At 37.9% G+C, this 67,493-nt stretch overlaps 1 protein-coding gene and 1 long non-coding RNA gene across 3 annotated transcripts; one reads left to right on the top strand and one right to left on the bottom strand.

The window, feature by feature from the left end:
• The first annotated feature begins 7,787 nt into the window (after window positions 1–7,787).
• On the top strand, window positions 7,788–31,838 carry arhgef37 (Rho guanine nucleotide exchange factor (GEF) 37). Of its 2 annotated transcripts, none has more exons than XM_046850196.1 (13): window positions 7,788–8,255; window positions 17,720–18,046; window positions 18,948–19,077; window positions 19,591–19,738; window positions 20,434–20,633; window positions 20,778–20,908; window positions 21,243–21,347; window positions 21,602–21,715; window positions 21,974–22,291; window positions 22,603–22,731; window positions 26,212–26,407; window positions 27,164–27,336; window positions 30,601–31,838. In XM_046850196.1, the coding sequence occupies exons 2-13, from the start codon at window positions 17,738–17,740 to the stop codon at window positions 30,808–30,810; spliced, it is 2,163 nt and encodes a 720-aa protein (XP_046706152.1). In that variant the 5' UTR covers window positions 7,788–8,255; window positions 17,720–17,737; the 3' UTR covers window positions 30,811–31,838. The 2 variants fall into 2 exon arrangements, with proteins under 2 accessions (XP_046706152.1, XP_046706151.1); XM_046850195.1 differs by lacking the exon at window positions 7,788–8,255 and adding an exon at window positions 16,479–16,675.
• Window positions 31,839–50,326: 18,488 nt separating this feature from the next.
• On the bottom strand, window positions 50,327–56,965 carry LOC124386544. The gene is made up of 3 exons (XR_006925944.1): window positions 56,853–56,965; window positions 55,385–55,476; window positions 50,327–50,958 (listed from the first exon to the last, which is right to left on the bottom strand). It is a non-coding gene; the product is annotated as an uncharacterized LOC124386544 (long non-coding RNA).
• Between the last annotated feature and the right edge of the window lie 10,528 nt (window positions 56,966–67,493).

The raw sequence follows: 67,493 nt of genomic DNA, 5'->3' as shown, positions 1-67,493 counted from the left end.
CTGAGTAAGTCGGCTTGGCCTCTCTCATTTTCCCCAACACTTCAGCATGGTCATTTCCTCCACCCATATGAATCTATTGCGTAGCAACTAACCGTTCTGTCTTCAAATACGCTGAGAATAACTTCAATTTATTTTTAATTTAGCTGTTTATGGGGCAGAAATAAAAGCAGACACAGTTTGTTCATTCAGTGGTTCAGACTGGTCATTAATTCATCATCAAAAATCCTTTTAAAAACCTTTATTTAAATTTTTTTTATTATTATTCTAAAATTTCAGGTTTTATTAGCATCATTACAATGCTGTCAATGCGAAGTGGTGAAATACGCAAAAAACACACGGCCCTTTCAAGCCAAACATTGGCACAGACACTGATAGTAGCCTCGATCATCCATCATACAGTTAGACAAGGCTTTAAATGTGTTTTCTTACTGTATATAAGCAAAGCCAGTTGTTAAGTGATTTAATCCCGTTTCTGTTTCTCTTTAGGACAGACCACCAGCTTTCAATACTCAGCTGAGATTGTTTTAGATATCGAATATGTAAGAAATAAAACATGCTGCTTTCATGGGAACGCAATCAGCCACATGCAGGTGCGATGTGTTAACAGCCGAAAATGGATTATTTTACAAAAACAGCAGGTCTTCAAATCTTTTAACCCTCATACCTACAGCAAATAGGCTATTATGTGTTCTTTCTTATTTATTTAATTAAGGAATGTGGTACTTTTTTGTCTATTTATAATTACACATAATCGGAAGGTATAGTTCTTTGTCAAATATGCATTAGAGTGAAACTTACATATTACAGCTTGTTAAGAAGCTGAGGGTCAGACATGATACAGCATTATACCTGGAGCTGATAACACTGAGACATTGTTTAATGCTAAAGGGAAGTGGAAACTCAGTAGTTAATGCTCTGTGTTACTGATCAGAAGGTTGGGGGTTAAAACCCAGGGATTGCCAAGTTGCCACTTTCGGGTTCTTGAGCGAGGCTCTAAACTCTCTGTGCTCTAGTGGCAATGTATCACGCTTGACCCTGAACTCTAACCCTAGCTTCCGAACAAGTTGGAATATGTAAAGAAAGGAATTTCACTGTGCTGTAATGTATATGTGACAAATAATGGCTATTCTAAGTGGTACTCTTAGCATTGTTGTGGTTTGAATGCTGAACATTTTGATCAGCAACAAAAGTAAAGTTTGTTTTTTAAGTAGAAAAAGAAATGGAATCAAACCTTTATCTATTGAGCTATCAGTGTTATGACACCTATGCAAGACAAATAAGTTAGTGTTAGCAGCTAAGTTAGCAGCTGTAACCCATTATTGCCTCATCAGCCTATTTTTTCTCTCTCTAGGCATCAATGCAGGTTATCATGTTACAGAGAAATGGGAAAATCTCAGTGCAACCATTTCTCCAGTTGTTATACAAAGCTGAAGAGACTCTACAGTCTACAGAGACTGAAAACTTTTTCCAAAAATGTTTTGTAAATAAATGTCTCCTCACAGGAAACTTATCATATCATCTTCATATTTTTTATTAGTTTATGTGGAGTGTCTGTCATATCATTCTGATTTTGCACTTCAGTTTTGTAAATAAAAAACGAAAGGACAGTGACATGATTAATAATTTTTCTTCTCATTGTCCGTCGTTTTTTCCAATCAACCTGTTTCATGTGATTGTGCGGCTTTTTCAATTTACCACTGGTGTATCATTTTTCTAGCTCTCACACACCACAGATGTAGGCTAGACAATGAAGATAACAATGAGCAAGGCAGGAGGCAAAAAGAAGTATAGGGCTAACCTGAATGAGACAGAGGGAGTCAGTAATGTAAACATGACTGAGAAAAGAGACATTCCTGATCACCTGATCAGCATCTTCTTTGCTCTACTTGTGTTTTATATGGTGGTTGTTCAGCCTGGATACATTCATTAGATAACAACATTTTGAATTCTTTTGTATTAATATATTAATATGATCTGAGGTCCAAAAGTGTAGTCAGTACTTTAATTTTTACTAGAGTCTTTTAAAACATAAGTATCTGTACTTGAGTGAAGGATGTGTGTACTTGTGCCACCTCTGGTTATAAGAAATGTGTTTCCATGCCAGAATCTGATACAGCAGCAAACGCGTGTCCGCATGTTCTGGCCATTTGAATTGAGCAATAGCATTGCGGTACAAGAAATGTTTACACAAACATGTCCTAGCTCTTTCTGGGTTTATCGACTGGGATTCAAAATCAGATGAGAGTCTTAACATTTGAAATGGAGTTGCTTCACCACCCTGTTTGTCCGTGCACTCTATTTCATTCACATACAGCCTTCATGTAATGAATAGATGCATTCAGACAGATCCCATCACACACAGGACAAGGTTTTTTAATCTCTCACCCTCTGTGTTTTACCGTTCAACCATAGCTGCACGGGTGCAGGGGCGGCTGGATCTTGAAGGTGCCATGACCTAGAGAATTGAAAGAACTCCGATAGTGCTCAAATAGAAGGGCCACCCCTAGGATGGATGAAGTCATTGTTTGCTTGTGTTGTTTTTCAAGCCACCTAACACTTGAGTTCCAAAGGGCCGGTATTTATGCGCATGGGCACACATGATGACAAAATGTGCACGCCGCCAAATGGAAAAGGAAATGTTCGTATTATTGGCAATGACAGCTAAGCCAACACATGTTTCTCACTCTGGTTAAAGTGTTTGTTTTGGAGAGACTGTATGAAGTCAAATTTGTATGTGTATGTGTGTGTGAGTGAGAGAGAGAGAGAGAGAGAGACAGAGAGAGAGAAAGAGAGAGAGAGAGAGAGAGAGAGAGAGAGAGAGAGAGAGAGAGCGAGAGCATTGAAACAAAGCTTGGAGGCCCAGTTCCGATGTTTTTCTTTCTAACTTCAAATACAGCCGAGTTCTGTTTGACACATGGATATTGGCAAAAAAGCAAGAATTATCAGGACACAATATTTTTTTTCCAGACTGTATCTGTTGCAAAGTATGAAAATTAGTTTGGGCCCCATAAACCTGATTACATTTAAGTCTGAGTACTGATTACATGAATGAATTCCATGTAGTCCCTCAGTTTTTACTCTATGGAACTAGTGCAAGTTACACTTACCTTTATTGCCATCTAGTGGACAATTAGGTAAATTTTAACTGAAAACACCAGTCAATTGGAAGGGTCCCCCCCCCTCATTCTTCAGATATCCAGCTGTGTATAATGAGTATTATGAAATACTTTCCTGCCTACTATAGTTGCAAAGTTACCATTACCATAGTAATTTAAGTTCCTAAAGACTTTTTGCCAGTTCAATACAGTCTGGCATTTGGCATTTTTTTTTTAATTAAACTGCTGTTTTGAAAACTCTCAAGACTGGGCACACACTCCAAGTGAAATGTCAGTGACTGGAAAATGCAACATTTTTCTTTTTTTCAATAATTTGCTTTCAGTGGTGGCCTCAGATTTTTTTAATGGCTGACAGAATTATAATCAGATGTGGTCTTCTTCTGTTGTAGCCCATCTACCTAAATGGTTGATGGTTTGTGCATGTTGACATTATACACTGATCAAGCATAATGATAGAACATTATGGCCACCCTGACTGGTCTGTGGTTACGCAGCCCCATAGACAACAAACTGCGATTCACTGTGTATTCTGACACCTTTCTATCAGAACCAGCATTAACTTTTTTTAGCAATTTGAGCTACAGTAACTTGTCTGTTGGATCGGACAACACAGGCCAGCCTTTGCTCCCCACGTGACCGGCCGTGCATTTGGTACCTGGGCTTTCAGTGGGGACTTAGCCGACTTAATCCACATCTTAATACCTTTACTATCACATTGCAATTAAAGAAACCATCAATACTATATGAAAACGCAATATAATAACACATGGCATTACAGAGAGAGAGGAATTTCACATATGGAGGGTGAATAGCATTTTACTAAAGCAAGAAAACTCCAAACCTCTACACTACAACCACAACTGTGCCACTTACATCATCTGGAGCAGTTCAGAATCAATATTTGTCTAATAACATGACAAAAATATAAAAAATCTAAATAAAATCCAACCTAATCACCAGAGATGCAGACTCATACTTTGCACCGCTCCTCAGAGGCTGTAAGTCACTGGTGCCGCTCGTGTTCACTGGTCTGGAAGTGGTAAACAAACCTTTTCCCAGGCTGAGACAAGCTAGCTAGCTTCGGGGTTGGCTGACCTCTCCTCATGATGTCTAGTTTTTTTGTATTAAATGTACTTTTAAGTATGTCCGAGACCAAATCAATTTCTCTTACTCTGTAGGCATAAAACAATTTTTACTTGTGTTTTGCCAGTCGAAATTGGTTGTAACAGTTTCCCTCTGACCAACCAATCAGAGGACGGAAAAATACAGAGGCTATTCTGGATCAGCTAGCTGGCCCTGTGAGGCGAATCTGAAATCTGATTGGTTAAAGAAAGAAAGCTAAATCTTAAGGAGACTATAGTAAAAGAGCCAGCAGTATTGACTTTTAAGGCCCTGGGCAGATTAGATTGACATGCAGCACATAGAGGCTGAAATCTGATTGGACAAAAAATCTAACATCCACATACACGTACTGGAAGCAGTGCAGCCAAGAGAAACACTACGAGATGAAGAGAATAAACTATTAGGAATAAATTAATACAATTTCAGGGAACAAATATTAGAATTTAGTTTGTAAATGTAGGTCAGTACTTCTGATAGTGTTTAGGCCAGCAGAGAAGGCTTTGCTCTCCCTGACCGCCCGCCACTGCTCTTGACATGTTTATGGTGTGAGTTCAGTGTCAGATTGCAGCTCTTTTGTGTTTAACTTCCTGATTCATGGATTAATGTTTTCACACACACACACACACACACACACACACACACACACACACACACACACACACACACACACACACACACTTCTGTGCTCATTTTCTATCTTTAATCATGTTTTTTGACTCCAACTTCTTTATCTACACGTTACATCATCACATGATATGTCATAATAAATCTTTATTAAATTTTATATTCATAGAATATTTTACAATCCACAAACTGAATTATATATTGCTATTAAAAACATAAGCAGAAATAAAAAGAAAGTAAAACAAATATACAAACATTTCTACACATATTTATTCCACAGACCTCTAGCAGACTTGTGATTTGGACTGGAACCTATTATGACTGTATGCTATTATCTGTGGAATTAATACTTTTTTCTATTTTTTTAAAGAAACGTATTGATGTCAGAATAAAAGGGAGAGAAAAAAAGAATAGCAATTTCACAATAACCTGGTCACACATGTAGATGACTGACAGCATTTTCCAAAATAAGTGGGCTGTTTTCTCTTTGGCCTCAATCATTTTGCATGTTTGACTCTAATTCATCTCTATAGTGTCTGTATAGAGGGTAAGGGAGACGTGAACCGGACCCACGGCTCCCCTCTCAGTGCCAAAATTCATCCAAGGGGATGCAATTTACTCCTCCAACATCAATAACCCTGAAACCACAGACAAAACTGGAGACACAAACCAAGCACACATGGAAAACTTATGCTGAAACGTATTGCATGCAAGCATGCAGAGTCAAAATGTAACTCGGGGAGTAAATTTCAAATTTTGTAATTTTCTCAGCAACCAAAAACCAATGTTAATGAGAATATAATGTCATGGGTTAAGCTAGGCAAGCTAAAAAGTGATTGACCTCTCGAAAGCAATTAGCGATTGAAATGACAATGTTGTTTGCTAAAGATGTGCCAGGGTTTTGTAAAGCCTTTTGTTTCAGATCCACTTTATGGTTTATGCAAGTATTTTTAAACACAATTCCTATTATACACCGCAAGGGTCTTTCTCAATTCAACAGGGGGCCAACAAAAGAAAGCTCTGTTTCCACTGAGAGAGGGACTTATATTGCAAACACTCTGTATACAGCATGGACAAAAATATTTAAAAAGAACATCTTTAACTGGATATTATAGTAGAAGGGAGTATAGATTTTAATATCTGTCAATAGTTAGACAACAAAATTAGGAATGAGCAATGAATAAATGCATTATAAAGCATTTCTTACATAATAAGTAAAGAGTTGTGGTTAACTATTACTTACACAGTGGGAGAGAAAGAAGGAATAATAAAGACACACACACAGAGAGAGAGAGAGAGAGAGAGAGAGAGAGAGAGAGAGAGAGAGAGAGAGGGAGAGGCAGTTGCATTTCTTATTTCTATTTTTAAGTGTTTCTTAATGTCTTTATATTTCATTTAAATACCAACCATGTTTTCTGTCCCAATGTACTTAAATTGTATTTCGTTTGAACAATGTGTGCTTATATAACTACTTTTAGTGTCACCTCATTTTACCATGGGGAAAATAATAAATTAATTATTGTAAATTATTTAAACCAAATGGATTTCTAGAGGGATGAATTTACAGTCTGGGACAGAAAGAAATCAGGCCAGGGCTCGCTTTTTCATAGCATTCTGTGTAATTTGCTTATAGCCACTGGTGGCGCTGTTGAACGTTTTTTAAATACTTCAAATATTCAAAATACTTCACATTAGTTAACAACCAGTGTTAGACGAAGTACACAAACCATGTACTTGAGTTAAAGTCGAGATACACTCGACACTCGACTTGTGCTGCCTTTAAACTTTCACTAATGTAACAGTACAAATGTATTTACCATTAAATGTACTTGAGTATCCAAAGCTGAATCAGTATTTTATAATGCTGATTATTGTAGAGAAATACAGATAAAAATTAATTAAATAAAAAACGCAACATGTTTATTATTTGGAGGTTCATGGGATGTTTACACTGGATAAAAAAATTCTAAATTGCACTGTTGTATTTCCACGTATTTGTGTGTGTGTGTGTGTGTGTGTGTGTGTGTGTGTGTGTGTGTGATAAAGTGGTGTTTCATCCAGGTTGTATTTCCTTACATATAGTGTTCTTGGGATGGACTCCAGTTCCTCAGACCCTCAGATCCTCAGGCAGTAACTAAAGATTAATTATTATTATTATTATTATTATTATTAATAGCTTAATATAAACATGTGTATAAATAAATAAACATTCTATATTTCAAAACACCTTTTATTACTCTCTATTCTATCTATTATTTACTATTTATTATCCACTATTTAAAAATATGTATACACCAAACAGGCAAACATCATGACATTATAACATTATAACCAGTGAAGTGAATAACACTGATTATCTCTTCATCATGGCACCTGTTATTGGGTGAGATATATTAGGCAACAATGAAACATTTTGTCCTCAATGTTGATGTGTTAGAAGAAGAAAACTGGGCACGTGTAAGGATTTGAGTGAGTTTGACGAGGGCCAAACTGTGATGTCTAGACGACTGGGTCAAAGCATCTCCAAAACTGCAGCTCTTGTGGGATGTTCCTGGTCTACAGTGATCAGTATTTATCAAAAGTGGTCCAAGTAAGGAACAGTAGTGAACCGGCGACAGGGTCATGTGCGGCCAAGGCTCATTGATGCATGTAGGGAAGTGAAGGCTGGTAGCTCATATTGTTTTAGCTGCAAAAGGGGAACTAACACAATATTAGGCAGGTGGTCATAACGTTATGCCTGATCGGTGGTCATAATGGTATGCCTGATTGTTGTACATATAATTTTAGATCATGCTGCTTTACTTTAAATGTCCACACGATGTCACCATATCACTTTGTTTTTTAACACAAATATTTCCAAATTTTTTTTATAAAACACACACACACACACACACACACACACACACACACACACACACACACACGCATAATGTCAACAGATATATATATATATCTGTCAATTGTCCTGTCAACTTCCCCATAGCTGTTTGATAAGCGCTGACGTCACGTTCCGACAGGTGCTCTGCTGCTAAAAGTGCGTCCCTACATCCGCGTTGTGGCGTCGTGCAGCGATCTGGGGATCATATCCCACGTGTGTCCGAGGTGGACTGTGGACTCGGGTGGACATACTGGACTCTTACTAGCCTGTAGTTTGTGTTGACGTGCTGCGTGGGGAACGTGGCGTTGCGCGTGCTCACGTGACAGGCTTGAAGACGCGGAGAGGAATGTCGCCAGAAGGTTACGGCCTGAGTCATGGTTTCGGATTATTCCGTTCAATTCACACTGACGTCTGAAAACACGCTTGAGCCTTTCAATCGGATTTTAAACCGTGCTGAGAGTCTGAACAGCATGAAGCTCTCCGACATGAGTGAGGTGGTCTCCTCCTGGCTGTAGGTAAGATGCGGCGAGGTCCACACCTGCACATCTTTCATCTCCTGCTTCACTTTATAAATAAGTTTCATTAGTTTTTAGTTTCTAAATGTTTCTAAATACCACAAAATGTTTCTAAATGTTTCAAAATACTTCACTTTTGCTTTTACAAGGAGAGGTGACCATTCCGCTTCACTCTGGTATCTCAGGTAGCTTTATGTAAACAATGCATTAACAAAACTAATTTACATTTTAAAGATAAATAATAATTCACTCCTGTTTTATATACATGCCCATATGGCTATATAGTATACTATATAATTAATTTCTAGCATTAAAACTTGTGTACACACCGTCATGTAAAGAAAGAGTACAGAAACAGTGTTTTCATGCTGGGAATTGTAGTTTTAGGTTACCTACAGTGTTATTCAGTTATATGTCAAATGCGTGGCTTATATTTAATGTGTTTGGATTTGAAAGAAATGAAACTGAACTTTTCATTTGAACTCTACAGTTCCTGTCAAAAGTTTGAAAACATCACCTTTTACTGATTTTGAGCCGCACGCGTGTGTTTTTGTTTATATGTAGCACAGTAGGTAAATGACAAAAACATGCAAGAATAGTGAGTCCGGATGACTCCAAATTGTACATTTCGTTTCTAACTGAAATTTAAGTGTAAGACGGAGAGTAGATGTGAGCGGACTACCTTCAACATGGAGATGGAAGCTTTATTTGTCTGAAATGGATGGGACCAACATGGGAACTATTCCAAACTTCCATAATTCAGCCTGGACTACAGCTAATTGAGACCAACTTCAACATACAACAGTGAGCCGAAGCATACGATCAAACCGCGTAAGCATTATTTAGAAAGCAAACAGCTGGATTGAGCGATATCTATCATAAAATGGTCTGCCCAATCACCACACCTAAATCCCATCGATCTGCTCAGATGAACTGGATCACAAGGTCAGAAAGAAATCTCTAACTAGTGAAGAATACCTTGGCAAGTTTTACAAGAATTATTTCTTTAGATGAATGTTTAGAGAAACTAACTGTCTGGATGCCAAGAGTGTAAAAAGCTGTTAATAATGCTAAGGGTGATTTATTTTATTAAAAAATTCTCAATGAATATAAAGCTTAACATCATTTTTTTAATGTACATCTTCATAGCTTTTGAATGACTCTGTTAGTTGCATATAAACAAAACGCCAAAAAGAACATGCATGCATATCTCAATAGTGATAAAGTGTAGGTGTTTCCAAACTTTTGACAAACAAAGAATGTTAACTTACCGGATTTACCTGAATGTCCTATAGGCAGTGTCCACATGTTGAATAATTTTTTTTACATCTTTCATTTTCTTTCATGTTTTCCACAAGGGTGTAAAAAAATTTGTCACTTTTCTTTTTTTTTTATTTATTTTTTTCTGACATTAACACTTTTTGAAATCATTCACAAATCCAAGGCTCCCTAAGTATTAAAATGAATTATAATGCACCATGTAACCCAGCCATTAGGGGGGCACAAGCCAGTGCACTCTTAGTGCCAGTCCCAAGCCCGGGTAAATGGGGAGGGTTGCGTTAGGAAGGGCATCCAGCGTAAAACATGTGCCAAATCAAATATGCGGATCACAAATGAGAATTTCATACCGGATCGGTCGAGGCCCGGGTTAACAACGGCCGCCACAGGTATCGTTAGCCGACAGGGTACCGGTGGAAATTGGGCTACTGTTGGCCGAAGGAGGAGAAGGAGAGGAGGAAGACGTCTACAGAGACGGCAGAAAAAGGAGCAGTGTAGGAGAGTAGAGGTTCGGGTTGGTACTTTAAATGTTGGTACTATGACGGGTAAAGGGAGAGAGGTAGCTGAAATGATGGAGAGGAGAAAGGTAGATATGCTGTGTGTTCAGGAGACCAAGTGGAAAGGAGTAAGGCCAGGAACATTGGAGGTGGGTTTAAACTGTTTTATCATGGTGTGGATGGAAGAGAAATGGTGTAGGGGTGATTCTGAAGGAAGAGTACAGTAAGAGTGTAGTGGAGGTGAAGAGTTTCTGATAGGGTGATGATCGTGAAGGTGGAAGTTGAAGGATGATGATAAATGTCATCAGTGCCTATGCTCCACAAGTTGGCTGTGAGATGGAGGAGAAGGAAAGATTCTGGAGTGAATTAGATGAAGTGGTAGATGGTGTACCTAGGAAAGAACGATTGGTGATTGGGGCAGACTTTAATGGGCATGTAGGTGAAGGGAACAGAGGTGATGAGGAGGTGATGGGTAGGTATGGTTTTAAGGAGAGGAATGTGGAAGGGCAGATGGTGGTAGATTTTGCTAAAAGGATGGAAATGGCAGTGGTGAACACGTATTTTAAGAAGAAGGAGGATCATAGGGTGACGATAAGAGTGGAGGAAGGTGCACACAGGTGGACTATGTGCTATGCAGGAGATGCAACCTGAAGGAGATTGGAGACTGTAAGGTGTTGGCGTGGGGACAGTGTAGCTAGACAGCATCGGATGGTGGTCTGTAGGATGGTTTTGGAGGCGAAGAAGAAGAAAAGTAGAGTAAGGATTGAAAGAAGAATAAGATGGTGGAAACTGAAGGAGGAAGAGTGTAGTGTGAGGTTCAGGGAAGAGGTCAGACAGGGGCTTGGTGGTGGTGAAGAGGTGCTGGATAATTGGGCAACTACTGCAGGAGTGATGAGGGAGGCAGCTAGAAAAGTACTTGGTGTGACATCTGGAAATAGAAAGCAAGACAAGGAGACGTGGTGGTGGAATGAGGAAGTGCAGGAGAGCATTAGGAGAAAGAGGTTGGCAAAACAGAAGTGGGATCGACAGAGTGATGAGAAAAGTAGGCAGGAGTACAAGGAGATGCGGCAGCAGGTAAAAGGGATGTGGCGAAAGCCAAGGAAAAGGCATATGAGGAGCTGTATAAGAGGTTGGACACTAAGGAAGGAGAAAAGGATTTATACCGATTGGCCAGGCAGAGGGACCGAGCTGGGAAGGATGTACTGCAAGTTAGAGCAATAAAGGATGGAGAGGAAATGTGTTGACTAGTGAGGAGAGTGTGTTGAGAAGGTGGAGGGAGTATTTTGAGCAGCTGATGAATGAGGAAAATCAGAGAGAGAAGGTTGAGGATGTGGAGTTGGTGAAGCAGGATGTAGATAGGATTAGTAAGGAGGAAGTGAGAGCAGCGATTAAGAGGATGAAGAATGGAAAGTCGGTTGGACCAGATGACATACCGGTAAAAGCGTGGAGATGTTTAGGAGAGATGGCAGTGGAGTTTTTAACCAGATTGTTTAACAGGATTCTGGAAGGGGAGAGGATGCCTGAGGAATGGAGAAGGAGTGTGCTGGTACCTATCTTTAAGCATAAGGAGATGTGCAGACCTGCAGTAACTACAGGGGAATTAAGTTGATCAGTCACACCATGAAGTTATGGGAAAGAGTAGTGGAAGCCAGGCTGAGAGAGGAGGTGACCATCTGTGAGCAACAGTATGGTTTCATGCCAAGGAAGAGCACCACAGATGCCTTATTTGCTTTGAGGATGTTGATGGAGAAGTATAGAGAAGGACAGAAGGAATTGCATTGTGTATTGGTGGATTTAGAGAAAGCGTACGACAGAGTGCCAAGAGAGGAGTTGTGGTATTGTATGAGGAAGTCAGGTGTGTCAGAGAAGTATGTGAGGGTGGTGCAGGACATGTATGAGGACAGTGTGACAGCAGTGAAGTGTGCAGTAGGCACGACAGACTGGTTCAGGGTGAAGGTTGGACTGCATCAAGGATCGGCCCTGAGCCCTTTCCTGTTTGCAGTAGTGATGGACAGGTTGACGGACGAGGTCAGACAGGAGTCTCCTGGACTATGATGTTTGCAGATGATATTGTGATTTGTGGTGAGAGTAGGGAGCAGGTTGAGAAGAGCCTGGAGAGGTGGAGATATGCGCTGGAGAGAAGGGGAATGAAAGTCAGTAGGAGTAAGACAGAGTACATGTGTGTGAATGAGAGGGAGGGCAGTGGAGTGATGCAGTTGCAGGGAGAAAAGGTGGAGAAGGTGGAGGAGTTCAGGTACCTGGGGTCAACAGTGCAAAGTAATGGAGAGTGTGTTAGAGAAGTAAAGAAAAGAGTGCAGGCAGGGTGGAGTTGATGGAGAAGAGTGACAGGAGTGATTTGTGATAGAAGAGTATCTGCAAGAATGAAAGGGAAAGTTTTTAGGACTGTGGTGAGACCTGCGATGTTGTCTGGTTTAGAGACAGTGGCATTGAGTAAAAGACAGGAGGTGGAGCTGGAGGTAGCAGAGCTGAAGATGTTAAGGTTTTCGTTGGGAGTGACGAGGATGGACAAGATTAGAAATGAGTTTATTAGAGGGACAGCACATGTAGGATGTTTTGGTGAGAAGGTAAGGGAGGCGAGATTGAGATGGTTTGGACATGTGCAGAGGAGGGACATGAATTATATTGGTAGAAGAATGCTGAGGATGGAGCCACCAGGTGAGGGAAGACATGCAGGTAGTTGGTGTGAAAGAGGCAGATGTAGAGGACAGGGTGGTATGGAGACGGATGATCCGCTGTGGCGACCCCTAATGGGAGCAGCCGAAAGAAGAAGAAGAAGAAGAAGATAATGCACCATGTGTTTGTTTATTTAAATGTATCAAGGCTTTTTATTACTTAATGAGAACAAAAATATACAGCATATTACCTAAATAAGAGGTGTGTTGCAACTGGTTACCTAGTAGCGTTTAGCTAGATTATGGAATAAAACTTTTTGAAAAATGTATATATTTATTTTTCTTAATTAGAGATATGAATTATTATAACAATCCATGTTTAATTTCAAAACCAATGTGTTGCACAAAGGCAAAATCAGGGTAAGACTAGAAGATTCCTTTTTTTTCCCTTTTAAAGAGGATACAAATACAAAAGAATGAAATCGGCACCGTGTGGCAAAGCTTGAGTCGCAAAGTGAGCTTTTAATGTGTCGCACAGCATTACAACGGTAAACCTAAATACTTCCACAGTCTCCTTATGTAATGCAAGTTTCAATGTCTAAGTTTTCTGATATTATAATATATTTTAATTATTACATTGAAAAGCGAGTTAGGTCAATCCAAAAAAGAATTCTTAGTTCTCCTTCATCGACCAAATCTTAATATATTTCACTTCACATAAAAAAAGATTTTTGTGTTAGTTATGATACGATAAGAGATCTCTAAGGAATGCTGGTGCTTACTTATATACAGTATCTCACAAACATGATTACCCCCCTCACATTATGACAACACTATAGAAATTAAACTTGGATATATTTTAGAGTAGTGAATGTGCATCTTGTATAACAGTACAAATTTGCTGTCCTCTGAAAATAACTCAACATACAGCCATTATTGTCAAAATAGCTGGTAAAAAAAAAGTGAGTACATCCTAAGTGAAAATGTAAGAACTTTGTCTGTTTGTATTATAATGTGTACATTGTTATCTCGCACTGCAATAATCTTCCTGGGCAATGAATTCACCAAAGCTGCACAGGTTGTTGCTGGGATCCACTCCTCCATTATAGCATCACGGAGCTGCAGGATGTTATACACATGATGCTTCTCCACCTTCCGCTTGCGCATGCTTTTCAGGTGCTTAATAAGGTTCAGAGCTGGAGACATATTCGGCCACACAATCACCTTCATGTTCCTTAGCAAGGCAGTTGTCATTTTGATGTTGGGTTTGGGGTCGTTATGTTGAAAAACTGTCTTTCAGCCCAGTGTCTGAAGGGAGAGCATCTTGTTCTGCTTCAGAATTTCAGTACATATTGTAATCAGTGTTTCCCTACTCAGGACGTCGCCACACATGCTGTACACCATCTGAGCCAAACAAGTTTATTTTAGTCTCATCAGACCACAGGACATGGTTCCAGTAATTCATGCTCTTGGACAGGTTTTCTTGTAAACCAGCTTCAGAAGATTCTTTCTTCTGGAATGACTGCCATGCAGACTGACTTGTTGCAGTGTGTGCTGTATGGTCTGAGCACTGACAAGCAAACCTTCTGCTTCTGCAACCTCTAAAGCAATGCTGGCAGCACTCGTGTCTGTTTTTTTGACGCAGCTTCTGCACCTGTCGCACAGCACAAGGACTCGACTTCTTTGATGGACCCTTGCGAGGCCTGTTCTAAGTGGAACCCATCTTGGGAAACCTCTGTATGATCCTGGCCACTGTATTGTAACTCAGTTTCAGGGTATTACAGATATTTTTATAGCCTCTGCAATATTTGTGGAGAGCAACAATTCTAATTCTCAAATCTTCAGAGAGTTCTTTTCCATGGGATGCCATGTTGAGAGAATTGTACCTAAAGCACCAAATATCAACTGCTCTAATACAAGATACACACATTTGTACGTTTCTTTCAAGCAGACCAAAACAGAAACATGATGAATAGGACATGTGGCTTTGCATGGTTAAGCAACATACAGCTGTTATCACTCAGGGTGTACTCACTTTTGTTGCCAGATATTTTGACACTAATGGCTGTATTTTGAGTTATTTTCAGAGGACAGTAAATCTGTACTGCTAAACAACCTGCACATTGACTACTCTAAAATATATCCAAGTTTCATTTTTATAGTATTGTCCCTTGGGAAGATACACTGAAATGGTTGCTCAAATGTGAGGGGTGTAGTCACTTTTGTAAGATACTATAAGTGAAATAATTATTATGGGGAAGTGGTGCTACAGTGGCTTAGTATAATATAATAATAATAATAATAATAATAATAATAATAATAATAATAATAATAGTAATGGGCTAAACAGACTTTCTCTTTGGATGAGACTTGGATGTTTGCCAGATACGTAAATAAAATCAACAGGTTGTGTCATTATAGGAAAATTATTACCAACTTAGTGGTGTGATGGTGAAATTATCCTAATGTAGTACATATTTTCTTTAATTTCAATGAAGATATCCTTAAATCTTTTAGCCATCTTTTCCCACAATGATTTAACTCGACATTCTGATTTGTGAAAGAACAATGTCAACCTTATTTAATCATTGTTTTTAAATTTCTTTCCTTTACCAGCATCTTAAGACTAAAAAGAAATGTACTTTTTAGTGTACCTTTTACTGTTTATATATATTTCATTTATTCAGTGCATGAGGTATCATAGACAAATCTTTTTAAATTTGATGTTATATATGATTTTATATTTGTATTAGGTTAATTAGTAGAGAAATAAGTTCTCTGACCAACTGGTGTATAAATACTCCATTGTCTGTTGTGAGCATCATGACCAAGCCAAGTCATTTTACATGAGCATTGTTGGAATTTAATGAATCACAGCATGTGCATGACTAAACAAACGTGTGGTTTGTAGTCAAATTGTGGTTAATATAATGAAAACGAGGCAGCTTTAACCATGTAGGATTTCACCAGAGAGCTTCCCTTTCATTTATTGCAAGGCAGCAGGTAGCTACATGATATCTATTCTGTAGCGTTGTGTGACAGCAGATCATGTGCACGTTTGTGTATAATTTGCACCATGCCTTGGTAATTTGTTCACAGCTACTCAGTTGATTGTCTGTGCTTTGTTTAACTTTCACAATAGTGTGCAAGTAAATCACAACTGCTACAGCTTTGAAAGGATGTTTACGCCTTTAACATAAAGTTTAATCTGTGTCTTTTTTAATTTGTCCTCTATCCTGCAGTATTTAAATGTCCACTTAAGCTATTTATTCCCACTCTTATATACACGTTTTAAAATGTGCAACAAGTACACAAATCTCTGTGTCTGCCATCATTGACCCCGTTTGATCCAGGTTCTCTCAATGGTGTCTTCTCGTGTGAGTTCTTTGTGTTCTCTGGTTTCTTGCCCCCTCCCTGAAACATGGCAATGGGTGAATTGGGTATGCTTAATTGCCCTGAGGTGTAAATGATTGTGCGCCTGGTTTAAATATCCCATCCATAGTATATTCCTAAATGCTACGTTTAATAGTGTAATTTCAGATAGCACACTAATGGTCCCCTATAATTTTCTTTCATTGTCTACTTAGATTTTTGTTTGTTTGTGTGTGCACATCCTGCTTCTGGTTTTGTGTACACTTTAGCCTGCTCCTTCAGCAGTTTTCACTTCCTGTTTGTAAGCTGCTGCTGTCCATCAGCCTATTCAACTTTTGTGTGTGTGTGTGTGTGTGTGTGTGTCTATTCGTCCCTACTGGCCTTATCCCTTTTCCTCTGGCTATTGGCCCCTCCTTCCTTTGATTCCACTTTTCCACTGACCCACCCATCCCCCTTCAGTCACACACCCATGCCACATGAGGCCCTGCAGTCTGACTCAGTGGAGAAAGTTACCCCAGCCAGATTGTGTGTATGTGTTTGTGTGTGCTGGTGCCAGACTTTCCTCTTCTGAAACACACTTCTCTGCCTGCGCTCTGTCTACACAGGAAGAACCAGCACCGAATGCTCTCTAACTATGAAGGTAACGATGCACTTTAATAGATATTTTAAGCGATCTGTTTGGTTACAAACCTGCCGGTTTCCTCTTGGCTCGACTGCAGGCGGGTTGCACTGCACTGCACCACTTTATACAGGGCTGTCAGAGCTCAGCAAAACGTGCTGAGCATGGGCGGTTTTGTGTACATGCGAGCTCATCTGAACTAATGTGATTTATCTCTGTTGGATATCTGTGTGGTTTGCTTCATGAAAAAAAGTGTACGCTGAAGCTTAGTATTTCCGTAAATGTTGACACAGCTGATGAGAACAGTCATATGAACAGAGTGAAAACATTGTTCTTGATGCTTTCCTGGCAACGTTGTTTCCTTTATTTGTCATGCAGCATATTTCTATGAAGACTGTTTTATGTTCAGTCAGGGTTTCTTAAGGTCAAGGACCATATGAAAACCTGCAAGTGCTGCAAGTGGCACCGTTTTAAGAAGAGACACTTATGTGCGCACATGGTTGTCTCACCCTGGTCTACAAACAGCAATAATAGAACTTAATAATCATAGATTTTTAGACAAACATGCTAATTTGGGATTTAATTGTACTATGAATAATAATCTCAAGAGTGTATTTTCCCCTTTGGCTAGAAGAACATAATTGTAGAGTAGCACTGTTAGTACATAATAATACCTTAAGGATTGTTGTTCCTTTTGAGGGGTTGTTTTATCGTTCTTACTTTGTTCGGAACGCTCGTTCGGAAGACAACGAACGAACGTTCGTTTGGAAGACAAAAGACACCGGTGCGGTACCCTTTTCAGACTGGAGGATTATATAATTTAAATGAATTGAGCTGTTAGCTGTTTTAAAACCAAATTTCAGTTGCTTGACTTGGAAAAAACATTGCTTGTTTCCTCTTTGTCATCTCATTTGTTATGTCTCTAAGTGTCCTGTGCTAGCCTTTTTACAACGCTAACCTGAAGTTCTGTGTTTTTCCACCAATCAGACAGGCACACATTTTTATTATGTCTCTAAGTTTCTGTGCCTTTTTAAAATGCTAACCTGAAGTTCTGTGTTTCTCTAGCTATCAGGCAGGTCTGGTATGAATCGTCGATTTGGGAGGCTTAGCAGGCAGGGAACCTCAGAGGAACTCCCTGGACTGAATGAGGTGGCTGGAGACGAAATAGGACAGATACCAGTGGTGTCTGTGGAAGATGTGGACAGTACTGAGAATGAAGAAAAGGACACAGAGAGGAAGTCCAAGACTGCCCAGGAAGAGGCAGCGGAAAGGGAAAGGGCAGCTCAGAGGCAGATCATGGCCATACAAGAGCTGGTGGACACGGAGAGGAAGTACTTGAAGCATCTGCAGATTTGCACAGTTACTATCCAAGGCAATCTCCTGAAACTACAGGTAGGTCCTCTTCTCACTTCTGTTCTGAAGTTTGATCTAATCATCTCCATATTCAATCCGTTTAGCACAGACGATCTAATAGACCAGGGGTCTCTAACCAGTAGTGAACAAACACTGGGCCGTCGATCATTAGGTACCAGGCCACACAGAAAGAATTAAAGCTTTAAAGTGTTTATTTTATTACCATTCTGTTGACTTGCATGGTGTGCACAGTGACCGCTTCCACCCATGCCAATTTCCAGCACTTGTTTCAGTCACTTTTTTTTTTCTATGCATCAGTAATTAAAGTTTCCACTGATTCTGCTTTATGGTGAGTTGAGTTACATTTTCATATATGTAATAATAAAATTCGGTATTATATATGCACAATATTGTTTTGTTACGCACTCCTCTGGGTCTGTGGATAAATTGTCTTGTGTGAAACTGGTCCATAGTGTAAAAAGGTTTAAGATTGCTGTAATAGACAGTCTGTATGTAGATTGTAGACTTGACTGTAATCTGATTAAGCGAACTGTTCTTTTTTGAGGCTAATGTAATATTTAATTTTTCCCACATAACAGAAACTTGTCTATGCTAAAAAAAATTTCCCTTTTTGAAAGTGTTCCATCTATATAGCAAGTTAGTTTCTCTAGTTATTTAGACCCTTAAAAAAGTTACAAATAAACATCTAACAGAAAATGACACAATATCAATGTAAAACATTTATTCTGTTTTTGTGAATCATTGATCATAAGAAACTATAACATATTAGAACAAGTTAATTAATTAAATCCTGTGATTTGCTGCTACACAATTCTCAATGTTGCTGTTATAGAAAATGATTCATCACCCAATCACGAAGGTGAATTGAACAGTTCTCTGCTACAAAATGTTACATAAATACCTTTTGTAACCCCTCTAGCCCCCACTTCCCAATCTGGATGGAATGTATCAGCACATTGACAAAGTGATGGATGTGTCCAGCCGACTTCTCAGCATCCTAGACCAGACAGACATGAAGCCTAGTGATCCTCAGTACCTTGAAAAACTCTGTAAGTATTACAGGAAAAAACTAGACTGTCAAGTTCAGATTCCTTTGGGTGTTTTTTTTTTGCACTGGGTGACCTTACGTTGTAGACACCTACATCGTGTATTTGTAGACATACATAGTGCCAAAGAGCAATCATGAATTTCAAGTTCAAATTCCTCTGTACATATTTTCTAATACACACCCATCACTTCAAGCATTTGAGTTGTTTGATTGGAATGTGCCAAAATTAGCTCAGCCACACTATGAAAACTGCTATGTAATGATGTAATTGCACCAGACTGTACAAACAAAAGGGACGTGAGAAAAATACTTCTCAGCCTCAAGGTGTTGTAAACAGATCCCCAAACTGAAGCTGAAAATAAAAGCTATTTTACCAGCCATGACAGAAAAATGACCTTGTTTTTAAGACTCAAGCTATTCTTTGCTAGAGTTGTTTTTTTTTTAGATTTGAGCAGATAAAAATATTAATGTTGATTCTAACCTTAGTTTGAACTGTTTTTTTTTTTTTTTGTAGGTAGCTCTTTCCTGCTTATGTCAGAAGACATAGAGGCAGCATACAAGGAATATCTGGCCAACTATAATAACATCACAGCTATAGAGAACAACTATAAGCAGAAGGAAGCCCAGTGGCTAGAAATGGTGAAAGTCATCAAGTCCTCTGCGTAAGTCATTATCACACAGCCTTTTATCACCTTGGAATCAATGATCTGGTTGATTGTCTCAGCAGTCTGTCACATTTATTACATAATGTCCTAAAAGCTTTTTTTTTTTTTTTTTTTTTGAGTCGATAAAAGGTACATGAAGTGAATGTTGTTTTTTTTTATTATTATTATTCAAATAACTTATGTCGGTTTAGAAGTTTTTCAATGTTTAGAACAATATAGTAAGTTATGATTTGTTTTGCCTTTTCTTTCTGGTAGACAAATATCATCCCAAGTGTAAATGGGCGGATGAATATGTGTGCCCCAGACAGATTCAGTAATCTAGCACAGATAAAGCAGTTAGTGCAAAGAAATGCATTATACTTGCATATATAAAATGACATTCGGTAACACCCAGATAAGGATGGTTTCCTTTTTGAGTATGATTCCTCTAAGGGTTTCTTCCTCATGCCATCTCAAGGAGTTTTTCCTTGCTACTGCCACTTGCTTGTTCATTAGGGACTTTCAGTTCTAGGGAACAAACGTATACATTCTTTTATAACCACTATATCTGTGTAAAGCTGCTTTGAGACAATCTCCTTTGTTAAAAGTGATACAAATAATTGTAAAATTGAATAAAATGTTCAGTTTATCACATTATATTATTAGCGGCACCAATTAGGGACTTTTTGCACTTTTCTTTGTGTCTCCTCCAGACCAGACGTGAACGCCTCGACTCTCAGCTTCTTCTTGGTGATGCCCGTACAGAGAATTGCCCGCTACCCCCTGCTGTTGCAAACCATACAGAAGCACACTAATACCCAGCATCCTGCCTACTCTCTGCTGGAGCACACAGCCCACACCGCCGTCCAGCTGAACTGTAGAATTAATGAGTACAAGCGCTTCCGTGAAGTGGGTGAGAACCTGACTTTAGTTATGGAAACATTTACACATCAACACCGTTTGCTTATGGAATTATGGTTGGCTTTTGTATATTCACTGAAGGGTCTGTTTATCATATCTCACTCATTGTATTTTTCATTTTCTTTTACTTGGAAAGCTGATAAGTACAAGAAAACTGAAACCCTGACCATTAAAGACAAAATCAACCGACTGAGTGGACACAGCATTGCTAAGAAGACCGCCAGACTGGGCCAGTACATTAAACATGAAACTGGTATTGTACCAAAGGTAATGTGCTCTGCTTGCTAAATCTCTCATATACATTGTTTAAAGTGAGATTACGCCCTGTTTCAGCTTAATCCTCAATCTGCATAGGCTTTGTCTGTTTTATGTTTAGTGTAAATGAGCCTGATGGGCAATCAGGCCTGCATGCATACTGTCTTTAACACTTCACACACTGTGAATAGCAACAACAGGGTTTTAGCAACAGGCAACAGCCGAAACTCAGAATCAGATTGCTGGAAAGATATGCACAGTTTAAAAGCCTTGCTATTTATATGCATTTAGGACACATTGTTACTCCTATAAGTGATGCTTATTTTTTTTTCTTTATCGAATTTAGCTAAAGGATGAAGAGTTTGATGCTCTTGCAGGCATTTTCTTTGTCTTGGAGAAGGGTGTCACAGAGCTGCATGCCAACATGACAGCGTATCTCAGCCACCTCCAGGTAGGTTAAGAATGCGAGGTTCCTTTTAAAAACTCTTCCATTATTATGAATTTATTTGAGATATTCTGTCATCTAATGTCGCATTTGTCAGCGGTAGTTTTGCTTGATGTGCTTATTTCCATTGCTGTTTTAGCTGGTAAGAGGAAAAAGCAATATAGAGTTCACCCTGGGATGAAGGATCTGGACAATTTGTCACATCTGTGTTTGGATATTGTAGTGTAAATATGCAGAACTGTGAACTGTTTTTCTTACAGAGGTTCCTCAGCTGTAGTCCAGAGGAGGCCGATTTGGACCTGGACGGCGAGAAGGTTGCTCTCTTCTCAAAGGAAATTACTGTTGCACTCAGACTCTGGATATTCCCTGTTTATGTGAGTGAAAGTTTATGCATAAACGATAGAAATAGGAGTCATATCAGATCATTTTCAGTTTCATTTTAATGAGTTTTCTGGACCCCTATGAGCATGCTGAAGGTGACAGAGAAGGCAGATATGTTGTGCCAATGTTTAGAGTAGAAGTTTCAAAATGTTAATTTCCATTCCAAAACATTTAACCCAGTCAGCCCCAACAATCATCCAGTACAGATTATGTGCTGAATATGTTAATAAACGTACATTTGGTTCCTGCAGGAGATTCGCCTAAAGAATCTGGTATTTAAACCATTGTCTTCTCTGCAAGAGCTGATGGCTGGGCCTCGCAACCTGATCCGCAAGAGGCAGGACAAGCTGTTTGACTTTGAGAGAATTGAGGAGAAGAGTAGCCTGAGCTATGATGAGCAGGCCATTGCCAACACCTACAAGACCATCAACACACTGTTGCTCAACGAGCTGCCTACATTCAATGCCAATGCCTTGCAGCTGCTTTGGGCCACTCTTGGTGCCTTCAGCTGTCTCCAAAAGGACCTGGCCATGGACATGGAGCAGCTCACCACCAGTTTTACTCATCAGGTTTGTAGAAGAAAGGCAGATGGGAATAGCACAATGGCTTGTGTAAAAAGTGTAGGCGTAGCTTAAGGCAACCAATTGCTGTAATCCAGTCAATGAAACGGATCTTTGTTTAGCGCTCTTACGAGTCCATTGGTGCTTAGTTGGAACAAGAGTTGGAATTTTTACATTTTACTACATTGGTCTAAAAAAACAAAACAATTCACATTATCAGGTTATACCCCTGGGATCCACCAACCAAGAAATATATCTTGACCAAAATTCTGAACATAGATGTTATAATTATATCGTTCTCTTTCTCTTTCTTTATGCAGCTTCCACACACTGATTTAGACAACAGTGCATTCTGGGAGTGGGCGGAGAGCACAGTGCTGGAGGGTGCCAGGAAACTGGAGAGGCTGTGTCAGAGCGTTCAGGATGAGCTCAACGCTCCCATTGTGCAGGTCCGTCTAACACAGAACCCACCTATTTGTCCTGTGTGTGTGTGTGTGTGTGTGTGTGTGTGTGTGTGTGTGTGTGTGTGTGTGTGTGTGTGTGTGTGTGTGTGGGCTCCAGCATGTCCACACTTAATCATTTTTTTTTGCGCTTGTGAGCATAGCAGAATTGTGTAGTAAAATGTGCTCAGTAGCACCATTCACATTGAATTATCCAGCACAAGGGTCATGTGTTTCAGATGAGCCCACCCATTAAGCAAACTCCTATCTAAGCTAAACACAGTATGACAAGGCATACTGTATTGCAGCTGGGGAAAAAACATCTGCTGTCTATTTGTACAATTCTTTTAGTATAACCATATGATCAGGCTATAAGAAATTGGAAAAAATCTAGAAATGAAGTTATATTCTTTTAACCTTTAATTTTAATTGAACAAAATAAGGACACAGGACACAGTTGTCATTATTTATAATGGTATGGCTTTCCTGTTTGCTAAAAACGATTACCTCACTGTCTGTGTGGTTACTGATAAGATCATTTCTTCATCTGACAAGAATGTTGAGAAGTGCTTTTTCATGCAGCATTGCAACATGCTTAAGCTATTGAGTAAAAACTACACTCTGATACTGTCATTTATACTGGCCTCATCATAATCAGGCCTTGAATCACCAACGTCCAAATGCTGTGTATGATCTGTGACTTGCTTTTTTCATATGGGGCATGTAGATATGATTATGAACTTAAAAGCTGACTGGCTAATTTCCGCCCCATTTTGAGGGCTTTTTTAATTATACACCCGACACCTACAACAACAATTCAAAGGTCACGTTGTGTAAGAAGTGATGACCTCATCTTGGTATACTGTATTTTATGGCAAGGGTTTCATTGAGCCTGGCAGAAGCTCGCAAGACATTAATACTGTCGTCATGGGCAATAATTAGAACAGTGAGTCAGATACATTATGCTAACCGCACTACATTTTGCTACGGTGAAACAGCGTCTGTAGCTGACAGCTCCACATAAATGCATTGTTATGATGATAACTCTTGCATTTATCTCGTTTGACAAAATAAGTAGCAGTGACGCCACTGTCACGCTTCATCAGTTTTTCAAAAGGCTACATTTTTACCATATCTTGATATTTTATATGACAGATTAAGGTCTTTACTTTCATTGCAGTGGCTGTCACAGAGTCAAGTGTGTGAGAGGTGTGGGAACATTATTCCCATCAATTGAACACATATTGTTCATTTTGCATTTTATTTATTATCAGTCTTTTTATATATATATATATATATATATATATATATATATATATATATATATATATATATATACAGGGAGTGCAGAATTATTAGGCAAGTTGTATTTTTGAGGATTAATTTTATTTGAGGATTTAATTTGAACAACAACCATGTTCTCAATGAACACAAAAAACTCATTAATATCAAAGCTGAATATTTTTGGAAGTAGTTTTTAGTTTTAGCTATTTTAGGGGGATATCTGTGTGTGCAGGTGACTATTACTGTGCATAATTATTAGGCAACTTAACAAAAACAAATTCATACCCATTTCAATTATTTATTTTACCAGTGAAACCAATATAACATCTCAACATTCACAAATATACATTTCTGACATTCAAAACCAAACAAAACAAATCAGTGACCAATATAGCCACCTTTCTTTGCAAGGACACTCAAAAGCCTGCCATCCATGGATTCTGTCAGTGTTTTGATCTGTTCACCATCAACATTGCAGCAGCAACCACAGCCTCCCAGACACTGTTCAGAGAGGTGTACTGTTTTCCTCCTTGTAAATCGCACATTTGATGATGGACCACAGGTTCTCAATGGGGTTCAGATCAGGTGAACAAGGAGGCCATATCATTAGATTTTCTTCTTTTATACCCTTTCTTGCCAGCCACGCTGTGGAGTACTTGGACGTGTGTGATGGAGCATTGTCCTGCATGAAAATCATGTTTTTCTTGAAGGATGCAGACTTCTTCCTGTACCACTGCTTGAAGAAGGTGTCTTCCAGAAACTGGCAGTAGGACTGGGAGTTCAGCTTGACTCCATCCTCAACCCGAAAAGGCCCCACAAGCTCATCTTTGATGATACCAGCCCAAACCAGTACTCCACCTCCACCTTGCTGGCGTCTGAGCTTGTGTGTCTTGTTCAGTGGTGGTCGACTTTCTGCCTTTCTTACCTTGGCCATGTCTCTGAGTATTGCACACCTTGTGCTTTTGGGCACTCAGTGATGTTGCAGCTCTGAAATATGGCCAAACTGGTGGCAAGTGGCATCTTGGCAGCTGCACGCTTGACTTTTCTCAGTTCACGGGCAGTTATTTTGCGCCTTGGTTTTTCCACACGCTTCTTGCGACCCTGTCGACTATTTTGAATGAAACGCTTGATTGTTCGATGATCACGCTTCAGAAGCTTGGCTATTTTAAGACTGCTGCATCCCTCTGCAATATATCTCACTATTTTTGACTTTTCTGAGCCTGTCAAGTCCTTCTTTTGACCCATTTTTCCAAAGGAAAGGAAGTTGCCTAATAATTATGCACACCTGATATAGGGTGTTGATGTCATTGGACCACACCCCTTCTCATTACAGAGATGCACATCACCTAATATGCTTAATTGGTAGTAGGCTTTCCAGCCTATACAGCTTGGAGTAAGACAACATGCATAACGAGGATGATGTGGTCAAAATACTCATTTGCCTAATAATTCTGCACTCCCTGTATATATATATACAGTACAGACCAAAAGTTTGGACACACCTTGTGTGTCCAAACTTTTGGTCTGTACTGTGTATATATATATTATATACACAGTACAGACCAAAAGTTTATATATATTATATATACAGTACAGACCAAAAGTTTGGACACACCTGCTCATTCAAAGAGTTTTCTTTATTTTCATGACTATGAAAATTGTAGATTCACACTGAAGGCATCAAAACTATGAATTAACACATGTGGAATTATATACATAACAAAAAATGAACTGAAAATATGTCATATTGTAGGTTCTTCAAAGTAGGCATCAAGAGAATGCCAAGAGTGTGCAAAGCAGTAATCTAAGCAAAAGGTGGCTACTTTGAAGAACCTACAATATGACATATTCAGTTGTTTCACACTTTTTTGTTATGTATATAATTCCACATGTGTTAATTCATAGTTTTGATGCCTTCAGTGTGAATCTACAATTTCCATAGTCATGAAAATAAAGAAAACTCTTTGAATGAGAAGGTGTGTCCAAACTTTTGGTCTGTACTGTATATATATAATATAATGTGCTGTGGTATTATATACATTATATTATCCTGTGCAGTTGTTTTGCTTTGATCAGTGACAACAAAAAAATAGTTTTAAACATAATTTTGACACTTTGCATGTGTGTGTGTGTGTGTGTGTGTGTGTGTGTGTGTGTGTGTGTGTGTGTGTGTGTGTGTGTGTGTGTGTGTGTTTGGTCTGTCAGCCTGTTGTCGCATGGTCTGAAAAGCGTCTGAAAGAATTGATTGACAAACATGGCACAGAAAAGATCTACCAGCTGACTGGGCCTGTGGTGGCCACACGTGACCTCGACCTCACCATGAACAAAGGCGAGCTGGTGGCTGTGATCAGTGAAATGGACACCCGAGGGGACCGTCGCCGCTGGCTGGTGGACGCAGGAGGTATTCTTTACCACTCTAATAGCAAGATTGCAAAAATGTAGTAATACATAATCCATTTGTGTCCATGCAAACTTTTTTAACAGAATTACTTGAACACATGCAAAGTGAAATATTGTTTATTGTACATTAATAAATGCAATATTACCCTTACAGCATTTTTGTATTTACATGCCAGATTTAATAACCACAGCTTATTTTTAAGATTACACCCTGTGGTTAAATAATTGTTTATTATGATTTTTATTAATAATTGTGATTCATTTACTTAAAGCCTGGATTTTATTTAGTTCTATGCTGGATTTTATTATATTGTTTACTTTTTATGCACGTCAGCGCATTATTACCTGTAAGGCATACACTGTACTGGGTTATTGCAGTAATAGGAGGGCGTGTGTTCTATTTTATGTACTTATTTAATTTATTTTGGTTCTGTGGTTATGGTTGTGTTGGTTCCTAAAGCAAAGAAAGCAAAGGCGTAGTTTTAAAAAGTAAGTTTATATAAAGTGAATTTGTTGGTTTGTCCCTTTAACAGGTTTTGGAGGTGTTTATAGCATCAGAATCAGGTTTAATGGCCAAGTGTGTTGACACACACAAGGATTTTGGTTCCAGCTGTTAGTCACTCACAAACAGACATAAATAACTTAGACTATAGTTTAGACTGTAATATAGACAGTACAAGTATTAAAAAGTCTCTACTGCTCATTTGTTGTCACTTTGTATTATGTATACACCAAAATCTGTCTTTTGTCTTTTCAGGTCCCAGGGGTTATGTTCCAGCATCCAGGCTGGCTCGCTACAACCATGTTGCCATGCCACAGCCCCCAGCTTCCCCAGTGCTCAATGTGACATCCAGTGGGCCCGGGACACGGAGACATTCATACACACAAGGAATACAGCCTGTCCTCACTATGTCTACACCCTGCTTTCAGGTAAACAACACAGACACTTACTGTTTTGTCTAATTTATGTGTCAGAGAGATGGAGATCCAAAGAGTATTATTGCAAAGATGCTTTGCCTTGAGAGCATCAACCACAAAGAGATTATATATTTATAGATAGATAGATAGATAGAGAGCGAGAGAGAGAGCGAGAGAGAGAGCGAGAGAGAGAGCGAGAGAGAGAGAGAGATTAAAAAGTACACCCTCGCATCAACATACGCGTTATATGCCTACATATAAGGAAGGGTAAATGAGTGCATGAGCTTTGCGTAGCTGTGGAACACAGGAGTAAAATTACAGCCTTGCCAACCATATTAGAATTTTAATTCTCCATGGTTGCAAACTCGCACTGAATAATTCATTCATGTGCTTTGGCTGTCAATCTGCATGTTATTTTGCCAACTTCACTGAGAAATCTAAAGCCAAGATGAGTTGCTCTCTATCTGGGTGGGTGTGAGTGTGAGATTTATGGCAGCTGTGACCATAAAAGTGTGGCTTTTTTTCCCCTCCTCTGCACCTTCTTTTTTCCTGACAGTGTCATTAATCATTGGGTCATTAAACACAGCCAGGCAACATCCAATTTAAGAGATCTGTTGTATCCTTCACCTTTGTAAGCTCAGGTGAGGGAGGTTAATATTTTGCCCACAATGTAAAATCTATATAAAAGCTGTTTGTTTTGGTGGGGTGGTTCAGTAATACAGCAAGAAGTGTTAGTTGTGATTCTGGTCATGAGTTTCATGGCCATCTTTCTGCCCTCATCTGTGTTTTTTTTTTATTATTATTTATTTATTTTTTTTATCAGGAACTGTGGGATTGTTCCTGTAGTTTATATACTCTTCAAATCAAAATCAAATCAAATTTTATTAGACACATACACACACATACAGAGTACCACATGCAGTGAAATGCTTTTTACGACGGTCCGGCATTCAATCATAAAGGGGAATGGAATATTAAGGGAATGGAATGAGGAAAAATAAAAACCAAGACCATTGTCCTTAAAGTGCAGTATGGTGTGGTATAAAGTGGCACTGTGCTGTGCAAGTCCAGAGTTAAAGTGACAGTGCAGAGTGTTTATGCATGTATTTGTGATTGATAGACGTTTTATTTGTAGAAGGCATTACATGTAATGGCCACGTGGGGGCGTGCTTAATCTTTCTATGTTTTGAATCTTGCTTTGGCATAAGAACAGTAAATAAGTTAATGTTTATATCATTATTGTGTATATAATGGAGTGTAAAACCAACAAAGAACAAGTAAGCACAACATCAGTAAAACTCCCTGTTGCTTTGTATGCCAGAATCTACAATTTTTCCTCTTTTTAATTAAAAAAAGGAAATAAAACACAATTGGGTGTTCTGCTATCTGTAACAGTACACAAAGTTCACGGTTCAGTTCAATTTCAGTACGGTGAGGGGGAAGAAAAGCAAAACATAAAATTGCTTATCGTTTTTTATTAATGCAATTTATTTACATTTTTAAAACAATTTTCAATAAAATGCCTGCGTGGTTAAACAATATATAAGATAATATTTTACAAATAGAATAAATCTTATTAATGCAATTGGCGTTTTCATTATATTGAATCAATTGAATAATCAATTAAATTGATTAAATACATTTTTTTAAATAGAAAAATTAAATGAAAGTTTACATTTGTTAGACCGCATTTGGGTAATACAAGTGTGTGTGTGTGTGTGTGTGTGTGTGTGTGTGTGTGTGTGTGTGTGTGTGTTACATTTAATATAAAATATTCTAACGATATGTTCTATCAGCATAATTAAACAAATGTCTTCATTCCTTCCATCCTTCATTCATTTACTCCCGCGATATGTGGAATTTGGAATAGGGACTAACGCTATAAATTCTTCAGCTTTTTCATGCATGTGCAAAAAAAATCTAATTTTGCTATGCAGTGTGTAGCCACAGTGACACTGCACTAACTCTAGTTTCTTTTTTATACCCCTAGCATACACACCTAATACACATATATACAGTGGGGGGAAATAACTTTACAAAGAAATGAACAGTCTAGACTTTTTAAGGTAGGTATATTTTAACAGAGAGAGAGACAAAATATAAAAAAATTTAATAAAAAATAATTTAAAGAAAGGTTATAAATTAATTTGTATTTGATTTAATGAAATAAGTGTTTGATCCCCTACCAACAAGCAAATATTCTGACACCCACACACCCAAATTAGTCCTGTCTCTTTAAGAAAGTACTCCTAATATCAAATGTGTATAAAAGAGAATCACAGAATCAACCTCTTTCATTCAAACCTCTTCACCACAATAGGCAAGACCAAAGAGCTGACAAAGGACATCAGGGACAAGATTATAAACCTGCACAAGGTTAGAATGGGCTACGAGACTTATAGATTATTTTTTTAGATTCTGTCTCTCTGTTAAAATAAACCTGCCATAATTCTTCTAGACAGTTCATTTATTTGTAAGCAGGTAAACTCACAAAATCAGCAGGGGATCAAATAACTATTTCCCCCACCGTGTGTGTATGTTTATATATATATATATATATATATATATATATATATATATATATATATATATATATATATATATATATATATATATATATATATATTATAGCAGCTCCCTCACTATCCCTCTTTTCTTTCTTGAAATTGATAACAAAAATAAGCATCCTATGTATGCATGATGTACCATGGAAGTCCTTCACAACCTCTTTATCTCTTTAAAGCTGCTTTAAGACAATATTCATTGTTACAAGCACCATACAAATAAAAATATTTTGAACTGATTTATTAATTGCTTTCAGGTGTAAACATGAAGTTACAACCTTTAAATACTTTTTAACATAACAGTGATTAGTTCTTTATCGGTTTATGTAATGTATCCGCTATACCTGTTAATTATAGCTGTAGAAACAATAACATATCCCCTTTATTATATCCCTTGCTGCTGCAGCTAATGCTAGATCTGGACAGTATTAGACCATTCAGAATGAAGAATCCAGCATTGCTGTTACACAAGTTGTTTTCTTGAAAGCTGCTGCGTTTATTAAAGAAACAAAATAAGGACTAATAGCGGCGTGTGGATGGATTTTCCTTCTGCTGTATACAATTATTACGTAATGTATTGTTAATGTATTCATCCTCTACAAATGGCTACTGTGAATTATTTCGCTTGGGCCGCATCCCAGTTTGCTCTACAGTTAGGCAGAAGTGGAAAAAAACACATTTATTAATTACCCCCCCTTTCTGTTTTTTTTAGGTGTTTGCAGGGTACGACTTCACAGCACAGAGCAGTCACGAGCTGTCTCTGCGGGCCGGAGAACCGGTGCGTGTGGTAGAACCACACGATAAGCGGGGCAATGCCGAGTGGAGCCTGGTGGAGGCGCGGGGTCAAAGAGGCTACGTCCCCTCCAACTACCTCGCCATTCTGCCCTCAGTGGTGGCATCGCCCACCCTGCCTCACCTCTAGAGTCTAGCATCACAGCATGTGCACACTACAGACACACACACTAGTCACTGTGTGCACACACTTTCTGAAGAGCTCTCCATGCCAGTGTGGGCATGAGATGGTTCCTCTGACCAGTCTGTGAGCTGGAGTGGTGCTTGGGCTTCATCGAATGCCTCACCTGTAGATCAACTCGGTTCAAAGCTGCTGCAGAGGGGGCCGTTTGTCACAGCCAAACTACCAGGTGGAGATGAGCTGTGCGGCACTGATGGAGTGTGTACCGTGTGGGTGTAACAGACTCTTCTGCAGAATTATTTGTCTGTTCGAATTGCTCTCTGACTGAGCGTGATCGAGGGTGCAAAGTGATACAGTGAGAGGATGAAGAGATGACTGACTGCTTCTAGGCCTCAAGCTCTGTTCTGTATTAAGTGTCTCTGAGAAGCTCAACAACTTAATGTGGATTTGAATTATATTAATGCAGAAGAGGACATTATTGCTAAAACTGGATAAGCTTGAGCTTGTTTTTTTTAAACCTGTAAGACTGTTGTCAGTGTTAACAAGGTTTACTACTGATTGTTTTTTAACAGAATATAAAATTATTCCTCAGTGAAATGTATAGAAGGTACTGGAATGTTTTTTTTATAGTAGGAGATTCTGTGGAATTGAAGGCTATATTGTTATTGTTATTATATCTATATTGAAACATCATTTATATGTTTTAACCTGAAATTTTGAATTGCAGAACATTTAAATCAGGATGATGTAGTTGTCTTTTGCCATTTGTTTGTACGTGTTGCACTGAACTTCTGCACAAACCAGTTACATGCTGCAGTGTTTGCACGCCGGCAGTTACTGTTGCGCTCCACCAGGGGTCGCAGAGCTCCATTCTCATAGTTTATCTCTTCCCTGGAATAAGCTTTTTCTGTTCACTGATTTACCCACCGTATGTTCTCCTAAGTAATCATGGATTCTCTGCTGTTCACTGTTGTGTGGAATTGTTTTGTGGCCATACTAAAAAAATAAAAGCATTGTGGCTTCTGTTGTAAGCATTACCTCTATAAGTATTGAGCTTTAAACAAGAAAACAGAGGTAGAATAATCTCTGCACTCTGGTGAGAAGCAGTTTTTGTCCTCCTGTTCTATTGTAAAGCTTTACTCAGACACTGGAATCTATTAAATTATTTTTGGTCCCCAGTCAAAGCTTTGAAAAGTGTATAAACATGTTTATGTTGTATTTAAACCTATTAAATCGTCCACTTGCTCAGAACAATTTGTACAATTTTCTTTGCTCATGTTTTCATTTTGTTTAATTTTTTTCCCATCAGATTATAAAAGTGACGACTTGGCGATCTGCTGATGGCTGGAGCTTGACACACATGACATGGACCCTGTTGGTACTGATTAGGGATTTATTTTTGAATGCAGAATCCAGGGTTCGGTGCTGCATTTAGCTCAAACACAGCCATTCCTGTGAGAGCGTGTGAATGTCACTGCACCACCAGTCATGGCTGTATCTCGCTTGCTGCACACAGATGCATGTTCAGTGTTTGTCACTGTCTCCTCCCTCAGCCATAGTCACTTGTCAGCAATGATTTGATGCATTGACTCCCTTCAGCTACCGCCCCCTCACTGTGGCACAACACACTATAAATAAATTTATCTATTCACTAGGCTAAAAATAGCTTCTTGTCGGTAGGATCCCTCTGCCTTGCTGCACTCCCTCTATGACGCTGTTAGTGCGTCTGTTTTCTCTCGCGTAACACTGATTTGTTACTCCCCTTCCTTTTTTTAACCTTCATCTCAAAGCCAGGGTGGGATGCTAATCTAATACAATGAGGCTCCCTTATGTCTTTGTGTGTGTGTGTGTGTGTGTGTGTGTGTGTGTGTGTGTGTAGTGTTGAGTAGAATGTACAGAGGAAATCAGATGAGAATAAGAGGATTTATGGGAATATAGTAAACCTATAGGTTTCTATTGGATTTTTCCTTTTTGGCTTCAGAAGGTGCATCTGTATCCACTACTCTGGAGAACGTTAGTTCCAGTCGAGCGAGGGGCCATCATGCTTCTAAGAAAATCTCAGAGCTGCAGTGCAGGAATAGCCTGGGATTAAAGGCACTCTAATCAATGCTTCTAACTTCTGCCAGACTTGCCACAGAAGGAGACCATCTCCCCACTTTAGTCCTTTCATCTAAACCTTTTGTCAAAGCTGTGCTCAATCCCAGAACACTGTAGTGTCCTGTTCCAGTAAGAAATGCATAGTTACACACTCAATCTCATAACCTCATCTTGCTTCAGTTTATATTGGTACCTAGACTGGAAGTCCCCTGGTTCGAACCGGAGTTGTCGGTGTGGAATTAAGATTTTCTTTCCAATGTTTATGTGGGTTCCATCTGGGTTCACTGGTTTCCTTCCAAACAAGTGAATCTTATAAGCATTGTGTCCTGCAATGGTCTAACATCCCATGCAGGATCCATTCCCAAATCACACCTATTGATTCTGGGACCATCTTAGGATTTCCAATGACCCTGTTCAGGGTAAAATGGTGACTAAAGACAACTAAAGGAAGAGAAATTAACCATCAGCACTAGAGCATTCATATTCCAGGCCAAAGCTTCATTTAATTATTACAGAAGCCTGTGCTCTATTTCTTGTCCTGGAACATATTTAAAATTCAGGAGTGTTTACTTACCCAAAATCCTGTCTTCAAGCACTGGAATCTTCAGAGACCGATCATCCAATGATTGTTGACATTTTAATTAAAGCAAATAAGTTACACAGATGCAATTACAGCATAGTTTTCTGCCAGATTCCGGGACATTGTGGCATCTTTGGTGATGAATGCGTAGATGTGGTTGCTAACAAAGCGTTCACCAAAATAAACAGAGTGCAAAATGCCACATATTGACCTTAAGCCTTCAATCAACCATTATATATAGACAAATTGCAAGCGGAATTGGAAGAATGTCGGAATAACCTTATATGGAATAAAGCCCGTATTTGGAAAAATGCACATCTACCCTTTTAAATCTGATCAAGGGCTGTGTAGAGATGGTGCTGTGTCGGCCACACCACACTGACCTTTACTTACCTTTAGTATTTACTGAAGGGCAAAGAACCGATAAAGCATCAATACTATAACACTTATACTTAATACTTAATTACACTAGAGACAAGCAAAACAATGTCTGCTTGATCTGCAAATGACTCCATTTGCATCATTTAGATCTTGCAAACGCTATCTGATATTCATTTTGACTCTGCCTCATTACTGTGTGGATGATTTTTGTTATATTACAAATACCCACTCATAATATGGGTGGTGCTATAGACATGGATGTATATGAAACCAAAGCTAACATATTTAGCTAACACTCAAACGAAGAATCCTGTCAGTTTATTATTTAACAGTTAATATTGTGCCTAAAATATAATCGTAAATTTATCTACTCGTAACTGCTTCTGAAAAGTCGCAGATACAGATTCAAATCAAAATTTGCAATTGTTTTTTTTTTTCCGGTTGTTAGCATGAATTTAAGCATAACTTAACTGAGACATAGACTTACTTTTTTTTTTTTTTTCATAAATGATTCATTATTTTTAGTGCTGTGCAAACTCTTCATTTCCAGGTGCATCTCAATAAATTAGAATATCATTAAAAAGTTGATTTATTTTAGTAATTCAATACAACTCATTATATAGATTTATCACACACAGACTGATATATTTTAGGTGTTTATTTCTTTTAATTTTGAAGATTTTGGCTCATATTTATCAAAAACCCACCAATTCACCATTTTAAAAAATAGAATCTTTCATAAGATTTTTAGGGAATTGTTGGCCTTATGGAAAGTATGTTCATTTACTGTATATGTGCTCAATACTTGTTAGGGGCTCCTTTTGCTTTAATAACTGCCTCAATTCGGCGTGGCATTGAAGTGATCAGTCTGTGGCACTGCTGAGGTGGTATGGCGCAGGTTTCTTTGACAGTGGCCTTCAGCTCATTTCCATTTTTTTGTCTCTTGTTTCTTTTTTTTTCATGTCTGGTAAATTTCTTGGTGAGCTTTTGGCAGTGTGGGCAGGTGCCAAATCCTGCTGGAAAATTAAATCAGCATCTCCATAAAGCTGGTCAGAAAAGGGAAGCATGAAGTGCTCTAAAACTTTCTGGTAGATGGCTGTGATGAACTTGGACTTGCTAAAACACAGTGGACCAACACCAGCAGATGACATGACTCCCCAAACCACCACTGACTCTGCAAACTGGACCTTAAGTAACTTGGATTCTGTGCCTCTCATCTCTTCTTCCAGACTCTGAGAAATTGATTTCCAAATGAAAAGCAACATTTTTATTCCTTTTATCTGAAAAGACGACTTTGGCCCACTGAGCAACAGTCCAGTGCTTTTTGTCCTCTGCCCAGGTAAGACACCTCTGACACTGTCTCTGGTTCAGGAGTGGCTTGAGACAAGGAATGAGTCAGTTGTAGCCCATAGATACGTCTGTATGTGGTGGCTCTTGAAGCACTGACTCCAGCTGCAGTCCACTCTTTGTGAATCTTCCCTAAATTCTTGAATGGGCTTCATTTCACCTTTTTCTACCACATTTTTTTCCCTTCCATTCAACTTTCCATTAACGTGCTTGGATACAGCACTTAGTGAACAGCAGCTTCTTTAGTTATGACCTTTTGTGTCTCACCCTCCATGTGCAGGGTGTCAATGATCGTCTTCTGGACAACTGTCAAGTCAGCAGTCCCTATGATTGTGTAGCCTGAACCAGACTGAGACACCATTTAAAGGCTCAACTTTTTTTCACAATATTCAAATTTTCAGTCTGTTATGAATCTATATAATATGAGTTTCACTTTTTGTATTGAATTACTAAAATTAATCATCTTTTTAATTATATTATAATTTATTAAGATGCACCTGTATATTCTTGTCTTGAATTAGCTATATGTGTCCTTATTGAGACATTTTATGGTCTTTTATGGTCAGTTAATAATACACTAAACAGTTGTGGACAGTAACAAAGTAACTGTAATTTGTTACTGTACTTATGTAGCTTTTTTTGTGTATCTTTCCATTTGAGGACCAGTGACCTTATTTTGTTTTTGAAGTAGTTAAAAGAAGGTTTTGGGCTCATGATAATTTATTAGATATTTAATCATTGTTTGACTAATTAATATCATTCTAAAAATAGATTGGTGTTACTGGAAACAGAGTAACAGAGTCTTTTCACATAAACTGAGCTGATTTACAAAGAGTCAGTGACAAAAATGATAATAGGACATTAAAGCCATAAGAAATCATAGAATGTTTAATACTTGAAAACAAATGCTTTTTTTGTTTACTCAAGTGAAAGTTTAAGGGAAGCACTTTAACTTTTACTGAAGTAAAAGACTCAACTACATGGTTTGTGTACTTCATCCACCACTGACACTATATGGACAAATGTTAGTGTACACCTGCCTTGTGCTTTTTGTACATCCTGTTCCACATTTAGTTCCCATTTATTATTATAATAACCTCTTGGACTGTGCTTGTGGAGACTTGTATTCATTCAATCACAAGGTGCAGTCAGTATTCCGTTTCATCGCAAAGGTGTTCAGTAGGGTGGAGATCAGAGCACTCAAGATCTTCCCCTCCAATCCAGGTAAAGCATATCTTCATTGAGTGTGCTTGGTGCAGAGGAGCACTGTCATGCTAGAACGACAAAGAAGGAAAGATTAAATACCACCCCATCGAAGTTGTATACAACTGTGTTCCTCCAAAGTTGTGAGGAACAGTTTGAGAAAACAAACCACGTGTAGCTGAAAAAAATCAAGTGTCTCACTGCGTTTTTCTGTATATTGTGAGTCTAATGTTATTAGCTGCTGTTTACAGAAACCAAGTTCAAGCACAATTTTTTTTCCCTTTCAATGCACATAAACAATGCACATAAACCCTGCTTAGCTGGAGATTTGCTAAGAAATAAACACCAGCAGTTTAAACTTTAACATCAAGATAAACCAGTGTCATGATATAGAAATGACTACAGTGTAAGTGTGTAACCATAGCTGCATTATCAGCTGAAGCATAGCTGTCATGTCATCCTCTGATGAAGAGTCAAGGGGCTGTTGAACGCTGTCCAGTGTAGATAACATGGTTTTGCTCATAAGCAGTACATTTTTATCAGTCACTCACTCAGAGAGTTATAACTTGCCCAACCAATGCACAGGGGGTATAAATCAGCCCACTGGGTCCACTGTGCAGATTTACCCCATAGGCTGACTTTATTCTGTTCTCATCTCAGATGCTCACCCATCGCTTGAATGATGTAATGTGTAGTGTTTACATAGCAGAATCTAACTAATGTTTTGTTGGCTGCCATGTGAACAGGATTGAATGGACTTTTGAACGCTCAGCTGGCAGACGCTCCACCAATGAACATGAGATGACGTGCTGTAGTATATTGCATCAGTAGCAGGCCATGCCTTTCACACCTAGGCCTTTAGTAGTGTCCCACCTGAGGCAATCCACCTTTTTATACCATCATGATGATGCCACAGGCATAAAAACCATCAATATTATACATAGATGCAGTATAACAGAGCACTGCACAGACAGGTAGCTCATGTAGCAAGAATGAATCGCATTACTAAAGCAAGAAATCCAATGAACACAATTCTACAAATCTCCTCTCATGGCAGCCAAAACTGCACTGCCTGCATCTCTAGCAGAAGCATCAGTATAAACCTCATACAATGACCTGGGTTTTTTTTTCATTCGTGCCTTTTTCCATGTATTTCGGTTTTCCTGGGGATTTGAAATGAATACAAATTGTGATTTTATATATATATCTGAGCTTGTGCAGTTTGCTACAGATTCTGGTTGTGAGCTCTGACTAGTGCACTCTCTGACCATCTAATCAAAGGATGTGAAAATGTTGAGCTGATTGGACTCTTTCTAAAGGGCCTTGGAGTCAGCAAGTCGCAATCTGATTGGATAACATCTTGAAGCACATGGAGTTTAAGCTCGAAGAGCCCACAGGTGCTGCCTCACAGCAAATACAGTAGGTACCTTTGACACGGCAACACGTGATGTATGGTTGGATAGAAACTAGAACCTAAACATACACTCCTTGCAGTATATTTGCCAAAGAGAAATATTTCCTAGAATGAATGCTAGTTTAACCTGGCTTCAGCAAAAAAACAAGAATTTAAAGAGAGAAATCAGGGTGGCCACAGCCAGTTAATGTTAACAAATGATCAAAATTGCCTTCAACATGACTTTTGGTCCCATGCCTTCTAACGAAAGGCTAAATTGAATTTTACATGCGTACATTGCTTACTCAAGTGAATTGGAAAGGTTTACTGTGGTATGGTTGGGGTGTCTCATCTTCAAGGTCAAACAAAAAAAGACTGATGGCTTACCCCTATCTAGAAGCACATGGATAGCTACAGTATTAACTACATTGTGTAGCAGGAGACGTTCTCAGCAGATTAAGAAATAACATGTCTTTTCATTATTTTGAATGATTTTGGTGAAATGGTTCAGCCTAAATGATTTGTATTGCCTATAAAGGTTTTACATTTCTTTTGGCATTTTAGATCAGCATATAAGATTTACATAAAAATGTAATTACTTATTTAGAGTTCAAGTATTCAATTTCAATAATGCTGCAGTGAAAGTATTAATGCAAGTATTAATGTAACATGCATTCTCCACCCCACTGCACTGAACACTGTTAGAACTTTTTCGGAGTGAGATTACTAGATCGGGAAAAAACTGGATTGTTTTTAGGTTTGGTCATGACATCCTGCCCGACTGGTCTCACAATCTGTCAGGGTACAAGGAAGACAAGCATCAAAACTTTTTTTCTGTTTTGGCACCAAGGTAGTGGAACAAACTTCCCCTAGATGTTGAAACAGCTGAGTCATTATCAGTTTTCAAACAATGTCTAAAGACTTTACTTAAGTACTTCAATTACCTAGAAAAAAAATTACCTACCTGAGTTTTTGGGCTGAATCTCTTCTTAGTCCATGAACCAGTATGTGCTGCAAGTTAGAGCAATAAAGGATGGAGATGGAAATGTGTTGACTAGTGAGTAGAGTGTGTTGAGAAGGTGGAGGGATTAAGAGGATGAAGAGTGGAAAATTGATTGAACCAGATGACATGCCGAGAGAATCATGGAGATGTTTAGGAGAGATGGCAGTGGAGTTTTTAACCAGGTTGTTGGAAGGTGAGAGGATGCCTGAGGAATGGAGAGGGAGTGTGCTGGTACCGATCTTTAAGAATAAGGGAGATGTGCAGACCTGCAGTAACTACAGGGGAATAAAGTTAATCAATCACACCATGAAGTTATGGGGAAAAGTAGTGGAAGTCAGGCGGAGAGAGGAGATGACCATCTTTGAGCAACAGTATGGTTTCATGCCGAGGAAGCCTTATTTGCTTTGAGAATGTTGATGGAGAAGTATAGAGAAGGTTAAAAGTAGTTGCATTGTGTGTTTGTGGATTTAGAGAAAGCGTACAACAGAGTGTTGAGAGAGGAGCTGTGGTATTGTATGAGGAAGTCAGGTGTGTCAGAGAAGTATGTGAGGGTGGTGTAGGACAGTATGACAGCAGTAAAGTGTGCAGTAGGAACGACAGACTGGTTTAAGGTGGAGGTTGGACTGCTTCAAGGATCGGCTCTTTCCTGTTTGCAGTGGTGATGGACAGGTTGACGGACGAGGTCAGACAGGAGTCTCCCTGGATTATGATGTTTGCAGTTGATATTGTGATTTGTGATGAGAGTAGGGAGCAGGTTGAGAAGAGCCTGAAGAGGTGGAGATATGTGCTGAAGAGAAGGGTAATGAAAGTTAGTAGGAGTAAGACAGAGTACATGTGAGTGAATAAGAGGGAGGGCAGTGGAATGGTGCGGTTGCAGGGAGAAGAGATGGAGAAGGTGCAGGAGTTCAGGTACCTGGGGTCAACAGTGCAAAATAATGAAGAGTGTTAAAGAAGTGAAGAAAAGAGTGCAGGCAGGGTAGAGTGTGTGGAGAATAATGGCAGGAGTGATTTGTAATAGAAGGGTATCTGCGAGAGTGAAAGGGAAAGTTTATTGGACTGTGCTGAGACCTGCAATGTTGTCTGGTTTAGAGACAGTGGCATTGAGTAAAAGACAGAAGGTGGAGCTGGAGGTAGCAGAGCTGAAGATGTTGACGTTTTTGTTGGAAGCGACAAAGATGGACAGGATTCGAAATAAGTTTATTAGAGGGACAGCACATGTAGGACGTTTTGAAAACAAGGTGAGGGAGGTGAGTTTGAGATGGTTTGGACATGTGCAGAGGAGGGACATGGGGTTTATCAGTAGGAGAATGCTGAGGATGGAGCCACCAGGAAGGAAGAAGAGAGTAAGGCCAAGGAGGAGGTTTATGGATGTGATGAGGTATAGCACATGCAGGTAGTTGGTTTGAAAAAGGCAGATGTGGAGTACAGGAGGGTATGGAGACGGATGATCCGCTGTGGCGACCCCTAATGGGAGAAGCTGAAAGAAGAAGAAGAAAATGAGTGAGCAATATGCTTACGAATGCTAGTGAGCCCCAGTGGAATGCAGCGTGAGTTTAATGTTTAGACTCACAGGCTACATTTTGCTCCTTACTCCTTACTTTGCGCTTACAGTTTCCCTCCTCTTGGGTTCTTGTAAACAGTGACCCAGCATGTACTGTATATAAGTCAGTCATTAGTCAAGGAATTTCGGGGCTTCACTTTAGGGATGTTGGGTGTTTTTAGCCGTGGCTCACACCCAAGACCCTGCATAATACGTCACCTCGATATTTGATAACAAGCTATAAATGACAACCCTTGGATGACATCTGCTTGAACTGCACTGTGAAGTTCCATCTCTAATCCAAGAACTCGTTGGAGTGTAAGCTGTTACATGTAATTCTATTTTTGTATGCATTCTGTTATTTCTTTGGTGGCCAAATTACAGTGGCCGGCGAATGCACGACACATCAGCATACCCAAAATGCAACAAAAACACAAAAGACAATAGCAAATTTGGAAATGCAAAATGCAAATTAAATGTCTAAAAAATTTTGAAAGGCCTGGCCCTAATTTACAGTGGTGGACAGGGTTACAGGAGAGATACTGTAGGTAAAATATTCCTCCAGTAAAAGTAAAAGTGCTCCATTTAAACTTTCACTTTAGTAAAAGTAAAAAAATATTTGCCTTTAAATGTACTTAAATATCCGATGTAGTATGATTTATTATGGTTATAATGATCCTATTATCATTTTTGTCACAAGACTTGCCTAATGTAAAAAAACTCTAATGTTACTCTTAGTCAAGTCAAGTCAAGTTTATTTCTATAGCGCTTTTCACAACAGACATTGTCTCAAAGCAGCTTTAAAGAAATCAACAGTCAAGGTGAATGATGTGCATTTATCCCTGATGAGCAGCCATGGCAAGAAAAAACTCCCTTAAATTTTATGAGGAAGAAACCTTGAGAGGAACCAGACTCAAAAAAGGAACCCATCCTCATTTGGGTGACATCAAGAGTTTGATCATAAAACATTCAAAAATTCAGAACACTGGATAAAGAGAACTAACATGAGCACTGGAGTATAAGATTATAAGTAATGTTCTTTCTACAGTCTTATACAGTCTTAATGGTTATAAAACTAGGAGCTACTAAGCAACTCATACTCTTAGCACACCAGTCTGTTAATAGAATGATATTAATCAGTCAAACACTGATTGATATCTATTAAAATGATCATGAGCCCAAAACCTTCTTTTTTAACCACTTAAAAGTAATTGCGCAAATAAGGCCATGGGTGCTGTGGTGATTTAGAGTCAGGAGTTTCTAACATCATATATTCCTCTCAAAATGTTCTGCTTGCAGTTGAACTGATGCTGAACTGTATGTTTGTGATAAGTAGATATCACCAAGCCTTAATCAAAAAAGTCCAAAACAGAGCGTGCGCTCGACCCTGATTTGTGACTTGCTGAGCGCTTGACCAGTTAAATTTTTATCCGCTCGTGAATAAAAAGAAATGACTGATTTTGCTAATTTTTTACAGCTCAGAAGTGTAGTGAAGTTAAAGTAAAAGTCTCCCCAAATGCAAATACTTCAGTTACACACACACACAAAAAAATAAAAATCACAAAGGGTAAGAGCACAATATCACTTTTGTTATCTTGTTATCCTGGTAAAACATCATTCCCTTCAATGTACCTAAGTCATTATAGTGAGCAGTAATTCTGTCTTCTGAATAACCCGGCTTTCTTCAGACAAGTTTTCAACATTCCCATGCTCATATTAATTCTGTGCAAAATTTGACGCTGTATAGAAAATAACATCCAATAAATGTTCTACATAAAAAGAAGCATGAAGCAAAGCATCAGTACGTTCAATTAGGCTCACATTTCCTCATACTGTAAACATCCTCCCTCTCTCAATTCTGTTCCATCGCTCAGGCTGACGCAGTTCCCATTTGCACTCTTCTGGGAAGATGTTTCATTAGATTTTGGAGTGTGCTTGTGGAGATTTGTGCCATTGTAAGCCACAAGTGTGTTAGTAAAGTCAGGTACTGATGTAGGTTGAGGAGTACAGTCAGTGTTCCAATTCATCCCAAAGATGGTCAGAGCTTTATAGCTGGCCACCCCAGACCCTGTTTTGTGCACAGAATGGGAACAGGTTTATTTATACATCTCCTAATTCAAGTGAACGGAAGATGTAATTCTACTAAACCAAAAGACATCCTATACAGTTGTGTGTCTCCAACTTTGTTGTTACATTTAGAGAAGAACCACATATGGATGGAAAAGTTATATAGTGCATGTGCAAAGAAAAAGCACAGATATTTGTCTTCGATAAAATTGATACAGCTTGTAAAAATACTGCAATAATAATGCAATAATACATTGTGGGATAATCTTAAAGTTTTTTTTTTCAAGCACTAGATTAGAGCAGATGTTTAGTCATTGCAAGTGGACAAGCATTTCTAAAGTATTGATTTATAATTTCACTATCCAGTGTCACCCATTTGAGATTTCCCTTGTGGCTGTCTCATCGGGCTTGCTCATTAGCAACCAAATTCAACATCTTAATTGTTGTTAAGCGGCATTGTGAGTGTTAAAATTGCTCTGCAAACAAAATCATCATATGCATTTGTATGAAAACATTCTAGCTCAATGACCTTTCAGATTGCACGTGATTTCAAAAAATATGATCTAACATGCATTTTTCCATTGTGCAGTATGATGCTGCTATCTATACATTGTTATTGGGAAAGAATTTGGTGAGGCTGTGTGCATCGTAAATGCCAGAGCCATTGATTGAAGGAGCCACTCGGCACTTCAGACAGTATCTGTACTGCATGATAATGCAGTTTGGAGAGTGATATTGTCTTCAGGATCCGCACACACACTAGTCTTCAGTATCCACACATAAAAATGTCCCCATTGAGTAAAGAGAGCTCTGGGTTTTCCTATACAGACCCAGCAAAAGAGACCCAGCTCAATGGGAATCAATCCAGTCACAGCAATACACAATACATGCTTTTTTTCCCCTTCTAAAACCCCTCACCCTCCTCTCCCCATCTCTGTCTCTGTCTCATACAGAGATATATCTTGGTAAATTTTGTGACCTTCACACCTCTCTGATTCTAGTGAATCCAACCCTACCCTTTAAAAGCCATGTTTTACTGTGATTCTCTGTCTACCTTTCTTGGCTGGAAAAAAAAAAACCCAAAAAAAGAGAATAATTATATATCTTTAAGAGGACCAACCACACTCTGATAGCTTTTCCATTCCATAAAGTGTCTGTCAGCATGGACTGCTCCCACACTCTTGCACCAATATCCGTAGGATGGCACAAATCCAATTATCATCATCTCCATTTTTCATCCTGTTCTAGCCTACAGGTTTTCATTAAAGTTTATGAACCAATCTGAATCTCTCCTCCATCAAAGTGACTCCTTATTTTAAAAACAGTTGTGTTTCACGTTAACTAGTGTCACTTCTGGTTTCATTAACGCTTGGAAGACATGCTGAAAGATGCTCGGATTAAAATTTCAGTAAACATATTCCTTTATTATTCCTGGAGGCCACGTGGGCTCTCAGCAGCCAGAACTTAAATACTGACACACAAGCTTTGCATGTGTGTGTGAAGATAATAGCCCTGCTGTTTACATTTCCAATGCCTCGCATGTGTCTATCCTAAACCTCCTCTGACAGCTTGCATGTGAGACCTACATGTTAAAAAACGCTGCCCTTTTCCAACCCTTTTCCCAATGCCCTAAGCTTTAATTAGCAGCTCTGTCCAGTCTCACAAATGGCACCCAGTCGGGTCATCCTTGGAGGTGGCGAGCAAATAGCAGAGATTGCTGACATTTCAGAGACTCATTCTATCAAGTATGTGTGTATGGTTCATGTAAGCATTCTCGTGTTGGCACTCTGTCTTGTGAATGGGTTCGAAGGAAACAGTGGATGAGGGAAATATAGAGCAAAGAGACTTATGGGCAAACAGAGCCATGGAGACTCTAAAGATGTAAAGCATGCTGGATAGCAAACACAAACAGACAAAAGCATTCAGAGTGTAAATTTAACAGTTTGACTGTTCAAATGCAATCATTTATAGCTCACATGATTATATTTGGTTATACAGTGCAATCACGAGGTCACATGAGTGCTCTCTGCGGGTTTATACCTGAGATCTGAATACAAATGACTTTATTTGGAATGAACACTGCAAATACAAAAACAAAAAAGCTTAAGGGTTTTGCAGACATCTGCTTCACAATAAATCCTGGCACTGTACATCTGTAGATAAGGAGACCTGGTCTAAAGTTTGATCTCAATCCTACTAATTTTGACTTTTTTTCTAAATTATTGACATTTGTACTTGGACGTTTTGACGATTGGTCTCAATAAATATGGTCTTGCTCTCAATTAAGAGTGGAAATAATGCTACATTTATGGCATTTCACAGACATCCTTTTCCAGGGCAACTTACAACTGAGCTTTTGAGGGTTAAGGGCCTTGCTAAAGGGCCCAGCAGTGGTGCCTTAGTGGCACCTCATTTTAGAGCTACCGATCCAGAGTCCAATGCCTTAACCACTTCCCTATGTTCACGTCATCCCTTCTCTTTTTCAAAAGAACACTTCCCTGTTCTAACGTAAACTCCACACTGGCACAATGAATGAATGAAGCCAATACGCTGAATGAATGACTTGAACTGAACCATGGTGGAATGCTTTTACTTTTATTAAGTGGTACTAAACAATTTTATAGCAATTCATAAAAATTTACAGCATTTATTCCTCTATTTATTTATTCTTACAAACTGCCTGGTCGGGTCATTTCAATTAGAGCGCTACTTGTATCCTGGGAAACAGAAACAACTAAATGAAAAAGCTTATTTGCTGATTAAAAAAAAAGCTAAAAAAAAACAATGAAATTTTTTTTCTTTTTTTTTACTTTACTTTTACTTTGTATTACTTTTACATTTTCTCCACAATTTGGTCTTGTCAGTTTTCACCCACTCACTAGTCATCTCTCCCATCATACTTTAACTGCCACCTCTGAATAATGGAGTTTCTATTCTATTCATCTCCGACACGTGCAGCCAACTTTTGCATCATTTCAAACTGGTGCTCATGCTGTCACAAGGCAGTGTAACACACTCAGAGGAATGTGCTACCTGCCCCACTCTGCATGTACAGTATGACCTCACAGAAACCAAGATTGGCTAAAATCACTGCGATTGGCAGATTTTTCATCCAGAGTGCCTGCACAATTTTGCTATCCTGACTTATGACTAATTTCCAGGACTTGAGTGTGTGATCTCTGCATGATATTCTGTCCAAGCAGAACACTTAAATAATAATAATAATAATAATAATAATAACAAGAAGAAGAAGATATATGAAATCTCCTTCTAGCTTTGGTCACACCCCATTTGTGCTTAAATCCAATCGCAGATACAGACAGGAATATGTGAAGCATTAAACCAATACAAATACATTTGCATTGCTCTGTTGCATTTAACCCTTCTTCTTTATATGACAGTAATGGATATAGATTTGGAAATGTATTTTTCATTTTATATTTATGTCCCAATGTTTTCCGGTCCGTCCAATCATTCCTTTTTTTATTTATTTGAAATTTCAAAAGCAGCTGCTCTATTCTCTTCAGCTAGCCAGTCAAGGTTATGCAGGAGCTCAAGGTCTGTGCTATAACAGTGTTGACAGAGAGGGAATGCTCCTAGGATAAAAATGTCACAAGCCAAAGAGAGCAGCTAGCTGAAGTGTTCTATGAGCTGTGATAGGGGTCAATCACATATGAGCTCGATATGTTCATGTCTTCTTACACAGTAATAGCGAGTCTACGCTGGGCATTTAAGTGCTTTTATTCTGTGTGTTGAGGCAGCTGGAAGGGTCATGGGTCACCTTTCAGTTTACAGCACAGACGCCTTTGCAAGATACATGGGATCCATGACTTAATGCACAGCACAGGTAAATGGATTTGACCTGTTTCTGGAATTGTACCAACGTTTCCAGAAAACGCTCGTTCTTCATTCAGTTGTTCGGTCTTTGGCAAATACAGGCGGCGATTGTTTTGCCACCACTGTAGTAAGCTTACATGTAAACAGAGGCCACGCTGGTAACGTAGTAAATAGTGTTGCCAATGTCAATAATGTGTACAAAGGATAGTGAAAAACAAAAACACAGCCTCTAAGTTGTGATAATAAGATTTATAATCACCTGGAAAATAAAAACGACTTGTCAACTGACTTGAACTACCCAGAACTCACCTCCCAAGCAAACCTTTGAATGCTGTAAACCCTGGATTTCTATTAGTGCCCCTGCACATAACTGTTAAGGCATTTGAAATGCATATCAGTGATATATGTAGGAGCCCAAAGGGACCCTGTTTTGATTTCTGACCCTAAGATGGAATTCAGAGCGAAATCCTCCCTCATGTTTAAGGTTCTGTTGTAAATTCAGGTTAGTGTTACTGCCTGTGTGCTTTCCAGCTCAAGCATCACCCTGTGCTACCACTAAAGGGCGTCTTATTTGTTGCCAATTCTATGTCTGAATAATCTTTGTTTTGCATTGCGTATATCATAAAGCAACAAGGGTGCATTTTTTCAGCCCACTCTATATAAAGTATTACATACACAGTATTTATTTTTTGTTGTAGTACTTTTTATCCACTGATATGAAAGAAAAAATATTGTTTTGTTACTGGAATATAAAACATGGCCTGTTTCAGTGTACTACCATTAAGTTTCCTTTTTCAGCCAAACATAGTACACAGTTGTGCTATGATAAAATATATGGTACGTGCTGTCAGTTTAAGCAGTGAGCCCTGAAATAAGGCGTCAGAGACAGCCATGCTGAAATGGCTGGTGTAATTGAGTACTCTGTGCAGGTGATTCTGGGTAATGTCTGTGCCCTTGCTGGCTGACCTCCACACCCTGTTGTCTAGTTTGTTTTCTTTTTTTCCCCCACAATTTGTCGTCCTGCCCTCACTCCAATTTGTTCCATGCACTTTAGCTCAGAGCAGGTAGTACTGTGTCATCTCCATTCCTTTCCTTCCAACAAAGCCTCCATTAAGCTCGATTCGATTACATCACGATCAGCAATGATCACGTCTGCCTTTTATTTTTGCCAAACCATCATTCTAAAATCTTTTCCACACAGTGATGGGAAAATTTGGAAGGAATTTTATGCTTCCTGTTCTCTGTTTCTGTGATGGACATTTGCAGAGATTAGCTGAGAGCTGAAGTGGAACTTAGTAAATGTTACTTTCTTACTGCTTTGTGGCCACGGGTTGCTTTCATGGAGAATTGTAGCGGTCATCCATCATGTGAGGCTGAAAGCTATGAGGTGCAACTAGGCAATAGTGATGCACTTGCAGACAAAAATTTAGGCTGTTGCTTGCCTTCATTAAACATGAGTTTGTGTCCGTTTTTTTTAATGTCTCTCCTCAATCCTTCTGATTCTAAAAAACTCAGAGTGGTACCAGGGATTGTTCAATTCACCTGCAACATGGTAATCTCTATAATTACGTGTTCATCGATGGCTTTTCTTTTATTTCATGTTTCACAGTCATGTGAAATGGTTTCCTTATGCTAAACAAAAACTACAAATCCTTGCAGTAATTTTCGGCCATGTCTAACTAACCCACCACTTCTCTCTCACTTCCTTTAATGTTTCTGATTATAACTCCATCAATGGCATTTCTCATTTCAAAAATGGGTGCTGTTAAAAAAAAAAAAAAAAAAAATGCTCATACACTTTTTTCATGCTACCACGCGTGTGATCATGCAGGAATAAAAGAAATACAGCAGCAGCAACCAACAAAGCACCCGAACTGCTAAATGCATCAGGAATAGTTCAATATAAACATATTTATAATTCGGAGGTGGGTTTTTCTTAAATGGAAATCGATTTGCATTACCAAAGAAAATGGAAATCACATCTAATGATCATTGAATGCCCTGCTGGAAAACGCTTCTAATGGTTATAATTGTATTGGTGTAAATGGTAACTGCAAAGGCTCTACTGGTAATCTGTTGCATACAATTAACGAATAATAAAAGACTTGCTGGCAACTTGTAGATCCCATATTGGTGTCTACAGGACTCCAAAAGGGATGTTGTCATTTATCATCCAGATCCAGAATAATCTCTCTGAGAATACAGAATACATCATACGTAATGGAAATGTATATTTATATAATATTTAATATAATTGAAATCATTTGATAAAGATTTTGATGGTTAACAGATGCCGTTTGTAATAGTATTTATATTGAAAACCATTTGAATTATTGTCATGTTTTCTGTTGTTCAGCATCATGGTCATTTTTATTCTACAGTTCATTCGGTATCTTTTTGATTTTTACACTGCTCACATTTACATCATCCATAATGGTTAGTAATGCTTGTACTTTTGTGTTGATTGAAACATAACCGATACTGATTTAGACCTACTCGTTTTTCGATTAAAGTATCTATCCTGTGTACGTGCAATGAACAGTGTAGGAGTAGTGCTGACTTCAGTTATGTTCTACAGGAAGTGGTGTCTGTTTCAACCACGCTGAGGGTGCACTGTATTCTCAAAAAATGTGAAATCATTTGTATATCATTAATGCCCCCACATCATTATAGTTTTACACAGCTGCATTGGGATGTCAAGTATATTGTTTTGGATAAGTCAGTAATTAAGTAAGACAGTTATTGTAACATTGTAATGAAGTTGTATATTGTAGTTGACAAAAATGTTTTTTTCACTTCCTGTTTGTTAAAAGACGCAATGTGAGTCAGTGCAAAACCTGCACGTACACAAGCAAGTCAGATTATTTTACATATGCTAACAATTAAAGTCTTTGAAAGTTGTCCAATAAAAGACACGTTTACATTTAAATCTCCTCCTCAATGTCAGGTTCTTCAAAACGTTTTGCACATTTAATTTTGCATATATATTTCAATTAAATGTAAATATAAATGTCTAGTTTATTATGAGCACAGGCATTCTTTATTTGGTAGCTTTTTTTGTAACATTTACATAAGCATAAATAATTTCCATAATTTCCAACATCATTAAGAATTAATAACGTAAGCTTCCCAGCATGTCCAACTCATTAATGGACCATTGTTCACACTCGGTTCAGGGGATCGTTAGCAGTTCTTCTTTTCAGTCTGCTTCTTTTGTATAATGTGGTTAATGTGGTGGTAGCAAAAGTGAGTAAAACTATAATTATATAGTTTAGGGACTGTTTGTATGTGTATTAGTTTAAAGTAGTTTAAAAGGTTTTTTCATTGAAGAAACAGGTTGAAATTACAAGATTTGTTTTACAGAATGAAAATAGCAGCAACAGACCAGTTACTGTATACGATAGAACAAATTAGGTCCCAAGGAGTTTGAAATAAAAGGACTAATTATTTGTTTGTTTGTTTGTTTGTTTAAATCAATGCCTAAGGCAAGAACTGGTCTGTAGGGGTGCTTTGGTTCAATGGTTTCGGCGTTGATTAGCTGATCAGAAGGGTGGGAGTTCATACCCCTAGCATTGCCAAGCTGCCACTGATGGGCCTTTAAACAAGGCCCTTAACCAGAAGATTCCAGTGTACCTTTTAATCCTGTTGTATGTACCAAACAGTGAATTTTGTGTACCGTTACACCCCTATTCAGTCACCATTCTGCATACATTTAGCCTGCATGTATATAATGAGTTTGTATGCTTTCCAAATATAAACAGAAACTTGTAAAAGTGGAACATGACACAGCTAAATGTATTTTATCCAAAGCCCACTGTTATTGCCTAAGGGGACAATTTAATGAAAATGAATGACGTTAAATGACTGAGCTTGTTGTATATAAACAAAAGGACCATGCATGTATCTCTCAAAAATGATAAAAGGCTGGCTGTTTCCAAACTTTCAACAGGCACTGTATATGTTTGTTATGTGTTATGTGTTATGTATTAAGGAACCAGTTTTTATTCGTACATCTCGTTCAAACATTATACATAACATTATATGAAATCCAAAGCTTTAAATGAAAAATTAGTCTCTTGAATGTGATGTCAATTTTGTTTATGTATAAAAAAAATGTGTATATTCAAATACATTCTAGAGCGAATTATTTTTGAGTGTCAGAACTTTTCTTTTGTTGTGGTACATTTAGCTTTTTATTTACTTGTGCATTCATTAATCTAAGATGTCTTAGATTAAGCATAAGACATAAGATTTAAGTGATGAATCATATAGCACAGAGGGGGTCGTTCGGAAACAAGGCTATGGCCTAGATGATTACTTCATCAATAGCTTGTCCAGGCCACTCACTGGATCAATACTACACAGCCTTGGGGGGATTGCTTGCCTTACTAAGCCTTTCAGTCATGTGTTCTTGTCATGTTCTGAAGCAAAATTCTGTAGAAATACGGTTACTACTTTGTCTGCTGTGGTGCATCAGAGTCTCTCTTTCTCTCTCACTCTTTCCGTGTCCATTATTTCTGTCTTGGAATGAGAGACCGATGTACTCATCATGGCTGAGCTCTTAATCCCACGAGATGAAGCATCCTCGTTCTCCACCGCAGGAGGTGAATACAGGATGGCTGGCTCAGCTTGTCACTGCTCACTAGCCATACGCAGCTTCGTTCATTCAAGTTCGTCAAGGACACCACAACACAAGGTAACTGGAAAATCTGCGACCAAGCATACTCATTAAAACAATAAACAAATGCACCAATGTAACCATCACAAACCTTCCCAGGAAATTCATTTTCGAATGTTTGAGTGTAAAGATATCAGACAGATTTACTTGTACTGGTTTAAATGGCTCAAATGATATTTAGTCAAACACACCACACGAAGTCCTTCCCACAGATATATTCAGTAATCTACACAAAGAAAAATATGCTTGCAGATGTGTATCAATCCACATGACCCTGAATATAATCCCCACAGTGGAATATGCTGTGACATCAGCTCATGTGCTCTGCCACAGTTGCAAATTTCCAGGAAGCTCAGAGGTCATTTCTTGTCCTCTACTGTAAATGTTAAACCCTATACAGCTTCCCAGGTGAACTCAAAGCCAACAAGGTTCCACGTTAATGTTTGTTTGTGCCACCGTGAACCGTTTGACTCCTTTCTGTCCTTCAGGCTAATGGTGGTCAGCCCAGATGCTGTATTTGCTTACGGCTGTGGCTTGCTGCAAGGGGAACCATTAACACGGGCCTCACAATCGTTCCTTGTAATCATTCTTAAAGCGTGCTTAAACATTATATCCCTGAGATAAGGCTGACCTCCAGAGATCAAAGTCACCTTTAAACTAAGTTTGCAATTAGATTTTGAATGAGCTCCTCATGCATATTAGCGTCCTGAAGGCATGCAATTCGAATGTTTGCCTCAATCTCATCTCATCGTTATTATTCCACTGATTGCAAGGCAGCGTGTTCTAATGGGGCAGAAAACATCTCTTGTATTGATACATTGGCTTATGAAGTTCTATATGGTGTGTATGATATGATGGTTATTTGAGTACTGCCTAGAAAAGATGACTTAGTCTTCTTTCATAAGGTAGGAAAAAAAAAATCAATTTTTGTGGTGCCGATCTTACATTTTAGATAGACACAGCGATCCTATCCTGCAATTGTTTTTAATGGTTTCCCTGAGAGCTACAAGTGTATAGAGCATGTCTGCTGGCTATTTACAGCTCTAAACCTGTGACTCAAGCAATGCTGCTCAATAATGCATTAGACTGCTTTTAGGAGACCTGCAGTGGCTGAGTGCATGATTTGGCAAGAAGTTTCAGCTGAGTGCAGGTTTTTAAGACCCATAATGTCATGCCATCCCATTTATTTTCCCTTTATGCCTTTATTTTTATTTGTAGCGGCCATCCATTAGCCACCTTCATTTCAACAACTATATCAAGAGACCATATTTGGGTCATGTTTAGTACGTAGCTCGAGTATTTTATATGTTTTGGGTTTTTTCCCCCTTTTCTCAATCAAACACCAACTCTAGGTTAAAGTATCCATGGTATATGCCAACTTGCCAGTCTAATTAGCAGAGAGATGAATAATTATACATGCATATTACTAATAAATCTTAACCTCTCTAAAAACACATAACCTATTTCACAAAATAGGTTATTCCCAAGCTAACAGGTTTTCCCCCAGATGTCCGAACAGCAGATTTCCTGGCTATCTTCAAGCAGCGGGTGAAGATCTACCTTTACCTCAAACACTTTAACTTGCACTTTTCCTAGTTTTTGCTTTGTCTTTTTTTTTTTACAAAAAAAAACCCCCAGAGTTGTAGGCTGATTTTTCTTAAGATTGTAATCTAGCGTTCCAGTGTAGATTTATTTATTGACAGAGATGTAAAGCACCTTTGTAACTCACTCTGGACAAGGGTGTCTGCTACATGCCATAAATATAAAAGTAAAATATACCCAAACCATTTTTCACTCGAAGGATGCTTGATCCAACTAGCAATGACACTGGAAATCCCCAGTCAATTGTGATTTATTAATTTCAAATGCACTGAAAATACCATATCCACCCTCTATCCTGAAAGTATGTCTGCCTCTTGGCTTGAGGAAGTAGATGTTTTAATTAGAAATTAGGAGTTGATCTGATTTCCACACTCAATATTTAAGAATTTTGATAAGCAGTCCCAGAAAAACATTATTATTACTATATGTTTAAAATTGCATATACTTAATTTACAAAAAACTATATTAAATATCAGAAATAGTCTCTCTGGTGAGTTTGTAAGTAAAGTATATTCTAGGCATAGATGCTGAAACCCATAAAGGGGCGTTCAAGTCAAACAGGGACTTTATAAAATTAAGGAACTGAAGATTAAAGGTTTGTCACTGATGGACGTACGGCCATCTTTAAAATGTTTACATCATTCAAATGTCTTACTGCGGCTGATCGTCTCAACACCCTACTGTGCTTGAAGTCTTTTAAAGTGGTCCATGGGTTTTATGCCTTCGTTCACAAGAAACTTCTGCACCACATGCTGTTCCATGCACGTCCACACATGGCCCATGATGTGTGCGCTGTCTATTAGTATTAGGACACACTAGCCACTTACTACTACGTGTAGAACCGCCACGCTAGCATCCATTTTAATACCTGTTTTTTAAATTCAAAGTCCTGATTTGACTTCCACACCCCTCATATTAAAGAATATATTAAATACTCATGAATTATGGGTTGTATTGTTTTAATTAACAGACATAAAATCTGTGTATTCGCATACAATTCAGTAATTTAGTGTGATTTTCATGGCTGATGGTTAGAACTGTGATCAGTCAGATAGTTGGCTTTGCTATACAAATTAGCTTTCAGTCATCACAAACAGAATTTTTAAATAGATTGAATTTTAAACGTTTTCTTCCCCTTTAACTCATGCTCTAAAATCATTGACATTTCAATGTATCACTGCACTTTTGCATAACAGGTGCCTATTTTTGGATAACTATGAGACCTTGCAGATGCCGTTTATCTGTTAGACTTGGATGGTTTTGAAGGTGAAATGTACCTCTGTACCTCTATTGGCTGTAGCAGTAAACCATGTTGTGTTTGATGTGTCTAATAACCAACAGTTTTTTCTTCCTCGCTAATATTTCCTGTATTAAACCTGTGTTTGCCAATAAAAGAGCAAGTGCAGCGTTTTTTATGCTTTCTGGTTGGCAATGCCACAGTATATATACATGTCATACACTGTAAAAATAATGATGGGTTTAAATCTTTGGGGTCAATGATTCTGACCCCAAATCTTTTGACAGCAAATTAATTCATGTGATTCATAAGCACTGGTTGTAACACTAAACAGGGGTTTGATTCAGTAATTAAAGAGGCTTCTTAAAAGACATACAATGAAATACGTAATGCATTGAAATGACTTAAAAATATCAAATATTTATTTGTTCCTTTTTTTTATAAATATTTTTTTTATGAACTGTTTGTGGCCATTTGTAGAGCAGTTTTTTCTGAATCTTGCATCATGTAAAAAAAGATTTATGACATAAAGAAATTGTTATGACAAAATGATTGTCAGACTCAAAACTACTTAGCATGTGTGTCCTAGGATATGATGCCACATCTGTCCATACCTTGCTCTGGTCTCACCCCTGAATGTCTTAACAATCCCTATCGCAGCTTATTTAGTGTCAGTCACATGACAGTCACATCATATATATATATATATATATATATATATATATATATATATATATATATATATACACACACACACACACACACACATGCATAATGCTATATGCAAGATCTGCAAATAATTGCATTGCTGCTGCTGTTAGGTTTAGGAGGAAGTGGAATGAGGACACATCCAGTTGAAATAATGAAAAAAAAAAAGCAACAGTAAAACATACACTCCTTGGTATACACCTGCCCATTTCTGACCTACTCACTAATTCTGAAAACTGTGAAACCCGTAATGTTCTTTGTGACCTTTTGTTGCTAATGTGCCCATATGTCAAAATGACTTGTTCTCGGTTTGTTCTGGGTACGTATGTGTGTATGTGCTCATATACTGTATGTCTGGATATGCTAAAATTCTGAAATGTGATAGATGTATGCAGTTTGCAAGGCTTAATGAGAAGCTAGGCAGATGTCTAGGTGGCTGAGGTGTCCGAGGTTGCCAAGGCTACGCTGCTCGTCTTCCGTGACTGATCAGTGCCGTGAGAAAAAGAAGGGACATGATGTTCTGGCTTATTGCACAAGGATCATTTCAGAAGGGCAAAGCAGCGAACAGGGGAGCGTTTCTCCCTTTTATGAAAGTGCTCAGTGCCAGACTCTCTGAAAGATCAGCATGCTTTGTTGCTAACTCTCAGTGTCCAAAATACTTTAGCAAGTGCTGTGAGAAGGTTACTGGGTGACAGCCCCTTCCTAGTATACCACTTTTAAAAAGGACATGGTGGAACTGTTCAGTATGAGGACCAGTTTGCATCCATGTATTATTTGCACCTTGGTCGAATACCAATTTGTGTTTTCTATTACATAAACATGTACATAAATATAGAAGGATATTTGTGGAGGTGCAATGACATGATTTCACATTAGCAGCTCAATGAAGGATCTTTATGGTCTGACTTACTTTTTATACATATAGTAATTGAATAATGGCCCACTGCGATGAAGCCTGGCTGCCAGAACTCGGCCATAACTCTCTCTTTAAACAGCCTACACCTGCAAAAGATTTAATATGTACATAATCAGCATGCATTACAACACAACTTGGTAATTTATATAGTGTTTATTTATTTAAGTGTTATTATGCACTTTGTGCATAGCTAGCTATAATCTCTTTTCTCCTGCATTGCCCAGCACAGCAATCTTAAGTAGTTGTTTTTGTTGCCATTTCTATCATATAGAAATTAAAACCATTATATTTAGCCTATAGTATTTTACCACTTTGACCACTTATGGCCCAAAATAAACTTGCTATTGGCATCAGGACTCTTATATGCCTAAACTCAAACACATTTGGCCTTGAATCTTTTATTATTTGTGTTTATACTTATGAGAAATTTGTATTTCTTGCTAAATTCATAAAAAGAGCTACTTCAGGATAAGCGTGATCCTTGCTAGCTAGACTAGGCCTCAAATTATATAAAAATATATAAACTATACATATACATTGTACATATTTATACACACATTGTTACTCACTGCTCATCATGCATGTGTAAAGTACAGTCAAAAAGTCTGTAATAGATTATGTACAGTTAATCTACACAGAATCTTGTGAACTTTGTCTTAGTCCACCCAGGTCATATTGTGTATTCTATAATCTGTGGGAATTTATAAAGTACTTATTATTTAATTTTAAATATGTAATACCACATTGTATAAAGTAACAGTGCTGTAATATAATGTACAGTATATGCTAATGTAATAAGGTAGTGTTCTATTTAAAATGTGATTGTCTATTTCTAGTTCAATCGACAATGTTTCATTTTGGTATTCATAGTACAGTCCTATGGTTAAAAAAGAAAATAAATCAAGCACCTTTGTTTTAAATTCTTTAGATTATGATTGACTGACTGGAGGATAAAAAAATGTAAAGATGTACAGATCCCTGGGCCCTGTATGAATTGACTGGAAATGAACGTTTTGACCCTTTTGGCTCCTAACCGGACTAGCCAGATATACCATTCTTATCCCTTCAACTCCTAACCCCTACATACGGATGCATCCCTGAACTTTGATATGGTTTCCAGGTGGATAAATTACTTAATAAGTTCGAAGACAAACAACCAGAATCTGCAATGTTATGTGAAGGCCCTGGGAATTTACCTCTGTAGGGGCAGTCCTTTGTTGTAGTCTATGCAAAAAGTAAACATGCTAAAGAGCAGATGGATTATCCCTGGACCACAGTCGTAAACTAAGATCTAATAAATCATGCAGGATCCAGATCTATTCTTATCTTCGGCCTTGCACTTGCAAGAAATCTGTTACCATCTCTACCCATGAACAACCTTCTTACCCTGGCACTGAGCTTTCATTTGGCTGCAGCTGAGGAATAGAAGTGAACCATAAGTGAGCTGGGGTTCTCTACATACCACAGAGGACACTCTGATCCATTCCTCCTTTGTGACAGAAAGCTATTTCCAAAGTAAATCACATGACTACAATAGGCATATGTGTGTGTGTGTGTTTGTGAGTACCCCACACCTCCTCCTGCTCTGTTTAATAACCACCAGACTAGAGCCTGCCTGTGTGCACTTTGATATGTTTAAACTTTAAACAAATCCTGCTTGTGTAGTTGTACCTGTTCACCATAAACAGCAAACAGAGACTGTTCTATTCGTGTTGTCTCAAATAGTGCTCTCTGGGTGACAGGAGGTCGACTTCAGAGGCCTGTACGTATTGTGCTAATTCTCCGAGCACCACACAGTTCCGGCCAGAATGCTGTTGTGGGTTAATCAAATGAGCCTGTCAGAGACACCTGCTTTCTATGTGTGTGTGTTTGTGTGTGTCTTATTTTTATACCCAGCAAAAAGAAATCCTGGCCCAACATTTGCTTCATTCTGCTTGGTATAATAAGAATTGGAAAATGGTGTAGTGTTTCTAACCTGAAAACGCCATAAAAGTCAGAAGTCTCTCCATTTTGTGATATAGTCACAAACTTCAATCTATTAAATTGTGTCCATGGACACAAATTTCTCTCTTTTTTTATGTCAGAATAAAGTGAACCTGTAGGCTTATATATTTGCGTTATTCTAGCTTAAGTGTAACTTTTTGGATCATGGGTAATGCTGATAGAAATGCCAAAGGTAATCTTTTTTCCCCATTTTTATAATAGAATAAAGCAGAAAATATACGGTTAGAGTTAGGTTAAAGGTTAGGGTTATACTGTAATAAATGTGTGTGATTCTAATTAACGCAGACTCCATAATTAACTGGGAGAATATATTTACTGTATTTTGACTGTAAGCAACCATTGTTTATAAAAAAGCAAAAGCAAATTTTGGCAGAGGGGCTAAAAAATACATTACGTAGAAAGTGGTCTTTAGTGACACGAAAAAAGATTTTTGTAACTATAATCATGAAATGCCGTGACACTGGGCTGATCAATTACATGTTGTAATGATTTGCATATGCTCAGCCTTGTCTTTTTTTCCGGTCCACATCAGTAACAGTGAACCCTGAAAATTTCTGGATTACTAGCAAACCACAGATGAACTGAGCTCAACTGTCTCATGTAGGTCAAGATTAGGCAATGTTTACTCCTCTTCCACTTTATGCCATCTGAAAAGGTCAACAGAGCTACCTACGTGGATCAGACGTCAACACGCACTGCAAAGACTTTCTTTCAACTGCAAAGGGTTAAAGAGCATGTGAGAAGGTTTGCTTTCCATGATCTTATCTGCATGTGTATATTAAACAAACAGAGGTAGATTTAACCTTTGCACACAGTTATGAAAACAAGTGATGGTGGCCTGTTTGGCAGCAAAAAATGGATGCATGGACAGCTAGAGGAAGCAGTCACATGGATGTGATGAGCTCTGTTTTGAATTCCAGTACTCCAACTGTCTAAATATCCCAGGATCTGTACAAGGCTATGTTCTGGTTGGAAGCATGCCTGCTAGATGTGTGTGACAGATCCCAAGAAACCAGGAAATGTGTGACATGGAAGTGTGAAACGGCTGTGAAATGTGTTTCATAGAAATGTATTGGAAAGCATCATTTTGCATATATTATACTCTAGATTTTTTTTTTATCTGTATACTATATTCTACTGACAGCTTTATGTTTCAGCCACTACTTTGGAAAGCTTATTCATTCTTGAAGAAAAGCTGAAACTATAGAAGAAACTAAATGTTCTTGCTTTGTACTTTGATAGGAGCTTAGCACATATACCAAGCCATCCACTAACCCAGTTGAGTTATTGATCAGTGTGCATGCAGCTCTTAGTGCTGGTCTAGAGGATATAAAGCTCCTTCACTAACCAAGGTAGAAATCTAGCTTGATTCTTATCCCTTAGGGATTCTAGATTGACTTTTTTTCTAATGAATATCCCAATCTCTACCTGCTTGGAACCTGCTTGCTGTTGCGGCATGCTTTTTGTGTGATTACTGGATGCAAATGGTGCTTAGAGGTCACCCTGGTGAAGCTGCTGACTCTTAAATATGGGGCAACATCTCTGGAATGTTAAGGCAGTGATGTGGAACTAACATTCCACCAGGAGCCGTTGTCCTTGAGCCAAGAGCGCTCTCCTGATTGAGGTTGCTGACAAATGCTTTTCTCATTGGGATGGAAGAAGCTGCGGTGTGACCTTTGACCTACAGTACCTCATAGCGCTGGGCTTACCATGTACATGAAGGCAGAACAATATCTATGCCTACTCATACATGGATTAATGCCTTGAAGAAATAAGCTCCGAGGTTAACCGTGGTGTAAGAGTATTTATTTACTCTATGGGTCAGTTATGGTTGACCTATCCATTATTTATTATTTATATTCTTTTTTCACAAGTAAAGGAAAAGTCCACACAATAAACACAATAAAAATGTTTATAGTGAAATATTTGTGCTGCCCTTACTGATTTGGTTGCTAATGTATAGACCAGTTGTTTATATCTGTTATTCTGTTTGTCAGCAGTTAGCTATTGTAGTTCTAATGGCATTTAATAGGCTAATGTAATGGGAAAAATGTAAACAAACATATTGGACATACGTTTCACATTGCTTCTTTGCCATATCATCATTTCCCAGGGATGTTCAGTGTATTATTTATGAGATATCCAGCATAGAATTAATGGAAAAAGCAAATAATGGACTCAAACTTAAATCAGCTAGTTAACAAATACTGTATATGCTAAGCACAATAACTGTAATGGTGCCATTAACTTGAAGTTCAAGCTTAAGGACTTGAACTGATTGAGCAGATTGTACAGATGAGGAGGTGGGCAGACTGAACGACTAATGTAGAGATAAGGCAAGGGTTAAATCCTACTTGTACCCCTATTTGCAGATAGTATTGGTCAACAGTATTGTAGGGAATGTAGAATTCCCAAAAGTGGAAAAGACCAACATATAAATAGAAGATGTCTAAATGTCTTTCAAAACGTAAAAATGTCACTTCCCAAAAATGCCGGTGTTGTGAAAGTTCACAAGATTAAAATGCTTGTTGTTCAGGTTGAATTTTTCCTTTTTAATTGGGGATATGCTTAGACTTAAGAAATGCTTTTAATAGCATCTTTAAAATACATAATCAGATTATCTATCTTATACAAGAGAAACCACATAGAGAAGACCCACAAGAGAATAACCAAATTCCTCACAAAGACTTTTGAGCTTTTAAAATATTGTCATTGCAATCCCAGTAAATAGCAATTCCTTTTTATGAGTTCTACCTTTGTAGTGTGATAACACAATCTGAAACATTTCCTCGAAACTTATCACTGGGCTGATTCTGGACTTGATAATTATTCTGGGCCAGATAAGAATTTATGGAAAATTTTCAAACCAGGTTATTACAGTGAAGAATACAATCACACCATGAATGGACTTTTAAATAGAGAAAAACTATCGAAAGGGTTCTGGAAGTGGAGTGGGGAGATTTGTATGCTGGCTTGCGAAACATTGAAGGCAAAGTCCTATCTACTGGCATGACCATCTACAGAGCACAACAGATGCAACAAGCTGTAGTGCCAAAAGGAGAAGAAGCGCTCTATGTTATTACTGAGTGAGCTCTGGAGGAAACTCCACAGTGCAGAGATAAAGGTTTATGTGAGCCGAAACAGAATAAAGTGAACCTACAGGCTTATATATTTGCATTACTCTAGCTTGAATGTAACGGGGCAAGACTTGTGACTCTTTAGATATAGATGAAGAGAGAAACTGATAAAATTTATGGCATTCCAGAGATACACAGGGTTCAACAGGTCCAAAAACTCTGCCACTATCCTCGTAAAAACAACATGGGACACAATTATCGAACACTTGTAAGTAATCCTATTGGATAGTGGAGGAGATAATTATCGAGGGCATGACATATAGGTCCATAAAATAGTTCACATTGTCTGAATGATGGTATTGCAAAAGAAGAAAGAACTACAATAATAGGTCATCACAACATTACGAATTGCAATAACATAAAGAGATTTGCCATTTACCCGTAGATATGGAGTACGATGAATATCACAGAGAATATGAAATTCCAGTTACATTTGAGGTGATATTCCACATAATTATGTATGTCAAGTCTTCACCAATACTAATGTCCCTTTATTCCTATCTACTGTCTATTCACTGCCTAGTGATTTTTTTTTCTTTTGTGTGTGTGATGCAACATAATTGTAGTATAATAAAACATGGTCATTCCAGTTCTTTTGAAATGACTCTTTACAGATATAAACATTAAATAAACATAAACACTAATTGCTATTTGCAGGGATTCCCATAACAATAATATTTCAGAAGACTCAAAAGTCTTTATGAGGAATTTGGCTATTCTATTTGGTTTCTCTTATATGAGATAAATAAATTAATTATATATACTGATGGTTAAATCAGCAATTATAGCTTTGTGTTGACAATATGTTTAATTTTCCAACTCTGTTAAATTAAATAAAGAACATTGGTGAGCAACAATTTTCATCAAATGTGACAAATTTAATCCTGGGCTATAACTTGGCCATTCCAAAAGACTACCCATCATTTCAATTCATTTCATTTCATTTCATTTCATTTCATTTCAAATGTGACTGTGGAAAGTCATTACTTTCCACAGTCAAATTTGTGCCTGACTGGAACAGGTTCCCCTCAGGAATATGTTTGTTTCTCTTAATTGCAACTAGATTTTTATGTTAATAAAAAGCAAACTCAATCACAGACATCATTAGTGAAAGTAATGATTTTTACCTGGGTGTTGGACTGCCTTTGTTCCTAAGCAGACATAACACTTTAACAGCAAGGCTAATCTAATCTGCTGTTTTAATTTGTGAGACCTCTCAAAATCAGTGATTGTGCATTTAATACCATTTAAAAATGAACAGATATATCTATTGTTCATATAAAAAGTGCTCAATAGGGTTGAGTTTAGAGATTTTCAGCAGCCTACAACTTTTTCTACTACAAATAATGTAAAGCATATTTTAATGGAGGCTTTGTGCACAGGTGCATTGTCATGCTGGAACAGATTTGGGTCTTCTAGACAAGCGAAATAAACATTTTATGCTACCGCATCCAAAGACATCCTATAGAGTTGTGTGCCCCCAATGTTTAGGGAAGACCCACATATGAATTAAAAGGTCAGGTGTCCCAATAATTTTGTCCATACTGTGTATTAAGACAGATATTGTGTCCATTCAGTGTAACTGCTCTGGAAAAACTTTAAGAAAAAAGTTATAGTAATCCTAATTTAGATGGTCAAACCAAGGGGTAGAGAATGCCTAGCAATTAAGCAGCTCTCACCGCTGCGGCCCCGGTTCGATCCCCGGTCAGGGAACCAATCCCAGCCATTATGGTTGCACAAGCCAGTGCACTCTTAGTGCCGGTCCCAAGCTCAGATAAATCGGGAGGGTTGTGTTGGGAAGGGCATCCAGCGTAAAACATATTTCAAATCGAACATGCGGATCATGAATACGGATGATCTGCTGTAGCGACCCCTAATGGGAGAAGCTGAAAGAAAGTATAACAATTTGTATTTTGAAAAATTCAAACAGCACAGTAAACAGTATAATTAAATAAATACTTATAATATCTACAATTGATGTTGTGAACTTTCTGGAGATACTGTTTATGGATGTAACATAGCCATATTTATTTTTGGCAATTGATTTACTATAAGTAAACAATCATATCTCTAAAGATATTGTGGCCTGTTTTTCAATACTAATAAAAAGCCAGTTAATACAATTAGAAGTGTATCCATTTCCTGCTTGGCATACATGCCTCTAACCTTTTGCACCATTATTTTAATAATACTCAAATCGTTATCTTGGTATTCCTGACATTGTTATTTGATTACCGTTCCACAGAACTTAAGGAGGACGGATCTAGTTAAAGTGTTTCTGGAGAAAAAGGGTTGTGGCTTTCCTTATTTTTTAGGCTATAAAGCAGATCTGTACTAGAAACAGTAAGTGTAACATTGCAACAGCACAGGGTTATGGCTTGATTTGTACAGACCATCATTGCAACAGTAACCCCATGAAGTGCTGTAAGAACTAAGGCATGCTTTATATATATATATATATTTAATTGGATGCTGACAGCCTTGTACAATAGGTTTTGGTTGGGATGTTTACTTAATTGAGTGCATTTTATTTTGGAAGACATTTCATACACAAGACCTTTTCTTTTGGTGGTAATAAACAGACACGCTCAGAAAAAAAAGGTGCTAGACTGTACCTTTTCTTGTCGATAGGGTTGTCAGAGGTGTACACATACTTTTTGTAATTTAAGAACGTGAACATTACAAAGAAAGATCTATTTAGTGTACCTTTTAAGCTTTTTGCCAAGAAGGAAATCATGGTCCCATTATGCAGCTTTTGAATATTTGATAAGTACATTACAATACTAATGAATAAATACATCATGTTCACATTTCCACATGAAAGATAGATATTAAAGGTACAAATAAAAAAAGCACCACCAAAGCAAAAAGAAAAAAAAATGTTCACAATAGCCAAACAGATGATTTTAATGGTCTTACATACAGCATTTCATTATTTTATGAATAACTGCTTCATGTGAGTGTCTGGCATTGCTGGGGACTGCTGGTGTGTAATCCTCCTGTATTTCCTTCTTCATGGATGAATCAGGTTCATTTCCTCATCTGGATTTTTGTATCACTAAAATCATGTTGTTCATGGTTTAATCTTTTACGCAGACTGGAAAGTCCAGTCCTTTTTTTTCTTGTGCAGTTGCAAGGTTCCTTGTTTAAATCTTCCCTAGCTACATAACCACAATAGCTAAATCAAAGTTCAATACTCTGGTGTTAAGGATTCTATTAGTATGGACATTGTCGTTCATGTAAGACCTAAGCTTTGTGCATTAATATTATTGCAGCAGGTGAACGGAATCGCTGCGATGGAGAGCAGGGTTTTAACCCCTTAATTAGGCTCAATCTGTCTTTCTCTTGTTACTTCCTATCTGACATTAGCTCCTTGCTACACTCTCAAACAGGGAGAAATACATATGCTGATGCTAAATGAAAGGTTTTATCTTATATTAACATATTACATAAAGAGTGCTATCATGGGACTTGTTATATTGACTAACTGACATTTATACAATATCCCTTCTTCCAAGTATAATTATCTAAAGCAGGTTTGATAAACTGTTCATGTTTTCGTAAGCTTTTAATATCAGGTGATTTTTGCGTGCTCGTCGACAGAAATAGTGCACGGTCACAAAGACTTAATTAAGATGTATTTGTTTTAGTTCCATTGGGGGATTAGGGAAATATAATTTTGAAGACATTGTCAGTCAGTACTGCAAATCACCGAAAATAAAAATGAAAATAAGGAAAGCAATCATTAGGAAATTTGTAAATGATGCAACTTCCTTATTGAACATGTGATTTGTGGAGGATCATATATATTTCATCATTTAACAGTTTCAGTTAAATGGGACGCATTTAAAATACTCATTTTTCAGAATCTATAATGGATAAGTTGTGGGAAAACAATGTTCGAGTTAACCATTCAAGAATGTTTTAATGGATTTACAAATAAAAGTATTTTAATGATTATATTATATACATTTAAATATTAGTTTAAGAATGCTTTCAATAGTAAAAGGGGAAAATTACAATTAAATGAACAGAAGGGGAATCAAAATCCAATCAATATTTGATGTGACCACCTTGCACACTTGCAAAAAGTGAGGGATTTTGTAGGATTAGAGTTAAGCATATTATTAACCAACTATACAAAGCAGGTGCTAATGATCATTTTCATATGTAGTTTGAAACACGGTCATTATCTAAAACAGAAACATGTGTATAGGATGCTTAAATTGGGTAAGGAACAGCCAAACTCTGCTACTAAGCTGAGGCTGTGGAAGACTTTGTTACTGTACATAAGTACTGTAGATTTTTCTGGTATCAGTACTTCACTGTTCAGTCAACTTTTCACTTTCATGAATTAAATTTTTACACAAATATCTGTAATTTCTACTTCTTATATTCTTAAACCAGGCTTGTTACTTTAGTTTGAATGTATTTGGTGAAATTTTAATATCTTTTCTTCTCATTGCGTGACCTTTTAAGCTTTTTGCCAAGAAGGAAATCATGGTCCCATTATGCAGCTTTTGAATATTTGATAAGTACATTACAATACTAATGAATAAATACATCATGTTCACATTTCCACATGAAAGATAGATATTAAAGGTACAAATAAAAAGCACCACCAAAGCAAAAAGAAAAAAAAATGTTCACAATAGCCAAACAGATGATTTTAATGGTCTTACATACAGCATTTCATTATTTTATGAATAACTGCTTCATGTGAGTGTCTGGCATTGCTGGGGACTGCTGGTGTGTAATCCTCCTGTATTTCCTTCTTCATGGATGAATCAGGTTCATTTCCTCATCTGGATTTTTGTATCACTAAAATCATGTTGTTCATGGTTTAATCTTTTACGCAGACTGGAAAGTCCAGTCCTTTTTTTTCTTGTGCAGTTGCAAGGTTCCTTGTTTAAATCTTCCCTAGCTACATAACCACAATAGCTAAATCAAAGTTCAATACTCTGGTGTTAAGGATTCTATTAGTATGGACATTGTCGTTCATGTAAGACCTAAGCTTTGTGCATTAATATTATTGCAGCAGGTGAACGGAATCGCTGCGATGGAGAGCAGGGTTTTAACCCCTTAATTAGGCTCAATCTGTCTTTCTCTTGTTACTTCCTATCTGACATTAGCTCCTTGCTACACTCTCAAACAGGGAGAAATACATATGCTGATGCTAAATGAAAGGTTTTATCTTATATTAACATATTACATAAAGAGTGCTATCATGGGACTTGTTATATTGACTAACTGACATTTATACAATATCCCTTCTTCCAAGTATAATTATCTAAAGCAGGTTTGATAAACTGTTCATGTTTTCGTAAGCTTTTAATATCAGGTGATTTTTGCGTGCTCGTCGACAGAAATAGTGCACGGTCACAAAGACTTAATTAAGATGTATTTGTTTTAGTTCCATTGGGGGATTAGGGAAATATAATTTTGAAGACATTGTCAGTCAGTACTGCAAATCACCGAAAATAAAAATGAAAATAAGGAAAGCAATCATTAGGAAATTTGTAAATGATGCAACTTCCTTATTGAACATGTGATTTGTGGAGGATCATATATATTTCATCATTTAACAGTTTCAGTTAAATGGGACGCATTTAAAATACTCATTTTTCAGAATCTATAATGGATAAGTTGTGGGAAAACAATGTTCGAGTTAACCATTCAAGAATGTTTTAATGGATTTACAAATAAAAGTATTTTAATGATTATATTATATACATTTAAATATTAGTTTAAGAATGCTTTCAATAGTAAAAGGAAAATTACAATTAAATGAACAGAAGGGGAATCAAAATCCAATCAATATTTGATGTGACCACCTTGCACACTTGCAAAAAGTGAGGGATTTTGTAGGATTAGAGTTAAGCATATTATTAACCAACTATACAAAGCAGGTGCTAATGATCATTTTCATATGTAGTTTGAAACACGGTCATTATCTAAAACAGAAACATGTGTATAGGATGCTTAAATTGGGTAAGGAACAGCCAAACTCTGCTACTAAGCTGAGGCTGTGGAAGACTTTGTTACTGTACATAAGTACTGTAGATTTTTCTGGTATCAGTACTTCACTGTTCAGTCAACTTTTCACTTTCATGAATTAAATTTTTACACAAATATCTGTAATTTCTACTTCTTATATTCTTAAACCAGGCTTGTTACTTTAGTTTGAATGTATTTGGTGAAATTTTAATATCTTTTCTTCTCATTGCGTGACGTTTTCAGCCCATCAACCTATTTCTTGCCATTGCACGTTTTTTTGCAATCTATCACTGGTGTATCATTTCCTGGCTCTCACACACCACAGACTTAGACATTCCTGATCACCGGCAGGCAGCAGTTAAGCATGAGGAAGTTTTCCTGCAAGTTTGGGGTTGCATTTCTGCAAATAGAGTTGGAGATTTGGTCAGGATTAATGGTGTCCTTAATGGTGAGAAATACAGGCAGATACTTATCTATCATGCATTACCATCAGGGAGGTGTCTGATTGGCCCCAAAATCATTCTGCAGCAGGTCAACTACTCCAAACCTTCTGCCAAAATCATTTGGAACTTTCTTCAACATAGAGAACATGGAGTCCTGGAGGTAATAGTTTTGGCCTTCCTGATCTCAGTGTCATTGAGTCTATCTGGAATTACATGAAGAGACATTTGACATTTTATTTGAGGCAGCCTACATCCACAGAAGATCTGTGGTTAGTTCTCTAAGATGTTTGGCTGCTGTTTTGCAGCCAAAAGCTAGTCACATCAAATATTGATTTGATTTGGTTTTCTCTTCTGGTAAATTACTTTCCATTTTGTTAATTGAAAAATAATTTAACACTTTTTATTTATCTGTTTTTTAAAGCATTTTACTTTGCTGTGTGAACATATTTGAAGGGGAATATACACAGGATGATGTCAGCCAAGCCATTCAGCAAAACCTTTCCTGAATATGGTGTTTCCTAG

The sequence above is a fragment of the Silurus meridionalis genome, chromosome 5 (genome assembly GCF_014805685.1).
Source record: "Silurus meridionalis isolate SWU-2019-XX chromosome 5, ASM1480568v1, whole genome shotgun sequence".
NCBI classification, from domain to species: domain Eukaryota; kingdom Metazoa; phylum Chordata; class Actinopteri; order Siluriformes; family Siluridae; genus Silurus; species Silurus meridionalis.
The sequence above is the reverse complement of the archived record's forward strand: the minus strand, read 5'-3'. Positions and strand labels throughout refer to the sequence as shown.

Excerpts from the sequence above, each read along its gene's own strand:
- arhgef37 (XM_046850195.1), top strand. Across the intron at positions 20,634-20,777 it reads CAAGCGCTTCCGTGAAGTGG|CTGATAAGTACAAGAAAACT; the intron begins GTGAGAACCTGA and ends TTACTTGGAAAG. Across the intron at positions 26,408-27,163 it reads CTGGCTGGTGGACGCAGGAG|GTCCCAGGGGTTATGTTCCA; the intron begins GTATTCTTTACC and ends TTGTCTTTTCAG.